This window comes from Spea bombifrons, chromosome 1, assembly GCF_027358695.1.
Source record: "Spea bombifrons isolate aSpeBom1 chromosome 1, aSpeBom1.2.pri, whole genome shotgun sequence".
NCBI lineage: Eukaryota > Metazoa > Chordata > Amphibia > Anura > Pelobatidae > Spea > Spea bombifrons.
In genome coordinates this window covers 126172430-126224612 of record NC_071087.1, presented here as the reverse complement: position 1 = coordinate 126224612, position 52183 = coordinate 126172430, and the positions used below count along the sequence as shown (strand labels likewise).

At 38.7% G+C, this 52183-nt stretch overlaps 7 protein-coding genes across 7 annotated transcripts; 4 read left to right on the top strand and 3 right to left on the bottom strand.

Annotated features, from left to right (window-relative positions):
* Positions 1–997: 997 nt before the first annotated feature.
* Positions 998–9387, bottom strand: RAD9B (RAD9 checkpoint clamp component B). Its single transcript, XM_053472955.1, has 10 exons — positions 9354–9387; positions 7164–7234; positions 6081–6230; positions 5379–5493; positions 4545–4644; positions 3396–3609; positions 3108–3172; positions 2604–2717; positions 2007–2187; positions 998–1382 (listed from the first exon to the last, which is right to left on the bottom strand). Exons 1-10 carry the CDS (start codon positions 9385–9387, stop codon positions 1251–1253), a joined length of 1176 nt encoding a protein of 391 aa, XP_053328930.1. The 3' UTR covers positions 998–1250.
* A 411-nt stretch (positions 9388–9798) lies between these two features.
* VPS29 (VPS29 retromer complex component) lies at positions 9799–13906 on the top strand. The gene is made up of 4 exons (XM_053473010.1): positions 9799–9893; positions 11831–12022; positions 12830–13065; positions 13414–13906. Exons 1-4 carry the CDS (start codon positions 9891–9893, stop codon positions 13529–13531), a joined length of 549 nt encoding a protein of 182 aa, XP_053328985.1. The 5' UTR covers positions 9799–9890; the 3' UTR covers positions 13532–13906.
* Positions 13907–14402: 496 nt separating this feature from the next.
* On the bottom strand, positions 14403–18274 carry FAM216A (family with sequence similarity 216 member A). The gene is made up of 5 exons (XM_053473043.1): positions 18145–18274; positions 16881–16915; positions 15468–15601; positions 14844–14958; positions 14403–14454 (listed from the first exon to the last, which is right to left on the bottom strand). The coding sequence occupies exons 1-5, from the start codon at positions 18201–18203 to the stop codon at positions 14408–14410; spliced, it is 390 nt and encodes a 129-aa protein (XP_053329018.1). The 5' UTR covers positions 18204–18274; the 3' UTR covers positions 14403–14407.
* Positions 18275–18674: 400 nt separating this feature from the next.
* On the top strand, positions 18675–23325 carry GPN3 (GPN-loop GTPase 3). The gene is made up of 8 exons (XM_053472986.1): positions 18675–18799; positions 19484–19592; positions 19820–19987; positions 20692–20816; positions 21594–21709; positions 21965–22061; positions 22223–22351; positions 23207–23325. The coding sequence occupies exons 1-8, from the start codon at positions 18752–18754 to the stop codon at positions 23273–23275; spliced, it is 861 nt and encodes a 286-aa protein (XP_053328961.1). The 5' UTR covers positions 18675–18751; the 3' UTR covers positions 23276–23325.
* Positions 23326–25323: 1998 nt separating this feature from the next.
* ARPC3 (actin related protein 2/3 complex subunit 3) lies at positions 25324–33076 on the top strand. Its single transcript, XM_053473020.1, has 7 exons — positions 25324–25424; positions 26700–26799; positions 29136–29212; positions 29724–29792; positions 31537–31663; positions 32338–32432; positions 32860–33076. The coding sequence occupies exons 1-7, from the start codon at positions 25419–25421 to the stop codon at positions 32920–32922; spliced, it is 537 nt and encodes a 178-aa protein (XP_053328995.1). The 5' UTR covers positions 25324–25418; the 3' UTR covers positions 32923–33076.
* Positions 33077–34719: 1643 nt separating this feature from the next.
* Positions 34720–39630, bottom strand: LOC128503022 (ubiquitin-conjugating enzyme E2 G1-like). Its single transcript, XM_053473032.1, has 6 exons — positions 39490–39630; positions 38754–38856; positions 38164–38261; positions 36492–36670; positions 35908–35998; positions 34720–35493 (listed from the first exon to the last, which is right to left on the bottom strand). The coding sequence occupies exons 1-5, from the start codon at positions 39530–39532 to the stop codon at positions 35912–35914; spliced, it is 510 nt and encodes a 169-aa protein (XP_053329007.1). The 5' UTR covers positions 39533–39630; the 3' UTR covers positions 34720–35493; positions 35908–35911.
* Positions 39631–40271: 641 nt separating this feature from the next.
* Positions 40272–48974, top strand: ANAPC7 (anaphase promoting complex subunit 7). Its single transcript, XM_053472928.1, has 11 exons — positions 40272–40439; positions 40965–41151; positions 42139–42258; positions 42365–42476; positions 43176–43329; positions 43750–43892; positions 44153–44270; positions 44463–44659; positions 46068–46292; positions 47246–47396; positions 47969–48974. The coding sequence occupies exons 1-11, from the start codon at positions 40339–40341 to the stop codon at positions 48156–48158; spliced, it is 1698 nt and encodes a 565-aa protein (XP_053328903.1). The 5' UTR covers positions 40272–40338; the 3' UTR covers positions 48159–48974.
* Positions 48975–52183: the final 3209 nt, after the last annotated feature.

The window sequence follows — 52183 nt, the reverse complement described above, 5'->3', positions numbered from 1 at the left end:
TATTTATACTAAATACCGGTGTGTCTGCATTTATATTCGTGCCAGTTCGGAGTGAAACTCGGTATGGTAATTAGAATGCTGTATATTAGAGGCTGTAAATGATCAAGCTTCTGCTTTTTTGTTACTCAATTACCCCATTTTTGTTTTCTTTTTGTATTATTGATTCTGTGCATTTGTGTATTTTGTTTTTTGGTCCAGTGAAATAAATATGGATACTTCATTTGTAATGGGGCTTTAATAACAGCATGTTAATACAATAGAGAATGTTAAATATCCAGATCAAATCTTAATGAAACAAAGACCTGTGCAAATAAAAGAAGATAACTCAACTGTCAAACTGCACTACCTGGAATTTAGGGGATTCTCATGGCTGAGGGGCTGGGATTCTCATGGCTGAGGGGCTGGGATTCTCATGGCTGAGGGGCTGGGATTCTCATGGCTGAGGGGCTGGGATTCTCATGGCTGAGGGGCTGGGATTCTCATGGCTGGGGGGCTGGGATTCTCATGGCTTGAGGGGCTGGGATTCTCATGGCTGAGGGGCTGGGATTCTCATGGCTGAGGGGCTGGGATTCTCATGGCTGAGGGGCTGGGATCTATAACTACTTAAGGCCCGGGATAAGGTTTTTGCTACACTTTAGCTGTTCTATAGCTTTTCATGTTCAGGAGTTTACTGATCAAAGTATTCAGTAGTGAGAGGATTTAGTGAACTTAATTTAAACTAAAAACGTAAGCTTTCTGGTTTACACTGGGGATTAACAATACTCTAAAGAATCCGACTCGTTATGTTTGGCCTTTCACGCAGTAATGCCTATTTACGAAAGTAGATGTGGAATCCTGGAATGCCAGTGCGCTTCTCTCTGTTTTGGATTTTTTTTGTTCTTGGTTCCTGTGATCAGATAGCCAAGTTAATTTTAGAGTTCTATGATATAGCTCAAAAGGACTTGAGTTGAAGAAGTGTTATTATTGCAGGAGATTGTGAATTGAGTTCAGGGTGTGTGTTGTAGTCTGCATCTTGAAATACAATAACTGAATCTGTGTTACAACTCTGTTTGTTTCTTCTCTTGTGTTGAGCATTTGTTTTGGAAATGTACATTGGCCAATTTTTAAAATGGTAAAATGAAAATCTTTTAACTGAACATGTCAAACTTATTATAAATTCATAACCCGCTGATGTGTAAATTATCACAGACTATAATGGTAACAAGTGGCTAAACAACACAACTAAAGTCCACACTAATACACTTGCAACATTAAAATGTCTGAGATTGCTTTCTCCCGCAGCCCTCCTCCTCTTCATCCTCGCTGGCTGTTGCCAAACTGTGGAAGACCTGATTAAAGTCATCTTGCTGGGATGTAATGGCGCCAAAAAACAGGGAGCAGAACTGCGAGCAAAACAAATAACTTTTCCATCACACAGCATTATACTTTATAAAACTACATTATTATCAGTAATGTTATTTACAAATCATAAAGTTTACTGTTTTGAGCTTTTTATACAAAAGAAACCACTTCTAAGCTGCAACCCTGATGCATCTATAATGTTTGAGTGCGTAATACACCACACACAGCACCAAATATTGTTCCGAAATATTGCACCATTATTATCTCATTGTTTTCCCTTGTATGTATCTGCGCCCCAAGTATCTATACATTGGTCTATCTACACTTTGAGGAAGAGTGTTTTTGGGCTGCGGCAGTCCTCTGGGAAGTATTATTAATTTTTTATTTTATTTTTACATTCACTTGGAAGCACGAGAAATTTGGTTGTCTAAGTGTTTTCTAATTCCTAGTGAAGCCTTTGGCAATCTGTTTTTAAGAGGCCCAGCCATCCCTTTAGAATCTGCATGCACTAGGAAACCAGTCCCTTTACACCTTTTGTTTCTCTTAAATCAATGCATTCCTGTGCGGCTGAATGGGAAGGATATCGGGGTTTTCAAATATTCGATTAGTGAGAGGAGTTAGAATTAGATCGCACAAAAGTCTTTATTAAATGTCATGAATAATACCTTATTATAAGATGAATGACGAGCTGGCTCTCGTGGTGCTTGTTCTGGAGCATTCTGAAGGATATTTGACATTGCTGGACTAGCGCTGAACACAGGCTGCTGTTTGCTGATCTGTTTCATTTCCATGCTTTTTTTAATATTTTCATTGCCTGACCCCGAAAACGGAGTGCCCCGTTTTGACCTTCATAAACACACATGAAACAAAGTACAATCTTATAGACAAAAAAAAAAGTGGAAATCTGGACATTTATGCTCACGTTCTCTCGTTCTCGATATATATGCAACTCATTTTGAAATTTTAATGTAATTATACTTGAAGATCATCAGGTGGAACCTTCAGGGTGTAAAACAATTAAACAAAGCCGCGTATTTGTAAATGCACTTCATGCTCCGTAAAATAACCCACTTCACATCTATGTTTAGTTAGATAATGCATCAATACATAAAAATACATTTTCATACTGATAGGCACTCTCTTTTGGTACAAATAACGCACATTAAAATCTTTTATGTGCGTGAATGTGCACCAGCCTTGAAGCTTAAAGTTGGGCAGTGGTTGTTCCCTCAGTACCACATCATGTTAATTATTAGACTTACTCAACAATCATGCGTTGTGAGGTCTGAGTGGATGTCCCGCTTTCTGATTGATCCAGCGTTGCCAAAATAAAGTTTGCTTCAAACATCATGTCATCTATGCTAAATGCAATAGGTCTGGAAGCAGAAGAAGATGTGGTGAAAATTAATATTATTGCACCAATTCAATATTACAGAAAAAATGAATGCCAATCAATGCATTTCATTTAACTTTGGATAAAAAGAGGAGTGGACAGGCCAATGGACTCTATAAGCAAGGTCTGCCACTATAACCATGACATGAAAGAACATCTCAGCTAATGTCAGCAGGCTTGATGAATTATCAATCATCCAAAGATATAATACGTATGCTAAATATGGACAATGCTTTGAGTATTAGTTATATCTACAGATTATAAATTAAAACAATTTTGTATCTAAAAGGGTGAGAAGAAACATCTAGTAAAACACATGTGTAAATGTTTGATGGCCAAAATATAGAAAACAACCTTAACATTTAAAACGTACTTTCCGGGCTGTCCAAAATGAACTGAAATGCAAGCGCTGATTGTCTCTGCAAATGCCAGACACCCCTTATATAAAGAAAAAAACTCCATTACTTACACTAATCCTAACAAATGTTAGGTCACAAATAAAGTTTGTCACAAATAAAATCATAGTAACAAAACATTTTAAGTAACCCCCGTCGAGATATATATATATTGTAGGCAAGAACAAACATATTTATCAGATGGTGAGAATGTTTCATAAAGCAGCAACGGTATTACGAGCATCTTGTTTACCAAAGTGAATTACCCTAAGTTCTTTCAGACAAAATGTGACTTCAGAGTCTACGCCGGCTTTGAAGTAGAGGAACTCGTCTCTGCCCAGGTGTATTTCAGTGTGCATTCTCTTTGGGAAACCTTCTGCCTCCTCATTGAAGCTCTTCAGTGTAACCTTAAGAGGCGTAATAGTCAAAGTGACTTCATCCTGGCATGTTGGAAAATGTATTATTGCATCAGAAAATATTCTGTAAAACATATGCACAAACGTGCTGTTAAAATCTCATTTCTAATACATGAATCCATACGTTAGAGATTGGGTGCATATTCCACATTCACTAAAAAGCATTCCGTTTTTTTTTTTTTTTCTCTCCCCCTCTTCTTTTCCTCTCCCACTCCCTTCCTTTTGGGACCGCACGCACCTATCTCTCTGCCCCACTTCTGCAATCATGTATCACCGTAGGATACACTGTTGTGCCCTGCAGTGCTTGTCACGGATTTGTGGCGTTGTCCATGCGTCTAGTTCCCTGTATGTCTCTACGTGGATGGTTTTACACTTTGCCGCCACATGCTAACTGCTGGGATCCTTCCCGTGCTGTCTTGGTGTTTCCTGTTCCCCATATGGGTTGCGACCACGTATTCATACTGGTTTGACATATAACGACTGTGCTTCCGCTGTTTGTTGATCTCACGTGCTACTGTGCGGCTGTTTGCCTATTGCTGTTACCTCGTGAATACTGTATTGGTGACTGTGTTCCCCATTTATTATTTTTCCTTCCCCACTTTTTTTTTCTGTACCCCTAAAAATTTTTGAAACTTCCAATAAATATTGATTTACCCCCTAGAAAGCATTCCGTGTACATACAGATCCCTGGCATTCTAATGTATTACACAAGATTTGTCAAAAATAATAAAAGGATTTTTAACTCTAGGACAATAAACTAAAACCATAAACTAACCGCTTACAGATGTTTAAGGCAAATGACAACAACACTTCTCCCTTATATAATGTATTGTTTAAACATTACTTCATTTCATTAATTTTAATAAGAAATACTGAAAAATAAAACTGCGCTACTGCATTCCAAGTGCAATTTATAAAACATAGGTTCTAATGGGCAAAATAAACGATAAATAAGCATGAATATAAGCATGCAATATATCGCTGGTGGGATACACCTACCTTGAGTGCATTTTTAAAACATTAGGGCATGCGTTTGCTGAAAAGGCTGCTTCTAACGGTTCGCAGTCTTCATAATACAGTTTATGAGTTTTTGTGATACCTGTGGTGGATAGACTGGTAGATTAGAGGAATGATATGACCCCAGGAACCTATGAGCCAGAACATGGGTGAGCAGGCGCCGCCGTGTGCAATATGTTGCAAGTATAACTGTGTATCGCGATGTTATACACAATTGAGCTTAGGTGGTGCATTCATCAAATCACATATACTGTTAAATCGAATATACAAAGCAATATTTCATTAATATAGCTGGTCTCCCTCTCATTCATGGTGGATTGTAGAGGGGTGAGACGGTTGAGAGGGAGACCAGCTAAGACAGAGTTACAGTAATCAAGACGGGAGATAATGAGTGCATGGACAAGAGCCTTAGTGGCATGCTGTGTAAGGAAGGGACGGATGCAGGCAATGATTTTAAGATGGAGACTACAGTTTTTAGAGACGGACTGAATGTAGGGGGTGAACGAAAGGTCGGAATCAAGAGTGACACCAAGACAGCGTGCATGGTGGATTGCAGAGGGGAAAGATGAGTATGAGGGAGACTATGGATAACATGGTCAAATAAAAGGAAATGTAAAAAAAAATATTTTTCTCAATCATAGCTTTTATTAAATATGAAAAAATAGTTTACATGTATTAATATTTACTAGTAAAACTTTTTTCCTATAGGGTCGTCTTATATTCAGGCTTTTTGTTTTTTCCTAAATTAATATTTTGATTTTGGGGGGTCGTCTTATAATCAGGGTCGTCTTATAATCGAACAAATACGGTACTTACCATGTTTGCAGAACAACCTGAAAACCAGACGACAATTGGTAAAGTTTGTGTATATGCTGCATTTTTCCACGTTCCTTTCTAGCATGATGAGAGATCTAAACACAGGAAGAACTGCCTGAAAAAAATAGCATGTTAAAATTTGGATATCCAGACAGATTTAGGACTAGTCACTTCTTGGTGCTTGACTGGATTATTTACATGATTTGAAAACTGGCGTGTATGTTCATACATAACAGCAATCTCACTTATAACGTCAATCTTTATTACTGGGAAAAAACAGTATAGTAGCACGGCTCATGCCGGTACGACCACGTTAAAGTGTTTATTTAACATCTCTAGGAGATCACACCTTAACAAAAAGCTTTAGCCTACTTTCTTAATTTTAGGACAGATTGCTTAATGTTTCTCAAATTCATTTGGTTATTCTATTTAAGAGTTAAATGTGCTGTTTCTACAACTCTGCTTAATATAACATGTTCTAATTAAATATATCTTACATTTGGTGCATTCTATACATCTATATGATATGCATATCTAGAATTCTTATTTAGGAACAGCTTTATGGTAATTTTCTTGATTTCCTGTAAGCATCTTCGAATCAGCGATTTTATTTTGTATGAATTTCAGAAATTGCACAAAAAGTTACTGGTGGGAATCAAAGAAGATATTTAATCCAAGAAGATACATTAAACATGGCATTACCTTTATTGATAATTTACATCTGAGCTGCAAAATCACATTGCCTTGACCTTGCTCCTGAATAGATGCAATGTGGTAGTCGTGGAAAAAGAAGGATGATAAAAGGACGCAAGCATATGCTGATCTGGCTGCATTCACCACTCGTAGAGCAAGCTAAAGGAATAGAAAGGACAAAAAGTGAACTTGCACAAGTGATGTGGAACAATCTTTGCATATTGTGTCTCTGTTAATATCTTTTAAAATTATACCCAATAAAACCAACAAAGTCTGACGTCTGTACAACAATGCTGGTTCTGCTGGCTGATACGCCCAATAGCCAGCCTAAAATTCTATGGATTCAACTAAACATCCACCATGGACAAAATGCCAACATGTTACATTCATTCATGGTTTCCTATTTCACAGACACTTTGTAGATATAATTTTGCATCCACTTAACTATGTTACCTCTTCATACACACACATACACTCACTGGCCACTTTATTAGGTACACCTTGCTATTACCGGGTTGGACCCCCTTTTGCCTTCAGAACTGCCTTCATTCTTCATGGCATACTTTCTACAAAGTGCTGGAAAGATTCCTCAGAGATTTTGGTCCATATAGACATGATGGCATCACCCAGTCGCTGCAGATTTATCATCAGCAACACTCAGGTAGGCTGTCGCATTTAAACAATGAGATGGTTGTGCGAGAAAATCCCAGTAGATCAGCAGTTCCTGAAATACTCAGACCAGCCTGTCCGGTACCAACAACCATGCCATGTTCAAATTCACTTAAAACCCCTTTATTCCCCATTCTGATGCTCGGTTTGAACTTCGGCAAGTTGTCTTGACCGCGTCTACATGCCTAACTGCATTGAGTCACTGCCATGTGATTGTCTGATGAGCTATTTGTGTTAACAACCAATTAAACAGGTGTACCTAATAAAGTGGCCAGTAAGTATATATATATATATATATATATATATATATGTGAGAATTTTCGTTAGGAATGGAATCTACAACAATAAAAGAAAAGCTGGCGGATCATGAGGTTTGGGGCCATATGATTCACGAGAAAAGTAGAAAAATTTAACCAAACTTACTCCTTTTTCCAAAGGGTCAAACCATAGCTCATCACCAATTCTTGAAAGAGAATGGATGGCTTTTCCAAAGACTACAGTCAACAGAAAAGGGAGAAACCTAAACATATTATCACAAAATAAAATTCAAACAGATGTGATCAATTTTAATGAAAAAAGGCAACTCACGTGTTTAATTGCTACTAATATCCTTTAATGAGAGAATTTAAATAAAATAATTGGGAATTGGAACTTGAAATGCAATGCATATAAAAGTATCATGCTTGAAATAAAAGTTATAGCTTATTCGGTAAGTAATAAACTAAATTTGCTTTTTAAAACTTTATTTTTTTTAGATTATAAAGTAAAAGTTTATTAAAAATGACAGATCTGAGAAGAAATACAATTAATAAATAACACCGTGAAAAATAAAACCAAAATAACGTGCTCTTATGGTGAAAAATAAAATGAAGGTGATACTTCCCTGATTTGGACCGCAGCTCCCAAATAACACTCTCCTCCAAGTGTTAAAATATACAACAAACGAAATTTAAATGGGGCGCAGGTACATGTAAAGGGAAAAAAATAATAATACAATATAGTGTAGATGGTTTGTTCAATGTGAAGCTTAAGTGATATAATGCACTCACAAATCAAAGAATCGATTCCAACCCATCAATAAGGACTGTATATAATCTTTAATGTTCTTCTTGAGAAAATCTAAAAAAACAAACTTCAATGGTGCAGTATTCCCAGATCAAATGTCAACAAATGGAAAAAAATGCACTCACAATTGTATATGCACTACAAGTGCATATATAGGCGTAGAAAGTCCACTAGAATGTGGGATGTAGCAATCTCCAATTGAATATCAACGCATTTCACCCGTAGGCTTCTTCAGGAAATCAATTGAAAAAAATGTCCATAAAATTCAGTAAAAAATCAGCAATCCGTAAATGATTTTTAGATTTTCTCAAGAAGAACATTAAAGATTGTATACAGTCCTTATTGATGGGTTGGAATCGATTCTTTGATTTGTGAGTGCATTATATCACTTAAGCTTCACATTGAACAAACCATCTACACTATATTGTATTATTATTTTTTCCCCTTTACATGTACCTGCGCCCCATTTAAATTTCGTTTGTTGTAAGAAATACAATTAAAACTTTATTTTTTGTTGCAAATGGAACAACAAGGTCTGTATATGTTAAGAACATCTCAATTATACATGAGAACAGATAACTCCCATTTCTCTCAAATGCAACAAAATTAATGAAGTAACCATCAACACAAAAAACAAAAGATCTCCTCTAATCCTCCTCCTTGGATTGCACTGGGAGAGCGATCACAATCGCCAAATCAGATTTGCACCTTACCACCAACTGCAAATGAAAAAGTCAGTGGCATTATTTGTGCCAGTCGGATGCGGACACATTGCATCTTTCATAAAGGTCCTCATGTAATATAGTTTGAATGCCATGTCATAAACATATTATTTATCATTGTAAAAGAAGATATTCCACATGGCTTTGGAAAAAAAAACAGTTTCCGGTTTCCAGTACAATCGGGGGTCTACACGGGGTGTATTGAAATGTGGTTTTTATCCTGAGCTTGAGTGTGTTGTCGAGCGTCTTGAGTGTCTCTTGGCTTCTGTGCTCTCTATCTAAACGAGCCTCCAGCTAGTCCATCCTAAACTGTTCATGACTTTAAACGGGTGTAGAAAGCGATCTATGATTGCAGCAGGGGCCCTGTGTGGCCCTCCCGCAGACATTAATGTCCGCCATATATTGTATTGATTAATGATCGCCTCCTAAGCTTATGCGGTGCCACTGAAATGCCTCAATAGGCAACACCAAACACCCACCCCAGGACGCACTGCAGCCCCGGAGTGTGGTCACAAGCACCACTACCAGAGATTTTGCTTCTCTCAAGTTTCCAAGAAGGTCTCTCCCCCTGCAGGTTGAATTCAGGTACTGCATTTAACCATGCAAGTCAATGGAGTCCAGCTTTCTAATCACAATACAATTAAAATAGTTTAATAGTAAGAATAATTCCCCACTGATTTCACCATCAGGGGAACCTTCCGGTTCCCACAAAATGTAAAAAAAAAGTTTCAATATGTTAAATATACTGACTGACCTATTAATGTCATCTGATTATGTAATGTAACATAATCTACCTCAACATTTAAGATACTCATTAATGTTATACCTTTGACATGCCCACCGGGAATAACACACTTCATGGTAGAAATCCCCTCCAAACAGCTACTATACTGGCACTTTATCAGGCTGAAAGAGAATGTAGTGGGCATTCACTAATATTACTTAGTCTCTGGAACAACTATGTGTGTTATACGGCTCACATATACAAAATAATAACCATACTGTAATTCCTCCACAAAGATTATCGCATAGAACCAGAAAGGCGGGAATGTTAGGCACGGTCTGGCCAATCAGCAACAGTAGCCAGCACCGCACAAGTGGCTCAAAACAAAATGACCGACATCGCACTACTTCCCTTCGCAAAGCTGCAAAAAAAAAATATATATATGTTTGGCCTTTGTCGCGCTCCGTAGTCACATCCTCATAGCTTCTTCCGTCTATCCGTCATTGGCTTCAGACAATTGTCTGTAACTTCTTATTGGTCCCTGGCTCAATCTTGTGATTGGTTGCAAGTGGTGCATCCCTATTGGTTGTTGTAGTCTTTGACGGCTGTCTTCTTGTGTGAACGGCTCCGAGGTGCAGAATGGTAAGGCGTTCGAATAAACCTTCCAGTCGACGGACAGTTCGAGCGAATCTACCTCAGAGGCCTCCTTTGCCGTTCGCGGTTTTAGCCCGCTGCATGTAGACGTAGAGCGAGTAATAGGGATCCTCGCTTTGCGGCCAAGACGAGGCTCGGGGCCTGAAGTGCCCCGACTGTATGGAAATGGGTGTTGGTGCAGCCTGTCATATGATCTCAGGCTGAGCACATCCAGCTCGTTCACCGAGTGCACCCGTCACCGCTGCCTAGATTTACCCGAACATTAAACATATCCCCTGTAACATCCATCTAACTAGAACTTCTTGGAGATCTGCTTATGGAACATGACAATTTCGTTTTGTTTTATACATTTCTGCTACTTCTTTCTATACACATACATTACCATAAAAGAGAAGCCACCAGGTCCAATACATTGGTAGATGCTGCTTGTAAATTTGTATCTAAGATTTACTAAGGACCTTTCGTAAAAAAAATTAAAATATATATATAATCAACCCCCCCCTGATTAATTTTGCCCACTTTTAACTTTTCTGTATTTTGCGATGCCAACAATAACCCCTTCCTGGCTACATAGACTACATAGCTGTATTAACGCCTTTGGGATTTTCCTGCATACCCTTCAATGCAGACTAGATGACCCGAATGGTTCTCATTTGCCATCAAATTCCGTGTTTCTACTCTCAGTATGAAAATGATTTTTTTTGCGCCACTCGGCCCCGAAACTCAAACTATGTTTGTTTTGAAAAATCTGTATCTGAATATATAATAACATTATTTGAAAGCACTTTTCTATCCCCATCCTCTATCATTTGGTTTGTGCACTCATAGAAATCCAATTTAACATTTCCTATCACCTCAAATTGATAAATATTATATGTTCATTTTCCTAATTTGTTACCCATTTTCTTTTGCTTTCTTTTATTTAACATCGCTCATGTTTCACCCTTTCACACTCCCTTGTCTGCAATCAACTCCTCCATAAGCCTGGGCACAGAGTAAGTTTTCTCTAATCACGCACTAACCCCGGTGAGGGATCGGTGATTGAAATCTTCATGTATCTTTTCTTAAGCTGGAAATACCTTTTCTCTGCTCATTTACTATTGACCGCACCAAGCTTGAACAGTCTGCTTCTGCCGAACAATAAAAAGCACGTCATTTTCCGTTTCCATCTTCGCATGTTTTTAATTTGTATTTGATTCTTTTTGATATGAAGTAGGGGTCCAAATCATTTTGGATTTTATATAAAACCACAAAATTTTGTTGGGTCAGCACTGTCGCAAACGTCTTGATTGCCGTGTTTTGTAACTTATTGTTTTGGGGCTTTTTTCTTCTTTTTTTTGCATCCAGATGCAGGCAAATTATTATTCAGTGATTTCCTTGCATTTGGACTAATTATCGCTTGGTATTTATATATAATGGAGTACTGGTCATTTTTAAAGTTGTTTGTGCTACCAGAACTTCTCTAAAATGTGTGTTTTTTTTTACATGATACTTTCATCACAAATCCCCCTCCTTAGTGCAAACTTGAAACAGTATTAAATAGTAAGAATATTATGTTCGAGTGATGACATCACTACAGTCTCATCTACAAAAAAAAAATATATATATATATGTGTGTGTGGCGCCAGCAGATTCTGTAGCGCTTTACCAGTAGTCAGTAGGATACATTTAAAATCACAAACTGATACAATTTTTAGATTATATTCCTGCTTTACAATAATGTTTTAAGATTAGTGTGTATTTGCAGTTAAATGTCTTGTAACTATTTAATAAGGCACTGAAGGCAATAATCCATTACTAATAGGGTGTACTTTCATGCCTGCTAATGTGTGAAAGACTGTCTTAAGTAGTAGAAAGGTTTTCTTTTGCGATGCATGCACACACAGAGATTTCTAACTTGCGTTTGCTTCTTCAATCTCTTTAAGTTGGTCTTGGTGTTAGGAGATCTGCACATTCCACATCGCTGCAACAGCCTGCCAGCAAAATTCAAGAAGCTGCTGGTGCCTGGAAAGATCCAGCATATCCTGTGCACCGGGAACCTCTGCACCAAGGAGAGCTACGACTACCTCAAGACTCTGGCTGGGGATGTTCACATTGTCAGAGGAGACTTTGATGAGGTTTTCACGTTATCTTTTTTTTTTTTCTGTTGCTTAAGCTAAAGGCATTTTTAATAAACTACTGAGTCAGATCTGGTCCACAGACCTTTTTTTTATGCAGCTCTTAAGAGTGCTAGAAAAAGCTCATTCATTCATCTGGATAGAAACATTGGTTTCTTAAAGACGATCTAGAAAATTAGCAAGTCTTCTGGAAACATGGCCATTCCAGTAAGAGAAACTAGCACTGCCATACCATGTTAATGCACCAACAATTTCTAGTAGTTCTGGAAACCTGAATCCACCACAGTGGACAAGAAATGCTATTTTCGCATTGATGTGGTGTCCCATATACTAAATGCATAGCTGATCTAGCTGGAGGTTAGGGCTAATTTGCATAAAGAAGTAGTTCATGAGGAGAAAATTAAATAATGGCCAGTATTTCAATGATCAGATTACATTACGAAAGGTTTAAAGTGTGCCCGTGCAAAATCATTTGCTGTAGTGCAATTGTTAGCAAGTGCAAAGAACCAGTAGAGCGCAAGAGGAACTGTAGTTTGTTTCATGCATTTATGTGCAGTTATCTATTTACTGCGGGTGTCTGGTTTCTTGTACTATTGTATATTGATGTAAAGTGAATAAACAATTAAAAACAATCCCTACTTCTTTTACTTGCCCTTTACTATTGTGTCATAGGATTAGGACCGGATGTCTGTGGGAAACCCAGAGACATTTTAGGGGCCATTTCTATCTGTACAAATGTATATTTTATGTGTGCATAGATGTGAAGCATTTCATTTATAACATTTTTATTTTGTTCTCTTTTTTTAGAACTTGAATTATCCTGAACAGAAGGTTGTGACTGTTGGTCAGTTTAAGATTGGCTTGATCCATGGCCACCAAGTCATTCCATGGGGAGATATGGCTAGCCTGGCGCTATTACAGCGGCAGCTGGATGTAGATATTCTGATTTCAGGACATACACAAAAGTTTGAGGCATTCGAACACGAAAACAAATTCTACATTAATCCTGGATCTGCCACAGGAGCCTACAACGCATTAGAAAAGTAAGTCCTTTTTATGTTAGACTTTTATTCTGTAGATCACTTAGTGTGTTTGCAAATCCACCCCTGTGTCACGCTGGAATAAACAAAACTTTTGGGTATTAGCCCCAATATAGGCAGAACATTTGGGGTACATTCCCTCCCAAAAACACTTAATTTCTTGCAATGTGTTTGTTCATCAATTCTTGGTTATATATTTTATTTATATGATAGCTGAAAATTGTGTTACTGTGAATTTTCAGAATAACGTATGTCATACGTAGTCTGCTCTGCATGTAGGTATCTTATTTTAATTGCATTTTCCACTCAATTTCTATACCCACTTTAAGGTGTTCCGTTATTCTCTTGCAGTAACATCATTCCTTCTTTTGTACTGATGGACATACAAGCATCAACGGTCGTCACCTATGTATACCAATTAATTGGTGATGATGTCAAAGTAGAAAGAATTGAGTACAAGAAATCCTAAAACAAATCCTTTGAACTTGTCACGGCCTTTAACTTCCATTCCCACTCGGTCTTCAATCAAGTCATGTCTTGCAGCAGCTATAGGACGTTTCTTAAAAGCTTTGTAGCATTGTTTGCATTGTAACATTTTAATTTCATGCAGCTGTAGGTTTGTTGTAAACTAAACTATATATATATTAATTTGTTCATTTACCTGTGTTCTGAAATTGTGCCACAATAATGTGTAAAATTATACACTTGTAAATATCTTAACGTTGTTAAGAAATGCTACCAAAATAACAATACAAATTGAAAAGTGTGGGTGTTGCCTTTTATTTCTTGTGTGTTCATTTATGAAATGTGACTCTGTCACCTTCACAAAATACAATTCCCTTCCTTATAGGCGGATCACCTTCTACAACGCGAAGAATAGAGGCGAGGAAGTTCATACAGCAGAATGTCTTATTCTGTTATAAATATGCCTCCTAGAATATTTCTAATGGGGAGCCAAGAGCCAAGTGGGTATCTGGCTACCTTGTTGGCATGTTAATTCAGAATTGCATGTCAATCGGTATGGTGCGGTTACTAGTATTTTACTCAACTGTGAATTGTAATATTTAGGAAAAGTGATATGCTGTAGGGAAAAAAAACCTGAGATCTTAACAATTGTTTTGAACAAATGAACACAACAACCAATATTATTATTCTTCAACAAACTGTCTCTTGTAATGTTAACACAAGTCAACCTCCTCCCATTAGTAATGATTATTAAACAATCGTAGCCGTTAAGTGGTTCTAAAAAATATATATTTTCATAAAAGCCGTGGAGAACATTCTTCAAGGACGCAAACTATTTTTCAATCTATTTTTTTCCTGACTTGTCAGAATGCTAGGCATCTCATTTGTTTTCCTTTGAGTCGTATCGCCTAATGTTATTTGCAGAGCCTAAAAGAAAAAAATAAAAACAATATATGGAAACGGAGTAGAAAATTATTTTTTGTATAATTGTTATGATGCGCATTTTAAAAAGGGGGATGTTTCAGTTCCACTTAGACCAACCTTAACCCTTCTAGAATGTTAAACATTACTAAATGTCTTTTTTCTTTAGTCTGAATGTTAATATATTTAAGAAGTTTTTTCAGTTTCTGTCAACACCCTATGAGTGCCAGGTTTTCCCAGTCAAAATTATGAATGAGACAAAACCTAAATCATTTCTGGTCATTCAACGGTACTACAAATTATGTTTTAAATACTTAAATAGCTAGCTTAACTGTGCATATTTACGAATCCAATTCCATGTATTCGTTTCTGACGTGTCCAAAACGTCACCTTACCATGCGCGGTCTTTGGATCCAGGTATTGATGAATCAGTGTATTCATGTGGCTGGTGCTGTAGACCTTGGCAATGCTACATAAATACCGTTTCTGGCCGATAGTAAGGCCAGGGTGCTGAAATAAAAAATCATTATGTTTATATTGTTGTACAATACATACTTATTGATAGACTTGACATTTTTGTCATCTTTTGTTGTCCATTGTTTCAATGTTTCCTTACTTCTGTTCAATAGAACGTTAACATTCGGATGATGTCATATCAGCTCAATTTTTATAATCAGGGGAACAGATATTTTACAAATTCCCAAGCACATTCCATTTTGGGTTTTTATTATTAAAATATTAACCGTACTGGAAGATACAATCAATCTCGACCTCCCATACCCGTAGAATTGCCTTTGTAATTACGTGCACCTACTCTCACTATTCCCTGACCTGTGAATGAAACCACAGGCACGATGGCACGGTGTTCTTAAGGCTTTGTGCCACATATAGCATTTTTTGTTAAAGCCATATCGGAGGGGGGGTAGACTGAATGTTGAGCAGAGAAAAGAAATAGGCATACAATGCCAGGTTTGATTGCTTATATTTTTAATAATGTATAAAACAATGGGGAGATTTACCTGAAGAAATGTCTTATTTCTCATAGAGCTGGGAATGTGGACAGTATTAACCTGTGACGTTTCAGACCAATTCTTGGATCCTGTACTCCCTTTGGTTGTGTTCCTTGTTTCACAAACGTTAGTATCATCTACCGCTGTGGAATAAAGATAATAATGGCCTTGTATCAACAACCAAGCAACGAAACAAAACGCAAGGCGTTGGCATAGGCAAATATTCTCATCTCTAAACGTTACAGTTTCAGCACAGGTTCTGATTCTGCGAAACTATCTTCCGGTAGAAGGATTGTGGAATGCACACCATAAACACATGGTACATACAGTATATGCACATAACAAAAACAAATACCAGGGAGAGTTCAGTTAAAACACTTTGGATGTGGATATTTTCTTTTTATTGTTGATATTAAAGTCATCCGTCTCCACCTCTAGGATTTCAACAATCTTTTACAGAAGGAGATGAGTGCCTAGGACCCTTTAAATGTCTAATTTGTATTTATATAAGATGTTTGGATATTTTGAAAAATGTGTCTATAGAACAAGAGTTCATAATCTAAAACTAGAGGGTCCGAAGATTAGATCTAAGAGGGTATAGCCATGCAGCAGAAGTGGTAAGGATAACGTGGAAATGTAAACACGCATGGGACAGGCGTCTGCTATCCTGAGTCTAAGATCAGACCAAGCACTGAAAGAAATGGGACTAGATGGACTGAATGCTTCTTATGTGCAGTCAAGTCCTGTGTTCCTATGCTTATAAGGCCTCATCTGTTCTTCCCTCCCCCTACTACCAGATGACTCCGGCCTTCTTATTGCTCAATATGTCTGTAGGTATGTTTAATAATCTCATAACTCTTGTGTAATATACCCCGACCTCCTCACTAACTTTAAATTTCTACGTGATGTAATACTTGTTATGCCGTGTTTGCCCATTACATAACGCCGTAGAATATGATGATGCAATATCAAATAAGTAATATAACTGAAAATAAAAATGTGCTGTTCCCAGTTCCTAACGCTTGCAATAAAACGGCAGTAAGTAAAGATTTGATCTATGAATCCTTACTTTCAATACACAAAGCATCTTCTCTTATTGCAGGATGGATGATGTCACAAAATACCATGAAACCCTAAAAAGTACATACTATGTGGAAGAAGCAAGAATCATTCCTTTATTCAGTGCTGTTAAATGCATTATTCTATAATATAATATGTACATTTTGATCAGTAGTCACTGGAGGGATGCCAACAGATACAATAACAAGCATGTGTGTTAGGTCATCATTTAATCATGAAGCTTATTGTAGAGGTTTCATTGCCATCTGAGGGTGATGTATAAAAGAGTATTAATCATGGTACCAGTTGCTAGCGTAATAATATTTTGGTTAAATACTATTATAGGTATCGTATTGCACTTACTGTGCATTTGGTTCTTGTGATCTTGGTCAGCTGACCTGTATAAAATAAAATAAATACTTATCGTTAAAAACTCCATTCTATAATCCAAGAAATAAAGGGGCAGCAGGAGATTAGGACAAACATTGAGGCATTACATCACTGGCTTGTATCAGGACTATCAAATCTCAGGAGCCAATTAGCTATTTTCTATATAGATTTGTCCTACATAGAATTTGATGAAGTACCATTTGGCCCATCTGCCCATATTCTTGATGTAAAACCTTAAATCAGTCCTTAGTCTTGTCTTAGATTCACAATAGCTTTATGCCTATCACATGCATATTTAAACTCCAACACTATTAGCCTCTACTATTTATGATGGGAGGCTGTTCCATTTATCTACCACCCTCTCGGAGCATGAGCCCGGTTGTGCCCATGAGTGCTACAAAACATGTAAACGTTATAGAGATGCAGGAAGCAGGACACAAACTGAAAATTTACATAATAGCGAGCTGACGTGATGTAATGCAAAATATGACAATTTTAAAAAGGATCATTCTACCTGCACATCAAGAAAGGTGGGGAGGGTACAGCAACAGCTGTGTGGCCAAGCATACCGCCACCCCACTTATTTTAATTCTAATACAGCCACGTTGTTCTCATCCAATTTTTAGTGCAATGAAGTTTTTTTTAACAATGCCATTATAACCCTCACTCCCTCTAAATTCTTCTCACACATCCCCGTGACCTGACCTTATCAGGCTCTATCCTTTCTCCTTAACACTATCGTGATGCCCATGTCTGGGATGTTTTGTGGTTAGTATTGCTTTTGACTTCATAAAGGGAGGCTGATACTCTTCAAAGCTCAACCTTAAAATAGAACATTAGTCCAATAAAAACGTATTTTTCTGTATTGCAGTACTCATCTGTTACTCTCATTTCAAATTATACATATATATTATATTATATTATATATATATATTCTTTGTCATTTTAATTCTAGGTGTTGTCAATGACGGATTTCAAGTCAAATGAAACACATCTACTCTGAAAACAGATGGATGTTATATTTGGATGCACATTCACAACAGGAGTGGGTCTGTCTACCAGTTTCCATGACAAATCTTGAATGAGGCATTTCTATCTATATTTTAAATGTTACAGACACACGTAAAGCGCGTGGGATGTATAAACTCACACAGAGTAACATGTTAAAGGGATTCAGCCAATGGGATCTGCTCTGTCATCGCCACATATAGTCTGTGTGTCTGTCTGTGTGTCTCACCTGCTCTCAAGTCCTTTCTTACCGAGCGGCTGCCCCGTAGTAGTGATCGGTCTGCTCATCTTCTAAACATGAATACAAATCTCCGCCCCACCCAGCTCATATGTATCGTTGTCAGGAGAGGGAATGGTTACAAATACTTTAGGGATTTAAACCTAGCAACCAGGTGCGCATGCGCGGTCCCCTATGTCCTATCCATATAACTGCTTTACTAACATAATTAGCTTTAATTATTAAGAAACTCCTGTCATTGTATTTACAGCTGAAGAAGCAGTATAGGTCGAATACTCATTATCAGACGTTCCCATGAGAATATAATCTGGTGAGACCGGACAATTAACTTTAATACTAAGAAGAGACTATAGTCTTCGTTGATTATAAGAGACTGTGGATTTATTTCCTTATATTTTCCTAAAGTAATTCCATTAAAAGAGAAACATGTGTAAAATTACGTGCGGGTAGCTTCACGCTCAAAGAAAGAGGTAACTGCGAAGGACAGTGTGGGTTACTGGTTTGGACCTTCGCGGTACCCGTAGAGGAGCATCCCGGAAGTGTAACACGCGAGTGGGGACAGCAGGTCTAGCAGTGCAGCGGTTCTATTGGAGTAAAGATGCCTCGCTACGCGCAGCTTGTAATGGGTCCCGCTGGCAGTGGGAAGGTGAGAGCGTTAATGTGTATTAATGTGATTGGAGAAGCGCAGCGCTGGAGCTTGTTTACATGCGTTCAACCCACAACTTTCTATTGAGTCTATTCGTCATGAAGCACAGACCCCACTGAGCTTGTGCTGCAGGAAGATCTGTATACCATTCTTAAGCAGTATTGACCCAAGTACCAGTGAATTAAAGCTTAGACTGAATAGAACATGTCTATTCTGGACAAGGAACAACATTTTAAACTAAATTTACGTTGTTTTTGTATTGTACAATGAACATATTTTACACATCATGTATTTGCCCTCAGTTTAAAAATAAGTCTTTTTTTTCACTTCCAAAGTGATGTTTGGAAATACATTTTTATTCAATCAAAACATAACAAGGTACACATAAGATCGAAAAAGACAATACAAAACAAAATAATACATAGAAAACATTCTTACTGCATATTACAGCTGATCCTACGTGTATAATAACTTCACATAGCAAAGAAGAAGAAGAAAAAATAATACATAAGATATTTACTTCCTACCTCCATATTCTGCATTGTTTGGATTGGCAAAAACCTCGTAGATCTTATTTCTAATATGTTTATTTTTTCGGTGATTGCGGCGTACCAGATTATTCCTTAAATTAAGACGTAGAAACAATTCAGGTTATTATTGCGCTGCTGTGTCTGTGTGTTTCAGAGCACGTATTGTTCCACCATGGTCCAGCACTGTGAGGCTCTGAATAGATCTGTCCAGGTGGTTAATCTGGACCCTGCAGCTGAGTATTTTGACTACCCTGTAATGGCTGGTAAGTGATTATTTAAAACAAATTATATAAATCATTATACTATATAAACCTACTTAGACTGTGATAGTGATGCGCTTTTTTAGGAAATTATGTTTTTCGGGACAAGTACGGCTATTTGAAAACCCTATTCATATCAGCCCAGCAATTCCCCATCGTATTAACAGAAGAGTGCAATCACAACAGGTCATCCCACCAATAAGAGGCTTTCATTCCATTCCTGTCGATAGATATCAGGGAGCTTATTGAAGTTGACGACGTGATGGAAGATACTACATTGAGGTTTGGGCCAAACGGAGGATTGGTGTACTGTATGGAGTATTTTGCCAATAACTTTGACTGGCTGGAGAGCTGTTTGGGTCACACAGAAGATGATTACATCCTGTTTGATTGCCCAGGTGAGTGATAAATCCAAATGAAATATTTGCTGTAGAGCTGTACAAGCGTCTCTACTGTATAGATCCCTATTCAATCAACCTTGTTTTACTAATTTTGTTCACATATCTTAAAGTGTCTGTACGTGTCAGTAACGTTGTCTTAATAAGGAAAATGTACATAGCTGTATTAACCCATGAGAAAACGTTTTAACTTTGTGGACACCAATCATATTTCAAGGCAATGACCGTAAGAATATGTCTCTGACATTAGCTGGTGCCGTGGTGTTTGAGAGGCTTTGTCAATACAGGTTCACATTATACCCACTCAGTCTAGCAAATGTGCCAAGCGTGCTTCCGTTAACTCTGTAAGTCAAATTGTTATGTTATATACTACTTGTTTTGTCCTGTCCACTCATTGTACAGCGCTATGGAATTTGATGGCGCTGTATAAAACAATAAATAATAATAAAGAGCTATTGTGGAAATGAATAAAGCTTTATAGTGTTTCTTTCAGAACAGCTTAAAGCTGTGACCCTTGGGATGCCAATAGCATGGGTTTAATATCCTCCCAGCCATCAGATGTAGCACCTTTCCAACACTTATTACTTTGGCTTTCAGAAAGTCTTTTTAAAAGTGAATCATTGAATGTTGACGTTACTATTTGTCTATATTTGTGTGAACTGCTGTGAACTACAAAACTCTTATCTGCTTCCCTGGGCTTTTAGGTCAGATTGAACTGTATACTCATCTCCCAGTCATGAAGTACCTGGTGGAGCAGCTTCAGCAGTGGGAATTCAGAGTGTGTGGAGTTTTCCTTGTAGATTCTCAATTCATGGTCGAATCCTTTAAGGTGAGATCTGATCTCATCCTTGGTTAAGAAAGAGGGATCTGGTCATTCATTTTTTTTACAATACAGTCCATCTTAGTTTATTATTGAGGTATTTATTTATTAAGTGCTGGATTCCTGAACACCATTTCAATCTGGAGAAGAAGACAAAATTAACACTAAAATTACAATCCACGGTATAAAATACATCAATGACATGGACAATAATATGTCCTAATGGAAAGAGATGAGGGTCTAGCTCTTCAATGGTTACAATCCATACAGTTGGATTGTCCTTAAATAAAATATAAGTTTGCAATACATTGAAATGATCCTTGAGCAAGGGAAGAACTCAGAGTTTCTTCTCACAGGTATGTCACTGTGCTGTCCAGGTTAAATTGACATTTCAGGGCCTTTTGGGGTATATAAACAAAGTCTATAAATTGGCACAGTACTAGCTAAAATGCAGTCACAGAGTGTGAGTAAATATAAATAGTTACCCCTTTCTGGCAACAGGCACCCAGATGATGTGCAGACCTCAGTGGTACTTCTGTTCACGTGTAGGAAACAGTATTAGCATGCGATCTACTAATGAAAACAGTCGTGTTGAGTGATTTCTGCAAACATGTTTTAATTAGTTATTGTGTGATCATTGCTTATATCATTCTTCATGGTGATTAGTCCTCTGTCAATATGATCTCTCTGAAAACACATCAGTGCTGTACAGAAACACATGCCTTAATATTCCGGCTAAAATGCTTATTGTCTGTCATTGTATGTTCGTATTCTTCTCTTCTTCAGTTTATTTCCGGAGTTATGGCTGCACTCAGTGCTATGATCTCCCTGGAGATTCCACAATGTAACATCATGACCAAGATGGATTTGTTAAACAAGAAAGCTAAAAAACAAATTGAGAAGTAAGAGGATTTTTTTTACTTTTTGTATGTTTATCTGGCTCTTTGTGTCCTTTTATATACCATTTCAGTATATTCAATAGTTCTTCAATGTATTTTAGTATTTCTTTATTCTAGTACAAACATTGGAAACTGCTGTTTGGGTTGACATTAAGTACATTTCTCAGGCAGACTAGATGAGCTGCCAACACGTTCTATGTTTCTCGCTTTGTATGTGAGAGACCGGAGGATGGATTATTCTGCTCTTCTCATTCATAGGTATTTAGATCCAGACATGTATTCCATGATTGAAGATTCCTCTAGCCGGCTGAGAAGCAAGAAGTTTAAAAAACTGACAAAAGCCATTTGTGGATTGGTGAGACTTTGTACTTAACTATTTACTTCTTGTTTTTGGTTGCTCAAGGTTTATTCTATAGCAGATAACGGCAGTGTACATGTAACTGTGTCTTAAATAAGAAATGACTACTCTCAAACCACACACTTGAATAAACAGTAATGTCTCTCGCGTCTTTCCAGATTGATGATTACAGCATGGTTCGATTCCTACCTTTTGACCGATCTGATGAAGAAGGTATAAACATTGTGCTACAGCATATAGATTTTGCAATCCAGTACGGAGAGGACCTGGAGTTTAAGGAGCCCAGGGTAAGATGACTATCCTTATTATCAGCCACCGCTCTAAATCAAAATACCCAGGTGGTGAGATAGTAGTCTAACCAACACAGCGAGGTTTTGGAACTGGCTGTGTGGTAACTTCATTGTATCAATATGCCGGAGCAGATTTTAAACACTCAAGCCTCTACTGAAAGCATTTCAGCCTCGCAACATCATACTTTCATAGCGTCTGATAAGATCATCGTGATGCTGTGAGGCTAAAATGCTTTCAGTAGAGGGTTCAATATTGAAAATCTGCTGCCCTGCCGTTGCCTTAGTGCCCTGTTATTTTTATTATATGTGCCTTGTTACCCTTTAGAAATTCTAATGAGCTGATTCTTTATTTTTATTTTGTATTCTTCTAGTCAAGGTGCTTAGTGTTATACCCATAAGTGAACCATCGTAAATGGTTTGTCTCATAAAATCTTTACAAACTCATCTGTTACCCATTAGAGTTATTATTTATTGAAATTTTAACTTAAATGATTACAGTGGAGAAATTGTCCATCTCAGACAATAGCTCCATATAGGGAGAGCATTTGGTATGGTGACAGGTCCATAGTAACCTCTCTACACTAGAAGACACTTGATACAAACTTGGAGGAGAACCCTCTGTCTTCATGTGATTAAAATACCAAATTATCCTGTGAATCAACAACTTTAATAATATACATTTAATGCAGAGGGGGACGCATCTACAAATACCTTACATGTTTTATACAGACATCTGCTGGAACGCTAGTCTTCTGATCTACTACTCATTCAAGTTGTATTTTGACTGCCCTGCCATGACCGTAAAGTGTGTGCTGCCACAATCGCATTGAAGGTTTTTGTTTCTTGTAACAGGAAACCGAGCAGGACACATCTCCAAACTTTGATGAATTCTTCCAAGACCGAGCAGATGAGGAGGAATAACGAAGCCTTACAAGTTTAGTGAACTGCTTTGAGTGAGCCATTTGGATTTTTTTTCTACATCATGAGCTGAGAAAGCCTCGATGTTGAGACCACCTTGACGGACATGACAGAGGATATAACTTTTTATTGGTGCCTGAAGTATCGGCAGTTTATCATTGTTCCATATGTCTGGTCCCATGATTGGAGGCAATCTGGGGTCTCTACCTAAAGGGAAATTGTGTCCTCTTTTAATTTAACTCAATAATATTATCGGTCAATTTTTGTGTGTATAAAAATAAGCTTTGCAGAGGAATATGGTGGAACCATGACACAACGCAGTAAGGTTCTCCCACAGGGAAGACAAATCCCAACCTCTACAGGAATGGACTCTACGAAAAAGATACTTGGAAGGCTTGGGATATTGAGCCTAGCAGTGACAGCTTCTTAGAAAACCTCTTTATATTTACATTTCTCTGTACATAATCTACGGCCATCATATGTCATTTAATGCACAGGATAGCTGAGATGTCCCCCTTGAAAAGACATGGTGAGATTCTGCAGAATTCCTTTGAACCCATCTCCTACCATGTGATCTACTTACGCTGGCTTGGAGGACCTTGCAGGTTTTATTTTACTGGGAACTCTTTTCTGCCTCTGATTTTACATTTCAAAGAATACTAAATATTTAAGTACACGCAAAGTACTTTAATGTGCATTCTTCTTTAGTAAGCCTATTTGTGTTTTTCTCTATACTTCACTTTGTGTCATTTGTTTTTGTCAACCCTTTTTTCACCATAGTACACCGGTCCTGCCTCTTATCAAGTGCGGTAAAGAAGAAACGGTTGTGTTTTAGTCAAGACAAAGTATTCACACAACAAAGTTAAATAATTCTAAGGATGCAACTCATAATTTAATAAAATTTTATTTTGTGAATAATGTGAACTGCTCAGTTTTTCTTCCCCCATTTTACAAATTCATGCAAGATAAGATTACTGGTGCTTCAGGTCAAACCACAGATGCCTTTTGAATGTTAGTTTTTATTACATTTAGATTTTTGGAAGGTGTACTTAATGCTTTATCGATAGGCACAAAATGTGCTGTAACACAAAAGGGTTTTATCCACTAGTGAGAGTTATGAAGGGACAACGTTGGCAAGATTCTCCGGTGTGATGGACTGTTCTAGCCCTGTATAATGCATAATTCAATATGTAAAGATACCGGTGAACTCACTAAGTTGACTATACATTATTCATGATCTTATTGGGGATGAGATGGGTTTTATTTCAATGGAGGATAAAAGTTAGAACAAGAGGCCATAAATATAAAACTAGAGGGTCAGAGGCTTGCATGTAATGTGAGGAAGTTTTACTATACTTAGAAAGTGGTAGGTAAGTGGAACAGCCTCCCAGCAGGTGTGGAAGAGGCTAAAACAGTAAACATACATCAGGGTAGGCATAACTATTTGAATGTTTATCTACCACCCTCTCGGTAAAGTAAAACACGTTTAGTGATAGGTTTACCAGGGACAAATGTCTTAAGTCTACATAATTTCTAAATACATTTCCTGCTGTTTGTGTACTCTGCGCAGATCACTGAAATATACTCAACCACCAATCATTATGGGATGCTGGCAATAAGGGACACCAGGGGAGGATAATGGGACATGCAAGGTGTGCTGGCGGCTACAGCAATGAATCAGACGTTTTCAGCTATTTATGTTATAACTGCGTTGTTTATAAACGGAATAATATATATTTACGCTGCTGTTTATGTTATTGTGACTTCAAGATTATAGAACTCTGTAAACCACCAAAATCCCAGCACTTCTATAAAAGTGACAGGATAAATTATCTATAATTTTTTTGGTATGAGTTATATTAAGGACAAAAATCCTTATTGGCCAAGTAACTTAAAAATTGTTCTTGGTGGTGGTATAGCGTGTAATGTATAGTGGCGCCCCTAGCGTCCAGTCGCGGTAGCGCAAAATATTGGTTTGAGCCGAAGGAGTTCATGGGCGCAATTGCGACATCTGGTGGCCACTGGCGGAAACGTTCGCATTTTACTTCCTGCTTTAGTCACCTAGGGTGGGACAGCGGAAGCAGTGAAGGAGCATCACCCCATTCCGTAGAAATAGTCGCTGTTTGCCCGCCTCCGGTTCGTTATCATGCCGGTGAGTGTCCGCAATGTCAGCCAGTAAAATTATTTACACTTTCAAACGTCTGTTTTTATACCAATCGTAGGTTTGGTGTTGAAGTTGTACCGCGGGAGTTAGGCCCTGGGACCCGGCAGCGGAACTGTTCTCTCTATCGTTCAGATCTAGACGTTTGTTAATTGTCAGTGGGGACCGGACACATAACGTTAACGGTGACATGTCTGCTGGCTGTATATAGCCCGTTAGCATCACAGCATGATGTGTATTGCGTCTTTATACTCATAACAAGCATTTGCTGCAACCTTGGCTCTGATGATTACTTTTTACGTCACCCCCAGCCTCTTCACCTATAATGGGCTATATTCAGTGTACATGAGATCCCAGCCATGCGTGGTTTACAAACTGACCGGCAGGTAGTGGTTTTATCGTGGAGGAAGCCCCCTGTGCTAACGTTGCATAGAGGGGGATCGGTGTGCTGTGTTTTCAATAGCATGCGATGTCACCCGGCATGCAAACAGTTAACAGCGGTTGTTGCTCTAGAGCCCTTTTGCAGAATAAGGAACATGGTTTCTTATACCGGAAGTGGGTTTCAGTGTGTGAAGCTCACTGCATGTTCATTCTTATGATGAATTCAAGGTGGATGTTAAGTGTATCATGTGTGGCCTAAATAAGAAACAAGGGAGAGCTGAGGTTTTAACTGCTTGATTTCATCATAAACAATACATTATAAGAGATCTCTAACCCCAGTGAGCTTCTGCTGCAGGAAGAGTATGGTTGGCCATGTATAATGTGTAGTTGTGTCTACAAGTTTTCACCCATTGAATTATGCGTTATACAGGGCCAGCTTAGTCATTGTTGAAGAACACTGCCTTTTTGACATTCCTAATAAATTTAAGTGAGTTTGCCAGAACCACAACACACTTTCTTTTTTTGGATCAACAGAGAGACAGAACTTAGTAGATATGTGAACTTGGTAGATATGTGAACTTGGTAGATATGTGAACTTGGTAGATATGTGAACTTGGTAGATATGTGAACTTGGTAGATATGTGAACTTGGTAGATATGTGAGATAGGCACGAAGCTATCCTGTATGGAAGAGAAGACCAAGGACCAATTAAGGTCTGATTCTTTACATCAGGAAAAATAGGCAGGCTTGATGGACCCGATGATTAGTTTCTGCCATCGAATTCCATGTTTCATCATGCATGGACGCTGTTTGATCTAAGAGGATCGCTAGTGATCTAGTACTGTTCCAATGATAGCACATGACATTCTGATTTCTCTATCACAGGCCTACCATTCCACCCTAATGGAACCTGACACCAAACTAATTGGTAACATGGCAATGCTGCCAATAAGAACCCAGTTTAAAGGACCAGCCCCAAGAGAAAGTAAGTTCTACAAGACTCCATTTGTAGTATTTCAGACATTCCTGCCTTGACGCCTGGTTTTTGTATCCACTTATTCAACAAGCTGAGGCTTGCCTTCGCTAAACTCTATTTGAGTTTTGAGTGTTGTAAGACCAGTAAACTATTTTGCTATGTTCTGAGCCATCAAATAATATGTTTTAACATGGGTATGTCTAAAACAATCCTGCACTGAATTATACTTTCAATACAATTGTCAAAAAAAAAAAAAAAAAAAAAAAATATATATATATATATATATAAATATATGTGTGTGTATATGTTACAAAGCCATAGTTATTTTTTAATTTTTCGTTAATTAGACTGTCTCAAATACCGTGTGTACTCAGAGATAAGCTGACATCCAAAATTTCAAGCAACAAACCAGTAAACATTAAAACTGTAACCCGTGGATAGGACAATAAGTGTAAATATAAACACGCACACATAGACACCTGCACATGTACACACGCTACTCACCTACCCGCCTGTAGCCTCCGCCTGTCCTCAATGTAACTACACCACTGGAACCCACCTCCTCTATAATATTAGTGGCGTGCTTAACCCTGAGTATATATTGTAACATAGTGACAAGTAGGGCTGCAACTAACGATTATTTTAATAATCGATTAGTTGGCCGATTATTTTTTCGATTAATCGGATAAAAAAAATGAATGTAAATTTTTCATTTATTTAAAATAATTTACTAAACAAATGATGTTAAATACAAACAGCAGAATAAAAAACTTTGATAATACATTTCTTGTCTTTATTTCCCAACCAGCCCCCCAATATATGCACATTTGAGCCCAGGCTTGCTACGCTGCCTCCCAGACATGCCATGCTGCCCCCCCACATATGCCACGCTGCCTACCACAGCACTCCACGCTGCCTCCCACATCTGCCACTCCACGCTGCCTCCCACATATGCCACTCCACGCTGCCTCCCACATCTGCCACGCCACGCTGCCTCCCACATCTGCCACTCCACTCTACCCCCCACATCTGCCACTCCACTCTACCCCCCACATGCCACTGTGCCTGATACGCCTTATACCCCCTGAAACACCACTCCATCCTCCCCAGACATGCCACCCTGCCCTCCCACATATGCCACGCCATGCTGCCTCCCACATCTGCCACTCCACAATGCCTCCCACATATGCCACGCTGCCTCCCACATCTGCCACTCCACGCTGCCTCCCACATCTGCCACTCCACGCTGCCTCCCACATCTGCCACTGTGCCTGATACCCCTCTCCATCCTCCCCACACATGCCACCCTGCCTCCCAGACATGCCACTTCTCTACCCCCAGATATGCCACTCTACCCCCAGATATGCCTTATACACCCTGATACACCACTCCGTCCTCCCCAGACATGCCACACTGCCCTCCCCACATATGCCTTATATACTGTATATGCCTTATACCCCCAGATATGTCACTTCACTGCCCCCAGGATTTAGATTCCCCTAAATTAACCCTAAACTCCCCATTAACCATAACTGCCCCTAAATTAACCCTTAACACCCCCTTAACCACAGCATCCCCTAAATTAACCCTAAAGACCCCATCAACCACAGCATCCCCTAAATTAACCCTAAACACACCATTAACCACAACTGCCTCAAATTAACCCCAAACACCCCATTAACCACAGCTGCTCCTAAATTAACCCTAAACAGCCTATTAACATAACTGCCCCTAAATTAGCCCTAAACACCCAATTAACCATAACTGCCCCTAAATTAACCCTAAACACCCCACTAACCATAACTGCCCCTAAATTAACCCCCACCTCCCCTAACTTTCAGTAGCCCAAATATATATATATATATATTACATACATATATACACACATATATATATATATATATATATATATATATATATATATATACACATACACATATTATATATATATATATATACACATATACTTACAGTTAGATGAGTGTCACAGCCATGTGGTTCTGGCCTGGAGAAGGAAGGGGCGGGGCCAGTTGTCACAGTGATTACAGGGAGGGGGAGTAAGTAGGAGCTGCTGCTGTGAGACGGTGAGTCAGACTAAACGGATTATATAATGAGGGGGATTTTTCAGAGCGTTTGCTCTGAAAAAACCCTCATTTTATAATCGATAATAATCGATTCAACTAATCGATAATGAAATTCGTTGCCAACGAATTTCATTATCGATTATTATCGATTTTATCGATTAGTTGTTGCAGCCCTAGTGACAAGCATAATTTGCTTAAAAAAAAAAAAAAAAAGAATGTATATTATTCAAATTTAATATTGCTTCTCTCTCCCTTTTTAAGCCAAAGATACAGATATTATCGATGAAGCCATTTATTACTTCAAGGCTAACGTCTTTTTTAAAAATTATGAAATCAAGGTAAGCTGTGACAGTCATTCTGACAGTATGACCTTGTATACTGTATCATTGCTGTAGCTATTTGTAAAAACATGATGTTTTTATTTTTTTTTAAAGAACTCGTTCACCCTTTCATTTCCATACCTAAAGTATGAAGCAGTGTTTAGCTTTTACCCTGAAGGGGATACTGTATATATTCCAGGATTTTCCCCTTTAGCTGTATCATACGCATGATTGAATGTTCTGCACTTTGTCCTTCCTGTATTCTATAACATACAGTTCTACATGAATACAAATAGGCATAGATAATCACTAAGTCAGTTACTGCGGGGTGGGAGGATGTAATGTTAACATTTGGCCTGGGTTTACCCGTCTTGGGGTAAATTTTTTTAATGTTTTTACATGTAATAAGTCTTTTATTACATGTAAAAACATTAAAAAAATTTAAATAAAGTTTCTGATAAGCTCTTGTAAGAATTCAAAAAGAAAGTTTAACCTACTCCCCCTCTAATACAATGTTATCTTCTTGCAGAATGAAGCTGACCGTACATTAATATACATCACTCTCTATATTTCTGAGTGTCTAAAAAAGTTGCAGAAGGTGAGATTCTTGAATTTTTCACCACCGTTCTAGTTAGTGTACACTGAAGACATTAGTGTACACAGGGTATTGTCTTACGATGATTAAATGTGACATTCTGTATAGTTATATAGAAATGGAAGTCATTTCACATCTTTGTGTTTTCATTGGCACCATAGAAAAGTTAGCCAAGGGAGTGGTTACACACTGCAGATTGCGTACTTTATTGAGACGTAGGAGACCTGTTTGCTATTTCTTTTAAAGGGACACACCAGCCATAGACAGCTGTGTGGTCCTTTTACATTTTGTATGTTGTCCATTTTGCAAATGCATAGGGGATTCTTCAGTACTAAAAGAAACAGAACTGTCATTTTTTTCTGCTTAATGAGTTTGAGTTTATTGAAATACTATAGTTGCCTAGAAAGAGAGTCCTGTCATCCCTCCAAAGCCCTCCCCAATGTATTATTTGACAGCAGTCTGATCACCCACAGCCTCTCCGATCTGCCATTTCATGCTCATACACAGTGATTGGGAGCGGGTGTGATTGAGTGAGGTGTTTTGTGTGATAGCAGTCATGTGTGTGAGGGAATGAGATCCCCTTAAGCTAGAAGACCTTGAGGGTAACGCTACCTCTGTGATGTCAGAGTTAGAAAGGCTGAGCAGCGAAGACAGACAGGATTGAGAATTGTTTTGTCTGATAGGTGTGATAGGTATGAGGGAGTGAGACCTTAAGGGTAATGCCCCTTCTGTGATGTCAGAGATAGGAAGGCTGAGCAGTGAAGACAGACAGGATTGAGAATTGTTTTGTCTGATAGGTGTGATAGGTATGAGGGAGTGAGACCTTAAGGGTAATGCCCCTTCTGTGATGTCAGAGATAGGAAGGCTGAGCAGTGAAGACAGACAGGATTGAGAATTGTTTTGTCTGATAGGTGTGATAGGTATGAGGGAGTGAGACCTTAAGGGTAATGCCCCTTCTGTGATGTCAGAGATAGGAAGGCTGAGCAGTGAAGACAGACAGGATTGAGAATTGTTTTGTCTGATAGGTGTGATGTCTGATAGGTGTGAGGGAATGAGACCTTAAGGGTAATGCCTCTTCTGTGATGTCAGAGATGGGAAGGCTGAGCAGTAAAGAAGCCCTACTGAAATATTTGCAACAAGAAAATACAGCAAAACAATGTTATTTCAAAAAGGAATATGTTTATTTGAGATGTATACTATAGTAGTACATAATAATATACAAATCTATGAAAGTTGAGGGGGAAAAAACATCTGTGGGAATAGCTTTAAGGATTTACCGAGTACTTTTAATAGGCATTCATTACATTAAACTTTTTTATTTTTTTACTCTTAAGAAAATGAATAAGTGAACATTACTTATATGGAAATTAAGATATGCACAATCACTAAGCATTCAAGTACAAAATCTGCATTACTTGCCTTACCGCTCCCTCCCTCGGACAGTACGGGTGCTGGAAGTGTCCAAATGCACGAGACACGGACACTGCTGACACCCCCACTGTCCGAGACAGGAAGCAGGAAGTGTGATCTGCTGTACCGATTGTGCAAACCTTATGTTTCATTTAAGTAAAGTTTGCATAATCGATTTCTCAAGTGTGTAATAATAAATGCTACTTTAAGGTTTTGTAATTGTACAGGTGACCTTTGTCATCTTGTTACAATTTGTATGACTCATTAACAGAAAAATAAAATGTATCCAGATAAAGTTATAGAAATGTTACACAATGTTTTCCCTGTCTGTTTTCAGTGTAACTCCAAAGGACAGGGGGAAAAGGAAATGTACACATTGGGAATTACAAATTTCCCCATCCCGGGAGAACCCGGATTCCCTCTCAATGCCATGTATGTGAAACCTTCCAACAAACAGGAAGACGGTAAGAGCTCCATCTGCATGAGCATGCTGTGCTGTATAATATAACCCTTACGCTGGAAACGATTAATAGAAATTAAACATCCCTGCTGATCCTGCTCCATGGAGCTTTACATTTTAAGACTAGATGGGTCAGTTGGCATGTCCTGCAGGGGTGACTTTTAACCAGAACCAGTTTTAGGAATCAGGTTGTTGACTTTTCTAAAACTGACTTTTTTCAGTTCTTCCCAAAACATCTCTTAATAGCTAAACATTTTAGCATTTATTGATATGCTTTTCTGTATAGTCTTCCCACACAACACACATGGTAACGAAGAGTAATTACAGAGCTCAAACATTATTCCCCTTCTAACATAGCTGTCAGCATCATCACTGACCGCTCACCACTATTCACACCACTTTTGGCTTAAAGTAGCCAATCAGTGGCAGGAAGCCACTTCTGATGATATTAACGGGAGCACTTTCTCCATGAGCACATGGGGGTCAGAACTGGGGGGTGCACATGCATAGCAGGGTTCTTCTGACCCCCCCCATGCATCTAAAACAAAGTGCATATATAAGGGCTGGGATATCCCTTTAATGTTAGACTGTAAACAGGGCCACCGGTAGCTATTATTTCATGTTTCTGCCGTGTCTGTAAAAGCTGTGTACTAATCCGAATTTGATTTCTGTTTCTAGAGGTGATGAGAGCCTATTTACAACAGCTGAGGCAAGAAACTGGATTGAGACTTTGTGAAAAAGTGTTTGACCCTCAGACAGACAAACCAAGCAAGGTAAATTAACTTTTTACAGAGCCCTTTTGGAAATTATTGTCAGGCTACCATTGCATTGCTATGAATATACAATAATGCTAAATAATAAATTCACTATTCCTGTCGGTAATTGCCGTAATCTTACATGCCTCTGCACACTATGCTATTTTTAAAGGTGTCCCGGTTTTATAATAATTTAAATATGTCCCCATATTGTGAAATTTCAAACCGCATTACTGAGGAAAATGTAGTCCTTATGCTTTTTTTGTTAAATTTAATTGCAACTGTGCTAATTTTTCATTCTTACGCACTTATATCTGTAAGTAAGATATTGAAAGGTCTGAGGGTGTCTGCATTATGTTACGCAGCAATCCACTGTTCCACTTTCATAGCCCGGCAGCCAACATTGTTATATTATAGTAATCTGCTTTCTGTTTTTCACTTGTAGTGGTGGACATGCTTTGTGAAGAAGCAGTTTATGAACAAGTCCCTCTCCGGCCCAGGACAATAAATGAAGCAAGGAACATTTAGGACAATGTGGGCGTGATATCAAGTTGTTGGTTTTTCAAATATTTTTTACTGTGTTGTAATATTGATGGTCATTTCCATACAGAGAGAGAAATCCGGTTGAATGGTGCTTAATAAAAGCAATTGTAAATCCTTAATTTGTGTTTTTCTCTTGGATTTCTGCTTGTGGGTGTCGTATATGATATGTTTGCGCATAAAGAGGCTCTTTAACTCCAGGGGCTTGGGTATCTTCCATTAATATCTGCAGCCCATGCTGTATACTAGTAAATAAGGTTTCCATTTAACATTAGAACGGTGTAGTAAGATGAAGTAATATCACCTTTGCTGCACATAAATAATGCATTACAGGGGAGTCTGAATACCAACATAATGTGTAAGAGCAGGATAACCCTGGTAAATTGGTTAAGCATCATGCATTGTTCATTTGGTAAGCTGATTTATAAAGGCATCTCACAACGCTCCTGTGTTGAATACATTTCACTCTAGCATGCTGCCTGAGTGACAGCTTGTATGACTTAAAATGTATTTAATTCACATTCCTGCAGCAACTAAAACACCAATACAACCAGCCCAGGCCCTTAGTGCCTGTGAATTCAGGGAGTTGAAACCAAACCTTTGTGTAGTGGTTATAATACAGTCATCCATTTTCACCTGGTTTGCATGAAGACCTACAGTCCAATTTGCAACCTGGCAAGAAATGTCAACATAACCATCTTATATAGAGAAGAAACATTTTCCTTTACCTCAGTCAGAGCGAGCACATTTACAAGCTGTTAATTTATATCACAGCTAGAGTAATGTAACTGCCTCCTAGTTTGGCTGCTTATGTTCTGCTGTGATTAACACAAATCCTCATTCATTCGCAGTGTGACCGTAGCTATTCAGCAATAGACAATCACAAAATGTAAATGAGCGATTGCCATTTTATACAAGTAATATGGGTATTCTTGAGTACATTCAAATTCAGTATAAGCATGACATCCACCAAAGATGCAGGTTCTTTTTGCCTCATAACTGCAGTGTGTCACTTAATGTTAACCTTTAAATCTTGTCAGGTAAGACCCATAGAAAATATCTGTGTACATAAAGTAATGCTGCATGCAGCGATGTAAGTTAATATTGACAAAACCTGGTTTCTTCTTGCTTTGTTCTAATTTACTCCCTTCTGCCCACCTGGATTTAGTCAGCAAAGATTTGAATGACTTTCCCAGACTGAACACCACGCTAACATGATTCTGGCAATGAAGACTATCCCACCACACGCTTTCATTAGGCAGTTTCAGGCTAGGCAATTAGACCATTCTACCGTTTACCGCGGGAGGTATAAGTAGTTGGTGTTGTAGTGTTTTAAACAACAGCTAGAACACACGCACATCACTAATTTGCTTCTGGCTGGAGAACCCCCAGATGTATAGTTAGATATATGGAAGCACCCATTTAAAATAGGATGTGAAATCTGGGCTCACCTCTGCTAGTTTTAAGTGGGGATCTTTAAAACAGTGTCTTCTATATAAAAGGGATACTAAGGATGCTGTAGCCATGTCTGTATATACTCGACATTTCCAACTCACTGATAACTAAATGTCAGACAGCTTGTGTGGAAGTTTGTGTTTCAAGGGTGTCATTATGCAGGATCAACTTTGGGTGCATTTTATACCCATAAGATGCTTCTGAATTTTACAGAATTATGAAAGAACAGACCTCCCCTTTCCTCCCAGGTTCCCATACGGGATATGAATTATTACATTCAAGAAATGGATTTTTGAAGACAGAAGAACACTTAAAATTCAATACAATTTTATTTGAGTTCAAAAAACGAGCCATAATTTATCAAAAAACATTCCAAAAATAGTTTAATTCTGTAACCAAACAAAAAGTAAAATGCTTGAGAAAAAAAAAATAACTGAATTACTTACGCAGTAAGGATTCATGTATAGCTGGCAACCATTGTACGTTACATTTTTAGACCAGGGACAGAAAGGGCAACAATCCAGATCCCCCCCCCCCACACACAGACATTCATGCTAGCTCTGGATTTGATTCAATTAACTACAATACTTTTCTCCAACATCTCATCTTCACTGTGCAAGCTATTTAAGGTTTATGGGCAAGATTTGCTAGGGTGGGAAAGTAAGCAGCTTCAGAGCCACAGGCAAGAATAACCCTGTCCTCGTCAGAAGGCTGGAGTTCTGTAATAAACTGCATAGGAACTGTATAGTCAACATCATCTATAGGAGGCAAAGGGTAAATACAGACAAGCATGACATTCATTAACAATGTGTGCTTTATAAAATACAAATCCAAAAATATATATTTGAATAAATAAATGAGTTCAAGCTGGGTTGCAAACCAATCAAGTCAAGGTTCTGCAGTTAAAACGTCAGAAGGATCATAGAATTTATAAATAGAAAGGAAAAAAGTAAACTGCCCACTGAGTAATAGAGGTCTGTGAAACTCCGCACAAGCTCTGATACGTTCTGCTTCTGCACGTGAATTCTATTGCTTATTAGATGCAAAGTACAGAGGAGGATTTCTTGATTGAAACACTGCAACACTAAGAAAAAAAAAAGTTTGTTATGGAGCTAATAGTCACAGCTTTAGCATAACTAAAAACCAGTTGCTAGTTCTTTACTTTCCTTACAGTCTGTTCTTTAACCGCCTATAATAAAGCTGCATGAACCAATGAAAAGGTAATCCTATGTAGCTACACCTTGAAAGGTGAACTTTACCAGACAGTTAAAATGAATGGAGCAGAATGAGAGATCATTGTATGGTGTGTTAGCTGAATCCAAGGCATGCACTTTATTTTTTATGTATAATTTTGTTTGATTGAATCAGTAAAAGCTATCCCAGAGCATTATACAGCTGGTGCACAGATCTGCAACACATGGCATTGTGTAAGATAGCCCATATTATATAGAAACAGAAGTGTTTATGTGACGCAGAGCATGGATTAATTTAAAACTACCTGTTCATTCAAATGCCATCTCCTGACTTTTCCTGACACAGCGAGCAACTTTTCTCTTGAATTCACCATTTGGATCTTCCCTCCATTCTTTCTGTAAGCAAAGCTCAGTTTAAGTTTTTCCAGATACTGCATCTACACAAAATCTCCTTTATTTTAACCCCTTAAGGACAATGGGCGGTCCCTAAACCCATTGAAAACAATGCATTTTGAGCCCGTACATGTACGGGCTTTGTCATTAAGGGGTTAATTCTAACATTTCTAAACCGCTAGATTACATCACATGGTCACCATGCAAGTGTATATTGCCATCCAAAGATGCTGCACTTAAAGATCACAGGGGTGGGAGGCACGACTGTACATTATACACCAACTCATTACAAATTGCACCCAGTTCTCCCACCACACACTTGGGGGGGGGGTGCATTCTACTTATGATACTCTTGTGTTATTTATCCATTATTGTTGGCAGCGGACTTCCCAGGTAACACAACTAAGCTAAGGACAAGATATGTAGACGCCCAACAAAAGACAGACCTAGAACTTCTTCCAATAATTAATAAAATAAAAAAAAGGGGGGTACTTACTGCAGCATCAACATTGGCTGGAGAATCGCTGTTTGGGTCAGCCAACATAGAAATAACACTGATCATGATGGTCTCTACTGTGTGAATTGGCAGCCAACGCTCCTCTGGTTTCTCATAGCCAAACTTGTCCTCACCAGGCTCATGAAGAATTGAGATGCAAACATCACCATTCTTTGCAACTAATGATGTGACCAGGAAAAGAAAACAAAAAAACACAAAAGCAAACATTTGTTTTATACAGCGCCATCATATTCCATAGTCAGGACATAACTATTACCCCCGATTATAAGATGAGGGGTATTTTTCAGAGCATTATAGTCTTATAGTCGAGCAAATACGGTATATTTTTTTTTGGGACAAGAGCTTTTTTTTTTAGATGACATTGTTTGTATTGCATCATATTTACTATTAAAAAAAAATAAAGTATAATGTATGGTGAAAAATGTAGAAAACCAAGTGACTTTTTCTAACTTACTTGAAATTTTACTAGTCGTCCCGAGTTTAGAAATACCCAATGTTTTTATTTTATTTTTTCTGCTAACAGCAATCACAGTCCCATCAAGCCTAGGTTCCAGCACTTACACACATTCATTCATTCACAGATTTATTCCCTCAATCACGCATACTCATTCAAACACCCTCCCCACCCCTTTACCTGAACTGCAGCTCCTCGATGCCTCTAAGACTTCAGCAGGGGGCGCGCCCTCCCTCTGTGTTCTCTGGTACTGAACAGAGGAAGCAGGACTGGAGCAGAGTCATCTGATGTCACATGAACTCTGCTGGGTTCCACTTCCTCTGTGCAGTACAGAAGACCCTCCCACAGGTAAGTAGCAGGGCTCGAGGTGCGGCCCGCGTAAGATCGCTCGCCCTGGCTGCCGATCTTACGCGGGCCGCACCTTGAGGTCTCGCAGGCCGCATTTAGCCCGCATGTTGGACGCCCCTGTTTTAAGCAGATGTGCTACTTTTAGGACTTGCTCATATACCTACAAATTTTTTTTTTGGAACTTGAAGGTTCCTCTAATCAGCAACACCATCGAAGACCGGTGATCACCTCCTAAACACTTTTGAAAACGGGCGTCCGCCGCCATACAGTGTATGGCGGACGTTGAAGACCCAGGGAGGGCCCAGACACTGACCCTAATGCCGATCACAGTGTTGCTGAACGCCTCCACGTCGAGGCATTACAGCAAAACCGTTTGGGTGCAGAAAGCAAACGTAGATTGCTTTCTGCACCCGTTTAAAGTCAGGTGACGTGCCCGGACCGTCAATTGTCATTAAGGAGTTAAAGAAGCGGGTCTTGGGGGATTTTTTTTGAAGGAGGGGGGAGAGACGGAGAGAACGATAGACGGGGGGTGGGGATGGTATGGTCTTGTAACCGTGCATGAGAGCTAGAAATCAGAGGAGAGGATAGAAGGAGATCATTGGATGAGCGGAGAGACCGGTTAGTGTATTTAGAGATGACTGAGGAGATGTAGGGAGAGGAAGGCAAGTCTGGCAGCAGCAAACAGAGTTACAATAATATAGGTTCTCTCCATTTACAAAGTGATCCCATAGACAAATCCTTTGGAGAATGCTTGGGCCTTTTTCAGATGACATGAACATACCTTCCAATGAGAGAATTGTGCAATGTTTAACGGAATTAGGCACTTTGGGGTAAAAGAAAAGCACTCACCATTTGGATGCCATATTTCTGTAACAAACTTCATTTTTGGAGGTCTCAGAGGATAGTCATTTGGGAATGTTAGGTGTACTTTGAAAAAGCCACCCTCGCTGAGGAGAGAGAAAAAAAAATATGGAACAGATTGTAAGCTAGTGTTTAGGAAAAAACCAGAGTTGGAAACCGGTCAGAAAGCAAATAGAAGCAGGCATGAACATTGCAATATTATATATGCTTCCGCCGAACGTCCGCTGTCATGGTTTGAGCGCCCTTAGTTATGATTACTACTACTTTATATACTGCAATCACTTTTCCTCAGCACTGTACAATGGGTAAACAGGACATAACCATAAGCAGGGCATAGCAATTTGGAGACAATTAAGGAGATTTGATTAGAGGACAAATAACCAAACTCTGTAGCTCCCAATACCTGGCCTGACATGCATCAGCCTGCTACTCACACACTGGCAGGTTTCCAGTAGGCCACAGATGACAGATAATTTATACTTTACCCCCCTAGTCCACATACCATGTCTAAATCATACAACCAACATCATTTAAAGGCGTTGATCTGCCATATGTTGGGGACTTTTAGACAAACTTACAACAACGTATCCTGAGGGCCAATAAGCAACACTTCCCATTTGTAGATATCGTTGTCATCAATCAGTCCAGCAGAAAATCCTTCCACAGGGTTCTTGTTCAGTTCTATTAAAGAAACAGGACAGAAATTAGGAAGGAAACCACAGAAAGAAGAGTTATCCAGAGAAGCAGATCTACGTCACTGCGGTGCCAAGTGTTACTGCCAACATCCCAACCAAACATGGCAGACGAAAACCCATCAGTGGTGTTTTTGTTAGGAAAATACCTACATTTTATTTTAGCCCCCAATTCTTCAGGTCTAGGAATTGACAAGGATGGAATTATCTACAATCAATGCCCTAAAATTTTTTACCACATTTTATGGTCTAGAAATCAGTTATTTTAGTGAAGAAGTTTATAAGATTTGGTTCATAAAACGGTATCCATCTTAGAAAAAAAAAAAGCCTCATATTAGAAAGTGTTATCCAAGGTGCTCCAAGCTCCAGACTTTCCAACATTCTCTGAAAATGAGGACAGCCGGCTAACAAAACCGCTTCACTGTCCACAGAGCTCGTGGCCCATGAACAGAAGGCATCTGACAGGAAAGTGACAGCTCCGAGTGACCGTGGAAAGTGTGCCCGGGGTGTACACCGCTGTAACAAAGTAAACCCCGGGGAATGAGTTGGATATAAACGTTCGGGAACACTTCTCGTGACTTGTGAAACACCGGAATACATAAAAGCCGAATGAAAAGCTCACCTGCTAATTGTTTCCTGAGAAGGAGGACCGCTTGTTCTGACATGGCGTGGGCTTTAGAAATCAAGACTACCCTTCAACTAGACTCCCTTCCGATACCTCTCCACTCACTCTCCGGCTAAAAGAACTTCCGCCCTTATAGACTCCCAGTCCTTCCTGGAACGCATGTAGGGCCTTTTCTGGGTTGGACCGCACAACGCAGTATAGAGAGACGCCATTTTTTAAAAGGGCAAGGTCCTTCATGAAACTTTGTTAGAGTAAATGACACTACTAAGTAGAAATAGTACTTTGTTTTCGGATACGCATCTGCACAAAGAATTGATATGAGGAGTCGGTCCCGGAAAACACACCCGTGTAGTAAATCATAATCATATACAATCACCGAGTACGTACGTACATTGCCCATGACAAACATGAACGCCTTTTGCTTCACAGTTAGGTCGCGGCTAAAATATTATTTTTATGTGGCCTGAATATGCCTGTTCCAAATTGTTTGGTACGCGGAGTTAATGGGAAGCTAAATGGTACAAATGGTACAAGTCCTCATGACGGCTACGATCGTTTATAAAACAAACATTGAAATAATAACGAGCCAGAAATATGAAACCAAATACGGAAAAATTGAAAATATGACCTAAATGTATCCAGTAATATTACCAGCATAGCTTTTACTGTTACTTTCTCACATATAAATGCTTGCAGAATATCGCAAACGGGCATAGAAGAGGCAGCTAATCTTTTATATCTGATACAGGTCCTCTCCGGGCGCCATGATTTAATGCTAGTTGTGCTGCTGGGTGGAGTTGTGTTGATGTGTGTGATTGTTGTAGTTGATTAGCAATCATCGCGAAAATGAATGTAATCGATCATGTGCGGGATATGGCTGCTGCTGGCCTGCATTCTAACGTTAGGCTGCTGAGCAGTTTGCTGCTGACCATGAGCAACAACAACCCGTGAGTAATGCATGGGCTGGCTGGAGACACGCAAAACCTGCAGCCATAGGGAACCAGTGACAGCACAAGTGGAGAGAGGGTCGAGGGAGGCTGAACCCTGTCAGGAATCACAATGGTGTCATGTAACAGCACCAGCCCGGCCTGTAACATTCTAGCGCTGGGATTTCATAATGAGAGATGGTGGCTCAATGTCTCCAAGTCATAGGGGCTGCTTGAGCTTCATCTCCGCTTGTCACCTATCCCTCGTGAGTGACAGCCCAACAGGCAGAGGTGGACCTGTAGACAGACAGGCAGAAAGAGGGAGAGACCAGCAGGCGTTTGTGGAGCTTGAGAAAATGGTCTTCTGCTAAGAGGCCACTACAGGGGACGGCGTAACCATCGAACCGTCTGACACACGTCGTCGTACTGGGACAATGAATTCACGATCGAGTGGCATGCCAGTTTAGAACCCAACATAGTTAATGCTGTAATGCATTGCGAGTCTATACCGTACGGTTCAACCCTAATCTTATTTGTTGTTTTCAGGGAAATGTTTTCACCGTCGCAGAAGTACCAGTTGCTTGTCTATCATGCTGATTCACTTTTTCACGACAAGGAATACAGAAATGCTGTCAGCAAATACACCATGGCCCTCCAGCAAAAGAAGACGTTAACCAAGACTTCCAAAGTGAGGCCGTCTACTGGAAATACAGCCACCACGCCACAAAATCAGGTAGACACAACTCACCAACAAGCAATGGTCAAATACATCTTGAAATCTTAGTTTTACATCTTACAATCTTACAATCTTAGTTTTACATCTAAATTCCACCGTGTTTTGTGGAATACATCCAGTGCTGTGGAATCTGCTGACTCGATATAAATAAAATGTTATGTAAAAGTGTAGTATTTCTCCTCCTTATGTCTAACGTAGGAGCATCTCAAGATTTGAGTTTTTATTGAGCGCCAGTAAGGTATCTCTGCTCTGTTATTATATTACGGTTAATTTATAAAGTGCCAAAAGATTCCATAGAACTGGTACATAAGTGAAGTGGACACTAATGTTCAACAACATTATAATTGAGAATAACATTAACGTGTTGTGATGTACTGGGAAGGATGAAGTAGAGGGCACTGCTCTTAGGAGCCTATAGTCTATTAGGGGGCTGAAGGTGAGGTCCTTCTTGGGTAAGGGTGATTTAATTGTAGCAAGGCTAGCGAGTGTTATAATTAGAGAGGCGTCTGACATAACAATGTATGAGATTCCGGAGAATAGAAACAGCTGGAGACTTGAGCGGATGATAGTACTTGGAGTGTAGAGTACAGGTAGTTGAATATTGGGAGATAAGGACGGAGTAATAGGAGCCACGGTGTTATGAAGGGCTCCGTAGGTAAGGGTCATGAGTTTACTTTTTTCCTGTTGGGAGCTGCCACTATGTGACAGCAGATGGAGATAATCTAGATGGGGCATTGCAAGAAAAGAAATTAATATTTCAGTGTCTTGCATGAGGAAAGTATGAATTGGAGCTGTGAAGACAATCACTTAATATTTTTAATGAATATTTTGTAATTATAGATAATTCTGAAAGTGGAAAGATGTCAGCTTGTGTGTATGTGATGAATTCTTCTCTGTGGTTTGGCAGTTTTGTGGTTGTTCACGTTACCTAGCGTGGCCAAGTTTGTATTGCTGTTTATCTGAATTCCTCTCCTTGGATCCTAGAGTCTGCCTTCAGAGATTGAAGTCAAATATAAGATGGCAGAGTGTTACACCATGTTAAAGCAGGACAAGGATGCTATAGCCATTTTGGATGGAATTCCTTCACGACAGAGAACCCCAAAGGTAAAATGGATGTTTTTTTGGGGGGGGATTCCCTGATGTTCCTGTTTGAATCTAATAATCGCTGGTTTACTATTTGAGTCGTTCACTTGTGTTTCCCTTTGTGTAGATCAACATGATGTTGGCCAATTTGTACAAGAAGTCTGGTCAGGAGCGTTCAGCTGTCACAAGTTACAAGGAAGTTCTCAGGCAATGCCCGTTAGCCCTTGATGCCATCCTAGGTACAGCCTAAGTATATGTTTCTCAGGCCGTAACTTCGTTTTACAGCTTTGTAAAATAAAGTTAATGTCTTAAATACTTAGACATGATACAAACTCTGTTCTGGAACTTGTTTTGGCCTATGGATATTGGCATACAGCTGCATGCACGCACACTGGCACTTTGAGAGTAAATTTTTAGTTTTAATGCATGGGTTTCATTATACATCCTTTTTATTTTTCCCCACTGGCAGAGAGGATAAAAAATAGGTGCACCTATTGTTTGCAAGAACTCTGTCTTACTGGCTGGCCGTAACGCTTTTAAGCAAGCATGCATGTCGGTAAATTCTTTGCAAAAGGACTCTCGTTGACCGTTATTATTCTTCCAACAAATAGGCTGCGCGTGCTAATAAAGAAAAGAATATGTTCGGTTTATAGGATACATGCTGTTCTCTGCGATGTATGGGGCTAAGCGGGGGTAGATTTCTAAGACGTCAGCCATACAAGGCTTTGCTCTGAACTGTGAGCCTCCAGATGCTGCACATCTTTAGCTTTCAAGATATGGCTTTGGTGAAAAATAGTGTCCCTGCCGGGATTCTAAGTATTACAGTATTATGTGACATTTGGTATTTCGTCTGGAACAGGGTAATGATTGTGCATAATTGGACCTTGCATTTATTATTTAGCATTTGGAGACCTTTGTATTTATTGTTCCACGCGCAGGTTTGCTGTCTCTATCTGTAAAAGGTGCTGAAGTCGCATCCATGACTCTCAATGTCATCCAGAGTATTCCCAACTTAGACTGGCTTTCTGCTTGGATCAAAGCATATGCTTTTGTTCACACTGGAGACAACACAAGAGCTATTAATACAATCTGGTAAGGAGAATATCCCATCAAGCATTCAATAACGTGTTATGAAAAACCCAGTATTAATCCTAAGTGTTGGACAGCAAATACTTTGTGTATACGCAGATGGCATTACGCTACCATGCTGTTACTCCCATGTCCGGATTTGATTGGTCTGTGTTATGGAATATACAGATGAGTGTCTAGTTTTTTCTAATCCTTCCAAGAGTTAAATCGGTAGTAGATTCCATGTTAACTAAGTGGCCAAGTTAATAGAAGTGATGCATTCCTCCATGTCATGAAGGTTCCTTAACACAATATTGAGAAAATATTTTTATTTATTTTCTAGAGGAAATGTCTCACATTTAGTAATATTCTGAAGATGTTCTTTAATATACTGTAATAGCATGATCACAGTTTTATATTTTAATGTATCAATCAATTTCTCAGTTCTCTCGAAAAGAAATCTTTACTGCGAGACAACGTGGATTTGCTTGGAAGTTTGGCGGACCTCTATTTTCGAGTGGGCGATAATAAAAATGCTATTCTGAAGTTTGAACAGGCACAGATGTTAGATCCCTATCTCATCAAAGGTAAGCAATTGTCTTTGACCATCATGGGGTATAAAATGTAAGACCGCATGTTACATTGTGCATTGGTTTTGGCTGCTGTCACCAGCTTACAGTAGGCTTTGCATCTATTTTGTCATCTTTCTGCATGTTGGTTTAGTCTGTTTACGAATGATCTGTGGGATATTTTGAAGTCTGTTTTTTTTCAAATCAAATTGTAAATTACAATCAAGCATTTCTTTATTTTGAGTTTGCATTGAGTCGTTTTCTTTCTCCACCCCTAGGGATGGATATTTATGGATACCTGCTTGCCAGAGAAGGACGGTTAGAGGACGTAGAAAATCTTGGTTGTCGACTGTTCAATATATCGGATCAACATGCAGAGCCGTGGGTGGTCTCGGGGTAAGGAGCTTGGGGACTTAAACAGACTCAAATGCAACACAATATGCTGGAATGTCCGCTATACTGGGATGTTATAATCCAATTTTAAAAAGTGTCCCAAGGCATTTACAGAAACATGGATTATTTTGTGATGTAATATTTTTTTTTATTATCAATCATACCTCAAATTGTAACCTCTTCTTCTGCTTTAAGGTGTCACAGCTTTTATACCAAGAGACATTCCAGAGCCTTGTATTTGGGAGCCAAAGCTATCCAGTTAAACAGTAATAGTGTCCAAGCTTTGCTTCTGAAGGGGGCAGCCCTGAGGAACATGGGAAGGGTACAAGAGGCAATTATCCACTTTCGGGAAGCAATCAGGCTGGCCCCCTGCCGCTTAGATTGTTGTGAAGGTTAGTGTTGGAGAGCGACACAGTAAGTACTGTGAAATTATACGTGCCCATCATCTGTGCTTTCTTCAATATTTCTAACAAATACCAATTTTTTTTTTGTATTCAGTTTTTCACATTTTTAATACAAACATATAAAACAAAGATCAGAAATAAAGAGGCTGAGGGAAGATCAGCAGATAATTTTTCACACAAATGACATTCAGCTCCAATCTAGTTTTTCCCTTTAAATTAAAAAAAAATAAAAACATATCTAGAAACCATTCCTCTCCCCAAAAACCAAATTTTAATTTAATGAAGTGGTTTCTGGAGTGGCAAGCCCATATTATTATTTTATTTTACAGCTAGCCAAGGAAACTGACTTTTTGCAGCTTTCAGTAGACTTATAAAATAACTGAAAATACTATTTTTATCAGGAGTAAGTGTATTAATAATTAGAGGTCAATACACCTAACCACTCATTATTTTTATTCTGCTCCCATGATCCTTTTTTTTGTATTCTTAATTTTTTTTTTCTCCAAAAGACGACAATATATACTTTATATTTTCATGGATGCCTAGAATATGATATTAAATTTTTTTGGCCTATCTTACCTATTGTTTCCTGCTATAAAACCATGAGATTCCATAGCGCCATTACAATATGGAGAGAGAAAATTAACAAGGACATTTAAAGTGCCAATATACAAAATATGCAATAACGTTGACTACTGTCACAGGAGGAGGAGGAGGATGCCCTTCTCTCTCAAGTTTACAGATTTTTAACCTTAAACCTTATTAGGTCCTTGTGTTGTGTCCAGTGTAACTTTATGCATATTTAAATTGTTGCAGTATATTATAAAACATGTAAAAAATAAATACATTTGATATTTCCTTGATAAAGTAACGTGAATCTGACTTTACTGTGGTGTGTGTGTGTGTGTGTTTTTTTTTTTTGTTGTTGTTTTTTCGTGTCTGTGCTGGACAGAAATGGTAGTGTTTGACCACATGGTGGCATTGCTCTTATTCTGCGGAGGGGGGCATGCTGTGAAACCCACGTGCAATTTAAATTAATTAGATTAATTTTCTGCAATAAAATAAAGAACATGCTGTTGACATAGAGCCATCATATTTTTAATTATTTAGTTTAAAATTTTTACTGTTTAATTTAGAACATTAAGGGGCTGTGAGTTTAGCTATGCAAACATTACTAAATATATAATATATATGGGCTTCTCTTTATAAAAATGAATAAAGTTAGCTTTTCCCTCTTCCTGCAACTTGAATATGAACTTTCTTTCTCTGCTCTGAATAGTTTTCCTATATAGTATTTCTTTCATTTAGGGTTGTACCTCGTGCCAACGCGCTTGGATGAAATTGTTATCCGGTGAACAGTGTTTTGACAATAGGTTTTTGTTCTTGCTTTCCCCAGGTCTCATAGAATGTTACTTGGCGTCCAACAGCGTTCGGGAAGCCATGGTAATGGCCAACAATGTGTACAAAACCTTAGGAGCCAATGCACAGACCCTGACTTTGCTGGCAACAGTGTGTCTGGAAGATCCAGTGACCCAAGAGAAAGCGAAAACCCTTTTGGACAAAGCTCTTTTACAAAGACCGGATTATATAAAGGCAGTGGTGAAGAAAGCAGAGCTGCTCAGTAAGCCAGGGTTTTTTCTATTTGTATTCTCTATTCTCTCATCTGTTCCAGCAACCGAAAGCTAATTGTTCCTCTGTCTGGATGTTTATAGGCATTCATCTACTGATACATTTCAATATACTACTGTTTATTAGTTTGTGCAGATTAATGATGAGTTTAATGCGATCATAGCAATTGCAACCGCTCCGGCATACTGGCTTTTAGCTATTGGTATATTTATGGCTTCCCTAATGCAGTTCACCCCCTCTAGGGTTTCTGCTTTACATATATGATTTTATATTGTATCAGTTGCCAAACGTGGACCTTCTTGACTTGTAGGGTTAGTTTGTGCTCTTTGTTATATACTATAGATCATTAGTCATATAGTCACTTTGAGAAATTAAGATTTAGGAATTCTGTTTATTACAGCTCAAAGTTAGGTTTATTTAACACATTTTGATGATTTTATATTGTTAACCAAGTAAGCAATCATCCTACTTTAATTGATTCATTGTTTGTGATTGACATAGATTGAAATGTGATCTTACCTTCCTATCTATTGTCACCCCTCTGTCTGCCTTCGCTCTTTTATGCATTTATTCGTTCCACCAAATCTGTATTCCCAATCTTGTGTAATTACTAAAGGATGATGTTGCTGTAGTGTTTTTAATGTCCCATCTTCACTACTAATGGTAAATATCTAACCCCAGTGAGCTTTTTGTGCCAGAATAGCTCTGTTGGACCTGTGTTTTAGGGAGTTAAATCAGTGAGATTCCTAGAATTGTGGTTCATATATTGAATTATGCAGGGCCATAATACCTTTTCTTCAAGAGACATTTGCCATGATTGGTCTTCCATAATGAATAACAAATTGGTGAGTTAAAAACTAAACTCTCCTCTCCTGCAAACGTTGCTCACACGTATACAATTTACCCCCATTTAACCAACTTGCAATATTTATGGTTTATTTACAGGTCGAGAACAAAAGCACGAAGAAGGAATTGCCCTTCTGAGAAACACTCTTGCCAATCAGAGTGACTGTGTCTTGCATCGCATGCTGGGAGACTTTCTTGTGGCTGTGAATGAGTTTCAGGAAGCGATGGATCAGTACAGCATCGCCCTAAGGTATACTTCTTACTGGCCACTTTAACAATACTTCAGGCTTACTAACATTATACTTGTACCAGCCGTTCATATTTAGGAAAGTAGAATGACTTGTTTAAGAAAAATCTGCATGTGATTTTCCCATTTAAATAAGGGCTTGTGTTTATTGATGAAAGATGGCATGTTGGTTAAATAGTACTCCAAAGAAAATGTATTTAGCATATGTTGCTAGAAACTTGTATGTTCATTTGGAACATATGGACCATCATGAATAATTTCACAGTAATTCACAGAGATTTGCTTTTCTTTAGGGCTTATAGTGCGGACCATAAATCGATAACTGCTTGTTCTCTCTCGCTCTGGTCGCTCCAGCCTAGCACACCTAAATGCTTCTTCCCAGTATGGACTTACCAGCTCTGATCTATGCTGTCTTGTTCCATTCTGGTAGATATTTTAAAAGAGACACAAATGCTTTGGCTTGTATAACAGATCATTTTTGAATGTACAGTTAATTTTTATCCTAAAGAGGCTTTGTTAATGGGGCCTTTTGTTGTATTTCTTACTCTTTGAAATGTAATTCTTGTTTCTCTTAGCTTGGATCCTAATGACCAGAAGTCCCTTGAAGGAATGCAGAAAATGGAAAAAGAAGAAAGCCCAACAGATGCCACTCAGGAAGAAGATGTGGATGACATGGAAGGGAGTGGAGAAGACGGAGACCTAGAGGGTAGTGACAGCGAAGCTGCCCAGTGGGCAGATCAGGAGCAGTGGTTTGGAATGCAGTGAGCTCTGTGGGAAGGAGGCATTATTCACATAGTTTGTTATTCCTCTATATTTATGCTAAGAAAAATCTTAGCTTACAGAACAGTGACTTCCACACCAAGGTGGAGCTTAAAGATAGCAGCTTCTGTGGCACATTATGAGAGCCATATTATGTACAGGTCACGAGAAGCATTGTGCCTAACAGAGTTTTTGCACTCTCCCTTTGGTAGGAGGCATATTCCTAGCCGTAATCCATCAAACATTTTGATTATGAGAAGTTTCCATCTCTCATCAGTAGAGAGATTTTTAAAGGCCGACGTGTAACGCTTCTGTTACTTAAAGCCGTTTTCCAAGACTTGTTAAAAGAAAAGTGCGTCAGCGCTGGCTGAACAGCTTTCCATGTTTCATCTGTGTTTGCTACTTGGATAAATCCCCAATTGTAGTGTGTTAAATCGCTCACTATGTCATAAACCATGTAAAATCCACCGTTAAAAGTTCATCATCATGCTATGACTGGCTGCCGATGATCGGTCTTCTAAGTTTCTTTGAATTGTTTTGAATCGCCCGCAAGATCTATTTTCCCATTTTCTTGATGCTGTATCGACTGGTTAAAAATATATAAAAGTTACAGGTTCCATTAACTTAATCATTTAGGATTCTATACCTTCTTTAAAGGTAAAACAGAGTAACGCCTAGAATCAATAATTTTTGATGGTCCCAAGCAGATGTTTTTCTGTACATAACCCTGACTTCTGTCTAAAGTGAATGAAGTAACGTCATTTTTTTTCATAAATATATACAATCCTCCTCAGTATGGTTAGCCAGAATTCTTTCCTACATAGTGTCTTGTATTTTTTAATTTTTTTTTTTTTTTTTTTTTTTTTGGAGTATGTCATTGTGCAGTTCACACATACAATTAGCCAATGGCAAGCTCTTGAAATGTGAAAATGTATACAGTGTATACAAAATGACAGGCTTTAAAAGTGTGCAAAGGACAATTGCATTTCTTTTGAATAAAATAAGATCATTTGATTACCGCCTTGTTGATGCACAGAAGAGCAGTCCTTTAACTGTTTGTGGAAGTCTTTTGTATTGCATGATGTTGGCTCCGGTGTTATGGTTTCTTGAGCCAACCACTAATGGGATGCACGGTTGGTCTGGTGGACCCCCATATCACATAAGTGACAGCTTGCGGGGAATAAAGCTTATCTGTATGTGGAAGGGCTGCTAATTTACAGTCTTGTTTCTTGCTCACGATCAAATTCCACTAAAGTCACCATCCTTATGTAATTTCATATCCAAGCACCACAAAGTAATTTTTTCTCATTTCCATCATAAAATTAATCATTATTACAACAGTAAAGTATACATAATGTGTTTTGATTAAGTAAAACAATGCATAATGGTTCACAGGGGGGAAAAGCAAACATACAAATAATGGCAAAAACATCTCATAGTACCATGATATAGGCATCAACATGGATATGTACGACAATAACCAGACAACGCCGGGGAGGACCCAGATGGTCAATCATTTTTCCAAGGTTCATGGAAAAGATATCAGATCGGGAAATTACACCAAGGAAACTTGATGTACCCCTTGGTGTATGGACCAGGTCCTCCATATCTCAGATAAGCATGATCCAAAATGGTCAAATTTTGGGGTGTGGCTGTCAGACATGAAGGTAACCCCTTAAAAAAACGGTCATTCTGCCCTTTACTGTGAAAACATCAGCAGCTTAAGGGATGTCGATGTTCTTTACAGTTTCTCAATGGAGTTAAATTAAATGATTGGAATTTATGCATTAAAAATTCAGTAGAAACATTGTGCAGGATCAACCACAGCTGGTGTCAACTCCAAGAAAGGCTGTGATGGTCCTGTGCAGTTCATAGTGCCGTGCTGAACGAATGGAAGATGACCAAATATAACATGGAAAAAAAGGGTTTCCAAGGCCCATTGTTTGATCTAATGTTAACACGAAAGAAAACATGCTATATATATATTGCAGGTGTACTCATTTTCATCGTTAATGAGCCCAACATTTTTGTATTTTTGTTTCTAGTGTTTTTTCTCTTTTAATCAATCTGTGATGAATGCCGTTTGGCAGGGTAAAGTTCTGCCTTCTGAGGCAAGACATCTGGTTTTAAACCTAGCAAAAACTAACACATCATGAGAGAAACCATCTGAAAATCCAGGCTTGTCGTTTGTGCTAAAACCAGAGCTTTTAGCCTGTGAAGCTTCGTAGAAGTGATCCGTTAAATAAGTCAACCATGCTACATTTAATGTACAGCATATAAGTGATGGCTTTATATTAGATTTTGGTAAAGCAACCAGCAAAGAATAGTTTGGCATTACCCTGAAATTATGACGTCTAGTGCCAGACGTGGATTTAAAATGTAAATTATTTTTAACCCAAGGCATGTATAATGTAGCTTGCCACTGCACCATTTTAATACCTAGCGAGAATGGCTATTCAAAGTGGCAGGGGACCAGTCAGTGGCAATGAATAATTAAGGAATTGGTTGTGTTTTAAGGTAATGAGAGCTAATCTGAATGAAGTAGAAGCTTGTTTTGAATGGTGAGGTAGGTTATAGAGGTAAAAGAGCATGATGAAGCTGGTGACTCTCAGACTCTCTAGTGAATACACCTCTAGATGTAGGCTTTCTACAGAAGCATGCAATCTATTCACTTTAACATTAATCATCTACTACCAGCCATGTCCACAAAGCAGTTAAATAAAACCTACACTGTGCCCTTGCTGTCTGTAATGTTAGAAAGACAATTCTAAATTTACCGTCATAGAATCTGCCCTGGATTGTTTTCTAGGCCACAATCCTTTTTATCACATTACAGATTCAATTTAATTGAGATTCATTTCCCATAGGGGTTCAATGACATTGTCCCATGACGAGGTACCTAGACACGACCCGGTACCTAGATACCACCTCTACATTTTATTTCCTTAATGTTTTGTTACTGTTGTTTGATTTTGTTCAGGCCTAGGTTTGACCCCCATCCTAGTTTCATTTGGACATCCGCAGGATAAAGATGTAAGTCCCAAATCTGTTACCACTTTATGCCCCGGAAACTGTGGGGATGGTGGCTTTTTTCCCCCCAAGATAGAGGTGTTAGTGTAAGGGTCTGGGTGTGCATGTGTGTGTGCCATGTCTCCTCCCAATTCTCTCAATTCTATCTCCTCCCTTCTTTCATCTTTCCTCGTCCCATCCCTCTCCTCACCCTTTGCTCTTCCTTTCCCTCTTCCTCCTTTTTTTTCTTCTCTTTTTTACCCTATCCTCTTATCCATCTCGCCTCTCTTTCTAATAAACAAAATGCAAACACATTTTTTGTTCTAAAGTAGAAAACCACACCCAAAAATAACCCATCAAAGATTGTCTTGGTAAAAGGTGGCAACCCTATGCTGGGCAGAGCTGAACAATTATCAGCAATAACTTTTAGATATGAAATTCCTACCCGTGTGTCCTTTTATTCAATAAACTTTTAACTCAAAAAAGTCTTTTTATGTTTTCCCTTCTTTTAAATCACTGTGATGTGTATGCTGGGTATTCAACAGAACGGTTTCTATGTTGTCTGTGGCCAACTGTCCCATCTGCCATCAACCTCAGTCCTATTTTACTTGCTATAGGGGCAACAATCAATTGCCACTGTTGACTAAAGGCTGCCCACAGCGATTGATTAATGAAGATGGACCTAAGAAGAATAATGATTGCGGCCCCTACATGTTTCCTTTACTGGCTTCAATGGCGGTACACATGATCGCACACGAGAAGACTGACAGGAGGCCAATCCCTTCCCACACGGCTCTGATTTCTTCTTGTATATTTTTATGATACTTCACATACAGACATTTGGGTTTCGCTGCAGTCTTTACAGTAAGCATGTAAGACAGAACTAGGTAGCATGTAGTAAACGTCTTGTTTACCAGATGTGCTACGGACAGCTCTGTTACGAGGCCATTTAGGCTATTTGACCATTTGACTGTTTGTTTTTTGTGGAGAAGATTTCAATAGTCGCAGTAAATAGGTGGCTC

Coding starts and splice junctions, on each gene's coding strand:
- RAD9B (XM_053472955.1), bottom strand. CDS start 9,387: ATGAAGTGTGTTATTCCCGGTGGGCATGTCAAAG. Junction 5,494..6,080: donor GATGTAAATTATCAATAAAG/GTAATGCCATGT, acceptor TATTTTTTTCAG/GCAGTTCTTCCTGTGTTTAG. Junction 4,645..5,378: donor CAGGTTGTTCTGCAAACATG/GTAAGTACCGTA, acceptor TATCCACCACAG/GTATCACAAAAACTCATAAA.
- VPS29 (XM_053473010.1), top strand. Junction 12,023..12,829: donor TCAGAGGAGACTTTGATGAG/GTTTTCACGTTA, acceptor CTCTTTTTTTAG/AACTTGAATTATCCTGAACA. Junction 13,066..13,413: donor GCCTACAACGCATTAGAAAA/GTAAGTCCTTTT, acceptor ATTCTCTTGCAG/TAACATCATTCCTTCTTTTG.
- FAM216A (XM_053473043.1), bottom strand. CDS start 18,203: ATGAGCAGACCGATCACTACTACGGGGCAGCCGCTCGGTAAGAAAGGA. Junction 15,602..16,880: donor TCACAAGAACCAAATGCACA/GTAAGTGCAATA, acceptor TTTATTCCACAG/CGGTAGATGATACTAACGTT. Junction 14,959..15,467: donor GAAATAAGACATTTCTTCAG/GTAAATCTCCCC, acceptor TTTTTATTTCAG/CACCCTGGCCTTACTATCGG.
- GPN3 (XM_053472986.1), top strand. CDS start 18,752: ATGCCTCGCTACGCGCAGCTTGTAATGGGTCCCGCTGGCAGTGGGAAG. Junction 18,800..19,483: donor GTCCCGCTGGCAGTGGGAAG/GTGAGAGCGTTA, acceptor TGTGTGTTTCAG/AGCACGTATTGTTCCACCAT. Junction 21,710..21,964: donor GCTAAAAAACAAATTGAGAA/GTAAGAGGATTT, acceptor TCTCATTCATAG/GTATTTAGATCCAGACATGT.
- ARPC3 (XM_053473020.1), top strand. Junction 26,800..29,135: donor AGGACCAGCCCCAAGAGAAA/GTAAGTTCTACA, acceptor TCCCTTTTTAAG/CCAAAGATACAGATATTATC. Junction 31,664..32,337: donor TTCCAACAAACAGGAAGACG/GTAAGAGCTCCA, acceptor TTCTGTTTCTAG/AGGTGATGAGAGCCTATTTA.
- LOC128503022 (XM_053473032.1), bottom strand. CDS start 39,532: ATGTCAGAACAAGCGGTCCTCCTTCTCAGGAAACAATTAGCAG. Junction 38,262..38,753: donor GGCCCTCAGGATACGTTGTT/GTAAGTTTGTCT, acceptor CTCTCTCCTCAG/CGAGGGTGGCTTTTTCAAAG. Junction 36,671..38,163: donor AGAAATATGGCATCCAAATG/GTGAGTGCTTTT, acceptor TCACATCATTAG/TTGCAAAGAATGGTGATGTT.
- ANAPC7 (XM_053472928.1), top strand. CDS start 40,339: ATGAATGTAATCGATCATGTGCGGGATATGGCTGCTGCTGGCCTGCAT. Junction 41,152..42,138: donor CCACCACGCCACAAAATCAG/GTAGACACAACT, acceptor CTTGGATCCTAG/AGTCTGCCTTCAGAGATTGA. Junction 42,477..43,175: donor AGCCCTTGATGCCATCCTAG/GTACAGCCTAAG, acceptor TTCCACGCGCAG/GTTTGCTGTCTCTATCTGTA.